Source organism: Geospiza fortis, unplaced genomic scaffold, assembly GCF_000277835.1.
Source record: "Geospiza fortis unplaced genomic scaffold, GeoFor_1.0 scaffold405, whole genome shotgun sequence".
In the NCBI taxonomy this organism is placed as follows: Eukaryota; Metazoa; Chordata; class Aves; order Passeriformes; family Thraupidae; genus Geospiza; species Geospiza fortis.
The window spans coordinates 1,732,733-1,804,821 of record NW_005054415.1 but is presented as its reverse complement, the minus strand read 5'-3'; positions in this window follow the sequence as shown (position 1 = coordinate 1,804,821).

Genomic DNA, 72,089 nt, shown 5'->3' with positions numbered 1-72,089 from the left:
GTAGCCTGTCCTATTATCCTGAAATATGAGTTCTGCTAACACTGCTTACCTGTTGCTTGCTGGAGTTGCCCAGAGTGCTGTGCCTGTTCCCTGAGCAGGGCAGCTGTTTATCATCAAGCTGTCACAGAGCCACTGTGGCCAGGACCCCACAGTGGGTACTGGACGTGTGACATGTTTGGAATGCACATGTACCAGCTGAGGCCCCTATGCACCTCATGAAACAGGCATCGAGTAAACAAATTAATTTACAGGGAGCAGCCAGAGGTGTGAGCAGACTCTGGGTTTCCCATCTATAGAACTCTGCCCCCGTGGTTTAAATGGTGTCACCAGGGAAAGACTGTCAGACACAGCCTTATTGCCTGTACCCTCCCAGTGTGAGTGCTGCTGGCACAAACAGCTCTGCTAAGGCTGCACACTTTGTCTTTAAGTTTTAAATCTATGGCCACTGCTCACAGGTAAACTGCATTAAAAAAGCTACCATTTCAGAGGCCTGGATGATCCCATTCTGGGGGGAATAGTTATTTTTTTGTATTGTTATAGCAAACAATTGCAGTTAAAGTGAGATTGGTGGTAGTTGACTTTTAAGTACCAACAGAAGTTTAAAACAATAAACTTGCTCACCAGTCATTTCTCAGAAAGCATTCCTAAGGCCATTTTATATTTCACATTTGTAATGATAACATTCCAAATATCACTTTCCGTCATCTTGCATATCTGTAGCTCAAACAAAATAAAAATACACTCTTCATCAGTTACAGTTATACATTCTTAATGTCTTTATTCATTATAACCCAAAATAAAATAACTATTTCTGTATTTAACATCTATTAAGTAAAGATTAATCTAGGATAGAAGCTGTTATGACATTCTTGCTTAAGAAAAAGATTCTTCATGCATCCAACAATCATCTAAATTTTACTCCCAAAAGAGAAGGTATCTAGATTGAAGAAGAAAATAATGCCCATTGAGTAGTTTAAAATGAGCACTTTCCTGGACTGGGACAAAGGAAATTCAGCAATCTTTTTTTTTTTTTCCTTCAAGAAATCTGCTCAGATTTCATCTCTGTATGATTTTCAGATGTCTTTGCGTACCCATCTGACTCCTTGTCCGTGTCCCTCTCTCTCTCTCTTGCAGTTTGTGCCGTGAATCCCTGCAGAATTCCCGGGTCCCGCGGAGCTGAGGTGAGTGGCCGGGCATCTTTTGGAGCTCTCATCCATCCCCCAGGAATGTTCGCTGTCCCGAATCCCGGTGTGCGAGCCAGCAGATGGTGCTGTGCAGCATCTTATGGCTCCTCACACCCGCTGGAGTCACTGCTGAAGCACAAAACTACTTAAAAGTTTCTAGTGCAATTCCTGAGCTGAAACAAATGTTTGTGGAATTAAGTAGTGATTTCCTTTAAGTCTGGGGGACTATTTTAGTGGGTATGTTTTCAGTCATTAGATGTTAACATATGCCATATATTGTTTTGTTTTTTTCCTGATGGAATCAGGGGTACCCAAGCACACTTAAACCAACTGTAACTGCTCATGTCACTTAGTAAAGGTTTGAATTTTCTGACAGAATAACTAATAAAACTTTAATATTAAGAGCTAAAATATTTTAGAAGAGAAAAATTCTGGAAACTGTAAGTAAAAACAGCAGCTAGCATTTTATTTATGGAATACAGATGAGGGAAAGTTTGTTTTGTTTTTTTTTTCTTTCAACAATAACCCTTGCTGTGTGAATAGAATAAACCAGTTGAAATATCCAACTGGTTTATATATTGCATACTGAGAGGCTAAAAGCATATAGTAAGGTAATTCAACCTTGATCTATCTTTTAGATTGAAAACTACTTGTAACAAATGAAATTATCTTGTATTTAGCTCCAAATTGCAGTGTAGCTGTGCCTTGCTGTAGGATTCAGTTATTTAACAAAAGGGTTAAGTGAAAATTCTGATGCAAGACTCAAATATGGAGCACTTGAATAGTAAATAAGATTGTTCCAAGGTTTCAATTTGTTGTATTAGTCAGTGACAAGTACAACATTTTTAATGCATGCCATAAGATCAGTCTACCCAAAGTAAACAAGCAGTAGTCTGTGTGCATCTCCAGCAATTGGTTCGGGTTAGATGTATGCAGCTTTGTTTCTGATAATGGATTCAAGTTCAACATAAATAAAAACAGTGTACATTAAGGAGGATAAATATCTAATTGCCATAATCTGCATCTAGAATTGAATGGATGTAAACATGCTAGCCACAGAAGACAATTCCTCAGAACAGAAAGGAGCTAGTTGGATGATTATTAGCAAAACAGCAGTACTTCTTTTGTCTCTTAAGCCTTTCCTCTTTAAAGATGGAAACTATAATTTTTGAAACACCTTTTAAAAATCATAGCGTTTGAACCTTTTAAATATGAGATGAAATTGTATTATGTGGTTTATATACATTTTCTGGCACTGCAGTAAAATGCATCCTTTGTAGGTTGAAAGATTGTTAGACTGCTAAAAGTTTTGATATAATTTAAAATAGTTTTTTACACAGAACTCAATGTAAGCTCAGAAATTATATTTCTTTTTATCTCAACACTTAAAAGAATGAAATAATATTTTTGTCAGTGTGCATGAACAAGATACAAATAGTATTTTATGTTTTTTTGGTTATAAGTGATGTTTTAAAATGTACTGTGGTTGTTTGATTTGACAAAGAATGCAGAGTATTTGCTTTCAGAATGCACAGTATAGACCCAGCAGAATTTTGTTTCTAACAAGCATCCTGGTTATTTAAAGTTGCATCTGACAGAATTCAAAACTATTAATGCTGGGCTGAGAAGTTTGAGGTGAATATCTTGGCTTAGAAAAGTACTGGGAAAATGTGACTGATTTGAATTACATATATTGCTTTCCCAAGAGCCAGGGTTTGTTATTTTTGACAACTGACAATATACTTAAGGAGCTGCATTCACCTGTTTACTTACTAAAGAAAAAAAACTAAACCGTCCTTTTTAACAGAATTTTTTCCCTATTTTTCTGAATGTTTGTTTATGCTTAAGTATATTTGGCTTTTAAGAAACATAATTAAATATATTTCTACCTTCTAACAATCTACTAGTCTCAGATTTACATTGAACATATAAGACATTGAAACTAAATGCCTTGTGCATTAAAAAAGATAAATGAGATAAGAAAAATATAATATTGATAAATGACAAAAGATGAGGCTGAATTTGAAAACACAGTTAACCACTCTGACAGTGTTCAGACTTAGTACCTTCATGTCAGGGTATTAATTGTTTCTAATGAACCTAATTAATTTTTTTTAAAGAAAATCTTATATTTAAACAGACATTTCAGAATTTGGAGCCTCTTTGAAATTACTCTAAAATGGTGATATTTTTCAAAAGTTTATCAGTTTCAAAACTTACAAAAGAAAATGCTGTGAACTATTTGTAGCTAAATTACTTTTTTTCAGCTATATTTTTGCATCATTTCTGTATAATTAATGATTTTTAAAAATTAACAGTAGGTTTGCAGTATTATTGCTCTGAAATTAATGGGTGAAAAATTGTAGTTAGGAGCTCAGAATCAGTATCATGTCTTCAAGATTATAGTAATATAGATAAAAATGTAGTAATACAGACCAAAATAATCTTCCACTATACTAATATGAACCTGCTATCACTGGGTTGTGAAAATGTACTTACTCCTCACAAAAAATTAAAATTGTCCATAGGGACTGTTTGATCTTGCAAAGATTCCCTTACATTTGTAAATAAGAGATATATTTCTAACGTTTCTTTTAGGGGAAAGTAAACTATTTTTTCCTTACAGAAGGCAAACTTTTTAGTAGGATCATTGAAACATTAAAACTTCAGGAATATGTATTATTTGCTTGTGAATGCAAATCATTAATTTTGTGATGGAGTGCAATCTAGTTTCTTCAGGTATTTCTATTTAATATCCTGGAAATGGATATTGAAATGACTAAATTGCTTGTCCTTGAACTCATTGCATTACTACACTTCATCTCACTTCATCATTTAATTTGTATGGTTTCCAAATCTACGTGATTATCATCTATTAGTACCCTTGGTGACAGAGGGCAGGACACTGTTGTATCAGAGTTAATAAAGCAGAAACACAAGCCTAATTACTATGGGAGGTAAGCCATGCTGGCAAGATTTACCTTTCACATAATGCCTATATGTGTTTAATATTTACAAATAAAGATGGATAAATAGGCATCTCTCTCTGCGTGTTTCTGTCCTATGTTGACATAATTCATTTTTGTATTACAATTCTTGATACATTCTCCTTTTTTTTCCTTCTCCTTTATATCCCTGAATATATTACTGTAATCGCTCTCAGATGCTTTATGTTCAATTTTGAAAACTTAGCTAGACATGGAAGCTTTCATCTGAGTTAAATGATTATGCAAATATAGTGTAGATGCTCTCAGGCATTGCTTCTACCTCTGCAAATTTATATTAACAAGTGCATATTGTATATATTAGTTTCAGATTTATTCAAAGTGGTCTGTGCATAGCAAACTGAAAACACTTGTCATGGTAGTATTAAATATAATGAGTACAGAATATTAAACATGATTTTGTATGGAATTTTAATTTGGTGGTCTGTATTTGTATATATTTGTATGCAAGTATCTGCATGCATGTGTATGTAAAGAAATCAGTGCCAAAAAAACTTATTTTGCTGCCACTGTGTTATTACTCGCCATGAAAATATAATTTTGCCCACAGTTCCTATAAATCAGAGTGATTTTAAAGATGAAATTACTTAACTATACTTCAAATCTCTACAAGTAATCCACATATTTTAAAGATGCATAAATTTCACATTTGCAAGTATAAGTGTATTTAATTTACTAGGTGTCATGTCAGTCTGGAAACTTTTAAGTCTTTGTCCGAGTGGTATTTATGATAATTTTGTTCTGAAGTGATGCAGTCTTTATTCAATAAAAATAAATATGCACAAGTTCTTGTGCTATGAGACTGAAATATGTTACAGTAGTTTATACAAGACTTTATATAAAATGTTTTATTGATTGACTCTATGTCAATTTTAATTTAAGCTTTATGATTCAATCTGTGTCTATTTTTAATTTAAGTGGATTACATTCCGTAAAGATCCTTTTACTGTATTGACTTGGATGTACCATATTATTAGGTACTATGAGTTCAGCTTCTGCAAATCTGTTAATACATAAAACCATAAGAAGCCTCTTATGTTCAAACCAGGTTAGAGTGAAGACATCAGATTAATATTTGATCATGTAGAAGTGCCCTTAATCAGATTTACTTATTTCTCAGAGTGTTTCTGCAATTATCATAATTGTTGTGCTAAATATGTTTGTCTTTATATCTGGCTTTGGGCATAATCTTCTCTCTTGAAACCCTCTCATTGTGGGACTTGGATTCCTGCACAAAACCCAATTAATATTAAGATGACAGTCCCTGATGAGTTCCCAAGGAGCCAGCAGCTGAGCAGACTCTGTAACGTTCTTAAGTACAGACTACTTGAATGATCAAGAGCATCTGAGGGAGACATACAATTCAATAATCCCTTTCTCAGGAAAGTCAAGAGTCCTGTGAGATAAGAGTGAAATCAAAGGAACACATCAGAAAGAAAATGACTGGTATAGTCTTGTAGTGTCTCTATTAAAATGCAAAAGTTATGGATTTTTTTAGGGGTGATGGGAACCTTTTCTGTTTTATTGATTTCTTTTTATAGTTTGATGATTTCTCTAAGATTATCTTAAAAGCTTAAAGAAAAAAGAGACTTCATCAAAAGGTATTCTGTGTGACAGGCACATACATACTTTTTGTTTCCATTATATTAATTAATACAGCACATTTCAGTGGTTCTTAGTTTTGAGACTTAAACTTATGCACTTTATGTATGTGGTACATTTGTCAGAGTTGTTTTTCATGATGGTGACCCACAAATGATAAATAAGTCACATGTGACTTATTCTGTAAGATTTGTTCCTTGAAAAAACGGAGCGGCAGAAAAGCAGTGCTGTTTACTGGATTTTGTATGCATCAAAATGGCAACAGCTGCTCTTTTCTGATGCCCTCTTCTATGATCTAATATCAACCACTGAATTTGCTCTCTGATGATAGTGTGCTAACCTATTGATTTGTAATCAGAAATTGGTTTCCTGTCACTTTAAAAGGGAAGCACTAAGGGGCAGTAAAAACAAGCCTGTCTGTTCTGGATAAAGCTCTGGTTCAGGCTCCATGCTGGACATTTTCTTATTTTAAAGAGTTCACTTTTTTTTTTTTAAAGAAGGTACTTAAATTAATCAGAAAAGTCGTATTACCTTTTAACTTATGATGTTGTGCAGGGTTCATGTATTTGAATTGCTCTTGAAGTCCTTCTTATAGCTGTAGTCATATCAATAATTAAGATTTTATTTTATTAATGCTTGTATAGCCTAAGCTGATATTTCTTGAGGTTAAAAAAACACAAACCAAACAAAACATCTCAATGCTGGTAAGTGTTCTTTCACTGTAGATTTACATTTTTAACAAAGTTTCATTGTCTGAAACTTGTTAGACAGTAAGATAGTAAATATTACTAAGTGATCAAAAATGCTCTCCTTTATCTTTGTTAGTGTTCCTGCATTGTCCCTTAAATTTGTCTTGTGTATTTCACTGAATAGATTTATTCAAGTAGCTACATAAATTTTTGTTTCAAAACCAGTAGGACTGTAATGGAATGCAGCACGGGCACTTTCTAAATGCACATTTTTAAGTCTTGCTCATTCTCTGTTTTTAGTTCCGTTTATTGTATATTATGGTAAACTTTGCAGCTGAGGACATTATCCTAAGAAAGTGTAATATTACATTAGAAGTATGACCTGCCAACATAAGCATTTCTGTTCATTTTCCCATGCTAAATTAGACTAAATTATGAAAGATGTGAAATAAAATGTGCCTTCTAGTTTTCTTCTTCCTAATTAATATTCAAAACAATCAAGAAGAAAAAATGAATATCCAAATCATACATATGTATATGCCTTTCAAGCTTTATAATAGAGGCAAAATAACCCCTTACTTGGTTAAAATCCAGCTTAAGAGTCAACATACAAAGGTGACTGCTGTATAATATTAGACATATCTGTATTATGTGGGCATGTTACTGCTCCACCAGAATCTCTCAATAGTAATTATTATGCCAAGCACCCTGTTGGCACAATTACACTAAAGCTCTAATTAGTAGCAGTAAGATTAGAACCCCTACATGTTAAATCTGTAGAGGCAAAGCTGAGTGAAGGATTTAAAACAGTTTCAAAACATTGTATTGTCTTTATTACAGTCTTTATATTTCAGTAAAGAAGGGTTTTCTATAAAATGCACTTAAAATAATCTGGTTCTGTCACTAAAAATAGGAAAGATAAGGTAATTGCAGTCAAACCTCAGTACTCTGCCTCTATCTAGGTGCTTTATATCTCAAGTGTCAAATCCAGTGAACTCTGGTGGAAGTTACATCCTTCGAAGCTTTTCCTTCCATGAATTGCTGGGGTTTGGGTGGATAAAGGCTTTTCCTGCTGCCTTCAGTTCCTTCTCAGTGACTGCTGAGTGCTCTGTGCTGGAAGTGTCTGGCACGTGGCAAGTCTTATGTCACAACTTTATCGGTAGCTAAACATGATCCTTGTTAATTCACGCCTTTCTCCATTTCACTCTTCACCGTTTTTTCTGTAAAGTAATGAAAACACCAAGTTCATTGTCCAGCTGCAGCTTTACAGACAGCACACAAACACTGGGCACTGCCAGTCTGAAGCTGCTCCCTTAGAGAGGACGAGCAGAAGCCAACACAAATGGTATCAAAGGATTGATTCCATTATTTGAAAAGTTGTGGTCTCACCACCTGTCCAATACAAGGAGATTTTAGCAGATTTGAAATGACTGATGATGCATCCTCATCTACATTTGGTATCTACTAATTCTGAGTTTACTGTATAACTCTTATATACTGTTTTTTTCCTCTGATGTTGGGTCATTAGATACAAAATATTCAAGTAAGGGATCAGTTGATTCTTAGAATAAGTAGAGATTACATGCCTAAAGCATTCTACTTCTGTTTCTTAGTATACTTTGTATTTGACAGGGAGGTAGCCTGTATTTTCTGGATTCTCTGTTTTAGGAACAATTTCTTTAGCTGTGCTGAACTGTAATAATGATTCCCCTCATCAATTTATTTATTCTTTTTTATAGCATATGCCAATTTCTCACTGAGAAAATGATTGTATGATTGCTTTGTCTTAACGTTTATTGATTGCATAGTGCCACTACCATTAATGAAGGAAGCTGGATGCAAAGCTAACTGAACCTGGTGAATATATTCCCACTGGCTCCAGTAAGATTTGAATTATGCCTACAGTGGAAACAGACTTTATTGAACTCTCCTCAAGCTTCTCCTAAGGGGACGAGGACACCTTTTGTGCTTCTTATCTGGATTACTTTAGAGGCAGAGTTTTGAGCAAAACAGGAAGGCAGGGACCCAGGAATTAATTTTATGAGGGATCTGACACGTCACCATTTCATGTTTCAGGATACTATTTAATGCTATAGTACATCTCACTAACTTGGTCTGACAAAAGAAACACAAGACAATATTGGGAGTGAAGGGGTTGCCTACATTTAAAGGTTCCTCCTACTGTGTTTTTCCCCAGTAGAAGAGGGACTCTCACATGACAGTACTGCTGTGTTTTGTCAGCCCAAGAAGAGACATTAAGGTATTTTTCTGTATAGCTTCAGGCTGGTTCAGTGATTTGTGCTGCTGCAAGGAGCAGCACAGAGTACAGTCTCCATTACATTGCACTAACTCCACTCAGACAGCCTCGTATAATCAATCTAGTTAAATACCTTTCTTTGTAAATGCCTGGATGTTGAGGGCACAGGTGAAAATCATCAGTGCTCTAAAGGTATTGGGTTTTTATATGTATTATTCAGACTTAATTTATATACAGTCATTGTTATCTGTAATATGTGGCAGACTCAAGAGCCTGCTGTCTTAGTTTCAATATTTACCCTAATTTTTTTTTAAAATATATTTTTAGTCTCAACTGCAGGGAAGAAGGCTTGTAAAGCAAAAGAAAAATTATTTATGAATAATAAAATAGCTGTTGTTAAATAACATATTTCATTATTTTAATGAATTCAAAAATTGTTAAAGTTCATGTTTCTCTCATTGTTCCTGCTATTAAATGCATATTAGTGTGGTCATTTTTGTTTAATGGAAACAAATAACAGTTAATCTTATTGGGAGGTTAAGTGGGTTTACTCTGTAAAGGGCAAATCCCAGATGAATGTTTTCTTTTTTAAAGAATAGCTTTAGTCACTGACAGATGGTCTCTGTCTGAGTCTCCCTGTAGACAGATACAGTTTCTTTTTACACGTTTATGAAAGTTGTAGATACAGATATTCAGTAATATGCTGTTGTGCAGGACAAAGAGCAAGTCTGGTGGATTGATAGGATTAGATTTCAGAACAGTGACATATGGTTGGTTTACCAAAGTGGACAAAATTTGAAAGGAAAAAGAAGTATCTACAGCTACTCACATAATGGAAGAACTTCTATTTGGCCAATTGCCTCTTACACAAGACAGTAGGGTAACTCTTATTTAACTCTGCTTAGAGCTGGGTATATCATTATTAGGTTCTGATTGTGTGCATTTCTGGCTTTCAGATAACTCTGCAAACAAATTGCCATGTAATCTTAAGTGCAGAAAAGCAGTAATGCCTTAATTTAGAATATTGGTAATTTGATCCCTTGCCCTAACCAATCAGATATCAATATCACTTACATGTCTATTGCAGATTGGTTTTATAAATACAAATAAGAAGGAGGCTGCATGATAAGCCTGCATTTTGCTTACCCTGTATGCTACATGTAAAGTTATAACATCATTATAACCTTAATCAAATAACTATACAACATATTTAGAGGTAATTTGTCACAGTAAAATTATTCATAGGTGTCTTGAGTAAGTCCAGTTATATTTATGTGTTATGCCATACCATGTTTTTTGGCAATGGAGTTTGCTAGATTTCATAGATTTACTGTGTCTGCTTTTTTTATGACTGACATAGCAATAACCAGATTGCAAGAATATTTATGTTGTTTGTGGCTTAGCAAGATAATTAAAGGATATAAATTAATCAAGTGCAATTAATTAGAAACTTTATGTTCACAGCAGTCCTTCTTTGCATGTATAATTTATATGTATTGATTTCCCAGCTTTCATTAGCCTATGAGATAACAGCAAAAATGCATTAGAGAAGAAAATGTACAATTAGCGTGAGAGTGAACCCTGGCATAATTGATAGATCAGCACATGTTTGGGGCAAATATAAAGCTTTGTTAACTGTCATAAGCAGTTAGAATTGATAAGTGGTATTTCACTACATATCTCTCAGCTGATTAATGGTGTTTTTAAAGAGTCCTCTTAATGGGAAGCTGATAGGTTGGTTGAATTTACATTTTAATCAGAGTATTTATGATGGAGGCAGCCATAAGAAATTTATTGGCACAGTGGTAAGGACCTTCCCTGAGGGATTTGGCGAAAGAGAAAGCATTTTAATATGGCTACTCACCTTCCCCTTCTTTGTGTGACCTGGTCAGCACATAGGAAGGGCAAGCCTTTTTGGCTATCAGCTAATAACTGTTATTAGGGGAAATTTCAGTTTCTACTGTGCTAGTTAATAAGGTGAAACAAGGATGAAAACCTACAGAATATTGCAAACTTACTCAGGAAAGAGTAGCTCTGTTAACAATAGTCCTTAACAACTACTTGTGGATCCTTACTGTGTGAGATACTGTGTTTTAGTTATAGTTTTGTTTAAACACTTTCTTTTATACCTGTAGGTCCTTCTCCTGTAGAACTCTTGATCCAAGCTAGTCTCTGATTATCTGCTGAACATTTAGAGTTGGTAGGTATGTGGGAATAGCCCACAATTTACAAGTGGGGTTTGTGATTCATTGTTCAAGTGTCCTTTGTTAGAATCTGTTTGTATGTTGCTTAATAAAACGATATCTGTTACTTGCAGATACTTGCTTGAAACTAGAAGCTTTCAGATAAAAATGTTTTTAATTCATACTTTTTATTTGAGATTATTTTCTGATTTATATCTCTACACATCTGCTTTAATAAAAATATCTAGCTAATACACATATTCTTATATTCCCAAGCTTCTGCCTAGCAAATAAGCAGTTTTTCTAACCCAGTTAAACTAGTTGCTGAAATGGAGGAGAGCTAGACTCAAAGTATCTTGCTTTACTGTTTTTATTGACATGTCTCAGAAGTTAATAGCCTCATGCATCACTTTCTGTCTCGATGAATTCTATTTGATTTTCTTTTGTATACCTATTCCACAGAAAAAGCAATCATTGGGTTTATTTTGTACATAGTACATTAAATAAAGTTTTTTGGTTTAGGTATTTCAGTTTTTCATTTTGTTTTACACTGCTAAATTAGAGAAGTTGACCAGTAAAAGTAATTCATAGAATATTAAATATTTGATATAAAAACAAAAATTATATCTACCTATGAAAATAAATTAAGGACCCCATGCTTAAATATCATAGATTATGTCATTTTAGCCATATCAGATAAGAATCTTAGGCCATATATAGACACATTAGTTTTGTATTATAAATGTCTTAATTATTCAGAGTTCATTAGTTTCCTTTTTTCACAACTCAAAATAAATGAAAGTTGGATGAGTTTTGCTATTCAGTAGCAGCAGCTACGCAGCATCACCAAGTGACAGTTTTATAGACAGCATGGTAATGGCTTATTCCTTTAGAAAGAAGGAGACAAAGTGATTATTATATCACTTATTATTTTAATGCAGAAATGAGGGTTTCCTGCATTTGTAATTTAGATAGGTTGCCACCTTAATGCAAAGTTGTCTTTTGTATTGTGTCCTTACTTGCTCAATTTGCATTATGCCTGTTGCTTTACACAGTATCTGTGGTTGGATTTGTTGGCATTTTGAAAGTGAGAACTATTGTTTCATCTGTCTGGTGGCCCCAGGGAAGAAGAGTATCAAGTACTGTCTGCAATACAATTCCCTTTTTGATTTATAGCTACAAGAAATATAAAGTTGGAACAAGTACGCCATGATATAATTTAGAATTAAAAACATTTCTGAATTAAAGCAACTTAATTGTAATCCTGCAGGTTTCTTTGTCCACAATCAGGAAAATGAATGACAGAGATATAAACAGTACCTGTGTGCCTATGCTTGATCCCATTAAGCTAGAGGGATTTCTTCCACTGGAACAATCCTCTTGCCGTGACCTCTTTGCCAGTTTCTCTGGTACATCCCATGCCTTTGTACCCATTAGTGACTGGCACCAGTCTGAAATGGTGCTTGCTCAGATTTTGGAATAATGCCCTTTTTTGGCATTCTTACCACTTGCCAGTTGAGAGTCTGGGCAGCTCCCCCACCTTCCCTTGGTGGAGAAGGCCCTGCTGGGGCCACTCACAGTGGCCCAAAAAAGGCTTTATTTCCTCTTGTGCCTGTGACATTGCTGCACCAGGTTGTATGTATACCTTGAGTGTATAATTGCATGTTTTACTGGCAGCTCGCTTCCAAATGAACCAGGTTTATGTGTAAATGTTACAATGGTAGCTAAAAACACAATCTAAATTTTTCTACATATCATTTTAAACTGAGTGAAATAGAAAAAAACCACTACATTGATATTTTAAAGGGAATAAAAGTTTCCTTGATCTTCAGTTTACTTGGAGGCTCAGATGTAATGCAGGTGCTTGTTGCATAGCAGGTATGTTGGATAGATACATAAAGATGTCATTTTCTTTGCTATGCTATACTTCATGTCATCTTGAGAATAAAAATGAAAAGAACATTCTAAGATTTTTGTGCTAAACTGAGATGGCATTTTCCAGTTAGATACGTATTTGTCTTATCTAAAATGTTAGACAGGTATACTATGAGTAGACAACTTGAGATTCTCTGCTTACAGATGCTATGTTGTTAGTATATTTCATAAGCAAAGATGGGGATAATAGCTTTATCTGAGCAAAATACAGAAAATATCTATTAGTCCCACTAGGTTGTTGCACATGTACTTCAGCATTTTTTAACTGAAAAATCAGGCACTTTTATTTTATAATGGTTCAGGTTCTCTCTGGTTTAATGCTCAGAACTCTCTGGGAGTGAAATGTGACAGTATTCCAATAGAAAAGATGAAGTGGCAGCAGTGTGATAAGGATGTGGTATGCAGGATGTTGATGTGAATGTATTAAATTAGTTTATATGCACCAGGAGAAGAGCTACTTGAGCAAGGTTACTGCCTACTAACCACTATAAATTCTCCAGTGAATGGGAGCATGCCCAGGATTTTACATGTGATTTTTTTTGATGTAGGATCCCCATCACTGGCTGGCTTATAGTAGCAGCTCTATTCAGAGCCTTATACTGCAAAAGCAGTTTGAGGGTGCTGCACTGAGCAGTTCATGACATGGGGGACATTTCAAACAGTACCTAAAGAAGTCTCCATTTCAATGTGATGGCATTATGGATGCTGGTTGTTTTCTTTGCACATGTCAAATGTAGCTAAAATCTGTCTCCTATGCAGTAAATATAATTTCTGAGAGGCAGGACACTGCATTGAATGTTCTGTGGGAATTTCAGTGTAGAATATGCTTCTGCTGCGTCCTCTGCAAAAAACCAATTTTTGTACAGGATTATCAGGACAGTTTAATGGATTACATAGATGTTGGCTTCCTCGGTTTTCATCTAAAGTCTCTGTACTTTTGTTTTAGAGAAATAATGAAAGCATTCTTCTGATCAAGCTGCTTCTGCAACTTTTATTTTTGTGCTAGCTGATTTAAATTCACAGGTTAATGGGAGTAATGAGGGTAGAACAACTCCATTTCTCAGCAAAACAGGCCATTTACTCTGAAAGAAAGAGAGATATTCCATTATAAATACCTAATGTTTTTGTAATATTGAATATGGTGACGAAAAAAATCTAATTGGTCTGACTGATTGATGGAGCCAAACTTTCTGAGGTTCTGGAGGAGAAAAGAAAGGAATTGCAAGAAGAAACCTCAAACCAAACATGCAAATCTGGGCTTACATGTAATGGAAAGGGATGTGGTATTTCAGGAAAAGGGAAAAATTAGCATGTCCACTTGAAAAAGCAAAAGTCATTAATACAGATAGCTTTTTGTGAACAACCCTCTTCTATTGCTGGTTAGCTCTATAGATCTTGGTGAGACTTCTGGCAGTGGGCTCATGCTTTTATTTCTTCACACTAAGCTCTCACTTTATTACTATTTGGCCATCTTCTTCACACATGAGAACAATCAAACATTTTGTTTGAAAACTATAAAATGAAATAAAAAGCTTTTCTATTCCTCCAAATTCCTAGAAATTTAGATGTGTGGCAATAAAATGCATAGTCATAAGGCAAAAATAATGTTTATATATCTTAGGTTTGTCTCTTTGTGGTTAGTTCTGGCTCACAGTGGAAAGTCAGAATTGAGCAGTACTTATTTGAAATACTTAAGTGTGAACTTAATCCCATTAAGTTAGTTCTGTAATTCACCAGGGTGCCTGTGTGTGCTTCAGTATGTAACTATTGCTTGAATGTGTGGGAGGAGGTTATGAAACTTTTGGCTTCTGCAAATATTACTGCATTGGAGTTCAAGAACTGACTGCTTTATGCAAAATAGTATTTTTCTAAAAGACTGTTAAATATTCTGCAATTTAAGACCATGTTTTTTGCCCTTTAATGTGTATATCACTTTTTAAATTTTTTATAGACTACGACTGCAAGAGAAGAGAATATCAGCATCTGTGCAGATGGTGGACTCATATTTTCAGGAAATATCTGCAAAATGCTTGGCTAGCCTTAGAATATATGGTAATTACATCTAAAGTTCTTTTTTGCTATGGTAATTCCTCTTTAATAAGAAGGGAATTTTTATTTAGCAACAGCTTTGTCTGGCTTCCTTTATTATGTTTCCATCTATTTTTGTTCCTGGATTGCACCTGCTCAGTAGTTATCTAATCTTTCTTAGAAGTTTACACTCTCAAGTAAAACCTTTGAAGTTTACACTGATTAGTGTTTTATGGCATAAGAGATATGTATAGTTCCTTCTTTTACAGTGTTAAAGCTATTATGCACCTGGTAGAAAGATAGACATTAAAGTGCAGATGACAAACCTTTAAAATATTTAGTAGATTAAAGTACTGAATTACTCCCTTCTTCTTGTTCAAGGTCCTTAATTTTACAAAAAATTCTGCCAGTTTGGGTTTTGAAGACAAGGTCCTTTCATGTGTGGTTGTACACTGGCAGACATCAGACATTTTGCAAAATGTAGTAGACAGTTATAGAAATCCACTTTTTAACTAGAACAGTACTGAAATATTGCTGATTCTAGCACTCTGCAGCAGCATTGAATTTTCTTGAAAATGTACATGACCATTTTTCATCCAGACACTCTGGGGTTTTTTTGTTTGCAGAAGTGTATTTAACAAACACCCTTGGAAGGTGAATTTTGTGTAATTTTGAATACAACATGTCTGTGTAAGGGAGATGCTGTTTAAGCAGCTTTTTGTATGCCTATGGACTGAGAAAATATATAGATCACCTGAAAAAGCCTGATTTTTCCTTTTATATAAAATCATCTATACATATATATTTATATAAGCAAACATCTTACTAGTACAAAATCTGCATATTTTTTAGCCACTGGGTGGTAAAAAGTGAAATAATCATATTTTTCTCCAAAATATCCTAAAAGGAAGAGGCTGAAGGAAGTGGTTTTTGTGGTGTGAAATGAGAAACCTTTTCAGATTCCTTGAATAAGAGATTTGCCCTAGCCACAGGAATTGTGAAATGCTCTCTTCAGCTTATTAGTGAAAATGCCCATAAATTGAAATGCAGTTTTGGTCTTCCTTAACAGAGTCTGAACCAAAGGCCATGAATTTCTGTGGCCTTGAAGCCCTTGGTGCTGAGCTCATGTAGCCCAAGTGCACAGACACCTGCTGTCCTCTGTCCTTAAGTTTTCCCTGGTTTTTACATTAGAGGACTTTAAGGAATGTTGCTGTTTTAGAATCTCCTGTGCTTTCTGTTAAAAATGGACATCCATTGCAGTGTTTGAGCTATTGTGGAAACAATGAGTAGTATCAATGTGCCTGCTGGAATAAACAGAGCAGGGTTCTTTGAAACACTTGAATAGCATTAGCTTACACAAATTAGAAACTAAAGTGGAATTGCTCACTGTTCCCTCTTAATACTGGGATATCTTTTGGGAATAAATACATTTTGTTGTTGAAAGTATTGCTATGAATATTTTTTGGCAAAATCACAGGAAACTGTCTTATTATATGAGATAAGAAAAACCACAAAATGATAGATAGCTACTGGACAGCTACTTTAGATAACTACTAAAAACCAATAAAATACTATTTATTGTATATGCAAGCTCACTAAGCAATAGGTTTTCTCTTGGGACAGGACCCCTTTCCCTAAAGATTGACAAATGGAGAGACAAACACGTTTTGAAAAAGAATGGACTGGAAAAACTTGGCTTGGAGTTTTGGGGTGGGGTTGTTTTGGTTTTGTTTGGGTTGATTATTTTATATATGGCTGGTGCTGTTGACTGGGATCCGCACCAAGGTGCACTCGGTGTGCTCAGAAAGATGCAATCTGATCTAATCAGGGCTTGGCCTGAGAATGTAATAAATTGTCAATGCAGGACTTTTGCATTCATTTACACTAATATAGAGTGTCTCATTTCTGAGAAGTAAATCACAGTGGCTTTAGTACTTTATTTTCCATCTTGTATGTAAGTAAACTGCAGGATCAACTGGGAGGTTGAATCAATCTGCTATTTATTACCTCGAAATGTGACACCCTATTTTAAGTGCCTTATTCCCTTATGATTTAGACAGAGCACTGCATTACGTTTAAACAGTATAGAAACCAGCTTTACTCATTGTGGATTTTTCACTTGAGATGTGATGGATTTACATTTGTAAAAAACTCTCAGTGCATCATTATATTATTACATAAAATAGAGTTCCAAACAGACTGAAATGGAGAATATAAGAAAGTAATTCTAGATTTTCCTGTCATCTAACCATCTAATAACTGTTAATAATTCTATAGGTTGTTTCCATGGCACTATATACTTGAATAATATGTTATTGTTCAGTGGGGTTTTGTTTGTTTGGTTGGGTTTTTTTGTTTTGTTTTGGGGTTTTTGTTTGGTTGTAGTTTTTTTTTGTTTGTTTGTTGTTTTTTTTTTTTTTTTTGTCTAGAACAGTTTAAAATTTCTTAATAAATTATTTTCCAAGGAAACTATGATTTCTTGCAGAGCACAGGGCATTTCAGACACTTTTCGCCAAATGGTTACTTGTTGTTTAATGCAACTTCTCTCCACTAATTTATGGAAGTGAAAAGAAGAGACTTTGGGTTTTGGTGTTGGTGAGGTTTTTTTGCTTTGAGTTTTTTTTGGTTTTCTTTTTTTTTTTTCCTCATGGAGGTTATGGAATGAGAATTAGAACCTAGTTGATCTTCTAATATTGCATTCTGGGGCCATACACCGCTGTGATCTCTAATAATGTTAACTTATGTCATTGGGATTTTCATCATACCCTTAAACAGAATTTTCATGCGTTCATCTACTTTTTAAGGAATTAATTGGAAACATTCGGGTAAGTTAGCACCTTAAAAACCCTATAGATTGAGTTGCATTAAATGGCAGCACCCATTTTACTGGTTGTCTGTATAATTCTAACTTCTCAGTCACATTGCATATGCCCTAGTTGGGATAAAAGTCTCTCTGATTATTTTTGTACATCTTCTCTGCTATTCTATTTTGTACCTCTTCTCTATTAGAAAGTTTTATTTAACTTCCATTAAGTTGTTTACAAAATCAATGTTATAGTTTTGAAAATATTAAACTGATTAAATTAAGGGAAGGTTTTCACATGCAAATGAAAAAGTAACCCATTTTCTGGAGCTAAGCCTTTGGACCCCAAATCAGAAAAACACTTGAACGTACACTTTTTTCTTTTAACATGTTCGTGTGAGCTTTGACTGTAGTTTTGTCAAGTCTCAGTGACTTTCTTTTCTATGTAGTACTGCAATGGAAAGCATATAAAAGCACCCAAAAGCTCTTTCACTTGCACTGGTTGCAGCCATGATCTTTGACAGCCTCTGTGTTGTTGCAAGTAAATCTTACATTTGGAGTAGAGAATTTGATGTAAGCAGGAAATATACCCACACTACCAACTTCTCTCATGTATTTAGCACTCAAGAAATACCTGCTATATGGGAGTAGTGGCAAAGGGCTAACTATTTTATTCCACAAATGAATGCAGCTGATAAAAATTTTAGCATAGAAGTCAAATGAATAGATAAACTATATTCAGGCACACAAAATTGTAAAGATATCTTGAATCATTACCTGGTACTTGAAACAGTTTTCTTTGACCAGCTTTTTTCCCCTTCCTGTTTTATTACAGGCATACTGTATGCTCAATAGTAAAGAGAGGGGAAAGCATATGGCCTCCTGTTTGAACTTCTGTAATTAATCCTTCCAAATACTATTTCCTTGGAAAGTTATTTTTAATTTTATTACAGTCTGTTCTTGTATTCTCCCACACAATCACTTGGGCAACATTTGTATCGATGAAAACGACATAAAGCGGCTCTTAACTAAAAGGAGACTGCTGTTTTACACAACATGTAAATGATTAAGTGATAGATTTTTATTACTGTTTGTGTGTAGAGTGCACTACAGCATTTGAGCATTAACTCTCCCCCCATCCTGCCCCAAATCTGTGCAGTCCTGTAGAGTGTGTTTAAGATCTTCTTGCTGTTAAAAATCATATGGCTTATTTTTCAGAAAGCTTTTTAAAGCACCAAATATTCCCTTAGAGATAAATTGATATTTCTGTATATATTCTTGTGTTCTGTGGAGTCTTGCAGTCATTGAGAATAAAATTCTTCACTGTGGAATTGCTTAAAAAGAAGCTAAAGGTTATAGCTGTAAGTGATGAAAAAATACTGAGAAATAGAAGTTGATCAGGTTGATCCTATCCCAGTCAGTATCCTGTATAAGAAAAAGACTAAAATACAAAAAAAAAAACCAACTCTCTGTCCATTTCTAGAAAACATTTTTAACACCTTTGTTGTTTGCGTACATAGAGAATTAGAGATGTGTGCACTGAGCATGGCTGCTGGATGCTGCAACCCTGTAAGGCAATGTAGGGGAAGGAACATTGCAAATGAAAGTGTATGATGATGGAGAACTGTAAGGGTTGTATTTCTGAATACCTTAAAATATTTTCCAGAATTCCATGCAAAACAACTGATTTGAATTGTATGATTATTTTTGTGTAACAGAGAACATCTCAAATGATCTTAATTACAGTTGCCTACAAACAATTGAAAGGTGACAAATGCTTTATAGGTATTTTCTGAGGTTGTCTTGAAATGTACATTGAGAGAAAATATTTCTCTGATTTAATCTTGAAATGAACTAGAGTTATTCTAAATTTCATGCTTGTAGATAGCTTATAGTAAAATCCATTCTTTTAAGATGTTTTCCAGAATGTTTCTTTTGTCTCTTCCCCCTCTTCATCCATATCAATTTTTCATCACATTTAGTAAGGGAGCTTTGTACAGCTATATTAGCCTGAATGCTGTTGATTTTAAAGGTTGTAATTGGGAGCATAATTTCAGTTAAGAGGTCTACTGGCAAGAAATAAAACTGACTAAAAACAGTGGACATAAAATGTGGTTTTATTCAAATAAACTAAAGGGTGAAAGCAATGTGTAACAGATATTTCTTAGCAACTTAGTTCCTATTCAAGGATCACAGTAAGTTCACATTTCCAGGAGTGTGTTCAAGGTCTGCCTGTTAGGAATGCTCACTTGTTGGTTTTGCTCTTGAAACTGAAATTGCTGAATTTTACCAGAGAGGACAACACAGGCTGGATTTACACAGGCACAGTCCTCATTAATTCAGGTGGAGTATTAGGTCAGCAGCTCTGCAAAACCAGGATTGGGTAGTGCTATGTCTGCAAATTCAGTTCCTGTTTTTCTTCAAAGATATGCTTTTCAATTCTGTCACATATAAACATTGGGTTTAAATGGAGCACTTCTTTAAGGCTAAATGAAGTCATGCTTCTGCTGAATAGCAACGCTTTTTCTTAGCCTACATATATGTATTATACATGTGAAATAGAGCTGTCTAAATGTCAACTTTAAACTCAGGTGCTTAAATAATATTAGTTATCATGACTAGTTCATATATTTTTAAGTAAAATTAATTGGATAGTATAATAGTTTTAGGAAACTATTACAACTGCTTTTGGTTTTTTATAAAATATGCATGTGAACTAGCAAAGAAATTTATGTTTGTTAGTTATGGAAAAATCATACTTTTAGCTTTACTCTATCCTTGAAGAAATCTGTTGCATCTCTGTAGCACTAGAAACCCTTACAGCATTTCAAAGCAATATTCCATTTATTTAGGATACACAGACCATCCTCACTGAGAGCCTTAGCCTTTAATGCCATTCGTCTCAAAACACATGATGTTGTCATGTTCCATACTCTAACCAGGAGAAGATATCAGGTTTGCTTCTGGAATTGGCAGGCAACAGTAAGGCTTTGTTAATGTCCTAAACTGTCTAAAATGTTTTCCTTTTCATTCTGTGTTATTAACCTTACTTTTAAGTGGGATTCATTACAGCTCTAAGTGCTGCAGATTTATGATAAATTTGATTGTCAAACAGCAAGCTAGAGCTTAACACCCCAACTGAAGTGATCTGAAGGTGCAGAAATGAACTGGCTCTTATGAATTATCAACTAGTTGATGGCTTAGCCAAATGAAGCTTTGTTATTTCTCTGCACTACTGAAAATAAGTGAGAGTCTCCCAAATTTTAGAGAAAGTGAAATATAACTGAGGACTTCATTACTGTGGTGTTGGTGTGGGTGCTTTAAAAAGTGAAAAGGCAGATGAATCTGCAGAGAAAAAAAAAAACCAAAACACTACCTCATCAAGGAGTGATGATGGAATAAAGCTGATTTTGAAGGTTGTTGGAGATTGAAAAATGTATCGTTGTATGCTTTCCAAGGGGCAATCCTGTTTTCTGCTGGTTACTGTTGCAGGAAGGATTGATAATTGTTTTGGGGGGGAGTGGGTCAGTTTCTATGTGGTAGTTGATTTATTTGAATGGAAACATAAATAAAACCTGCATCCTTTAGCTTATTTAGGATCAGGGCTTTTGAGTTACTTTTGTTTCATTGAAAGACAAGCAGGTATGTCAAGAAAAGTAGCAAAGTCTTTCTTAGCATAAGAATTCCCTCTGTTCCCTCTGAACTGCAGATGGGTAAATATTCCTCAACTCTGAGGCCTGACCTCAAAACTGTAGTTTAATAACCAACTGTAGCTTTAGTAGATTCTGTCACAGTGATCTCTCTGGTCTATGTCACAGAAGCAAGTCTAGTGTTTCTTTAGTACCTGTCCTTCAGGACACCTTTGTCATTGCTCTCCATGACACCTCTGTTTCTCAATTTTTTTTTCTTTTCTCCTGTGCTTGGGTTTCACAAGTTTCACAAGTTTCACACTGCAAGAATAACAAATACTCTTCATACACTAGTTAACATTTTGACATGCAATTTCCTACAGAAATTATATGAAGGGAAATAGGTCTTCAGATTCTAAAGACACACTAAGAAACTCTGTGCCCCATTTCTAATGTTCAGCAAGATTTTGTCTAACAGAGGATTAGAGAGAAGTACTGCATAACCTTTCAGGCATTCATGTTTTGCTTGTGCTCCCACAAATTTAATCTGCCTGAAAAATAGATGATGGAAATGGCTCTAGTTGCAAGCAGTGGGAGGCTTTACCTTTAGCAGGTGAGTCATGACAACATAACATTCCATTTCAATGCTGTTATGCAAACACTTTTTTGCTGTTTTCTTATGATGTATGGTTTGTGCAGAATTTATGAAAGAAGCAATGAAGTAGGGGGTTCCTGTGAATCAGGTTTATATTTAAAATTATGCAGATTTATTGGAGTAGTATTGTAATTGAGCACTCTCTAAAACCTTAATTTATAGGTAGATGTCTTACTCTTTAATCATTCTTTCTCATTGCTTTCTGCTAGTAAATTGTGGTTTTCTTATTATAAACTAGCATGAGGTAAACAGTGAGTTCACCTCACTCTTGTAACCAGAGACAATGTTGCAGGATGACACTTCTTTACCCCTCTTAATATTACCCCTCTTTAATATGCTTAGGTTAAAGAGAACTGATTATAGGAAGCTGTGGGTGCTCATTGGTGAGATATTTTAGTAGTAAAACAGCTTCAGGGTCTGGTCAGCTAACAACCTTACAGGAGATAAGACATAAGTATATATTGAATGCAAAAATGTAATCCAGATTAAAGCTTGCTGGAGACAAAGTATTGAGACCATGTGTGGGGCAGTTAATTTTGCTTTTAAAATACTTCCTCAGCCCACCCTGCACGGTTTGTGTTCTCCTGCATTGGAAAACTGCTCTCTGTAAATTGTAGGTTGTACTGTGCCAGCTGAAGATGAGCTGTCAGCTGTATGATGTAGAAACTTGCTGCCATTTAGGAAATAGTTCTCAACTGCTTCAATAAAAATGGCCATCACTGTTTGAAGAGCACAATTTATTTCTTAATTTGCTCTAAAAAGTGTAGTTAAAATTTGTAGCTCTAGTCTTCAATGCAGTTGGAAGATTTGCATTATGAAGTAAAATATTCCAGTTAAAATAAGATTTGCTCATGAATGATTCATTTGGTAGTTATTAAATCATGTTCTAACTCTCACCTGCCATAAGGAATTTATCAGAGTGTGTTAATGGCATGGCAAACAGCTGGCTGTCTATTAGCCTTTTAAAGCTGGAAAGCCACTGGACAGTTTACTGTTAGATTTCTTCTTTACAGGGAGTTTTTTTACAAGCTGGATGGTGTTGGAAGGCACTTTGCTTTTAGTTTATGAATACTTTATTTCTGTGGTAAAGAAAGCATAAATGAGGTTTGCATACCAGGAAAAGTTTAATTACCACACAACTAGATGAAGTGGCAGTTGGATGGCCAAAGGACATTTCAGAATTAATGTGCCATTTGCTCTTGCTGTAAACAAAATCCAAATCTGCTTGCCCTTCCAAAGCTAAAGAATGAGCTTTTCACTTGGGAGTTCAGCATAGAATGGGAAGATGACTGAAGTTATCAGATGGGAATTCCCTCAGAACTATGCTTTGCCCCTTCCTTAGTCTGGAGCATGTGGCTGCATCATTATCTCTGCACTTGGTGGGTTGGTTGGTTGGGGTTTTTACCTGTGTCTGTGTCCAAAGGATGGCAGCAGCAGTTTTGAGAAATGTGTGAAGCGTGTGCTCTACTGTCTCTGTATGTAGATGGTTCTGTGATAAGACAATACTCATATGCCATTGAAATGAAGAGGAAAGTAATTGTCCTTAAAAGGAGCCAATAGCAGGGTAGAGGTTGTTCCTTGTCTGGATTAAAGACAGGAGCATGTAATCTAAAGGTCAGTTCTGATTAGTACAAGGGTTGATTATATGGTTAAATACAGCAAATATGTAGAGTATTTCATAAGGACTTCAGCTCTTGCTTGGCTATCAGCTCAGTGGTTCTTTCTCTTTGTTAATAACGTCTGTTTTCATTACAGGATTGCCAGAAAATTGGTGGGTATGTGTGCCACCAAGGCAGTCCACAGAGCCCTGAGATTGCAGCTGTACTTGCAATTTTGTAAGTGTTTGAGAAATGGAGTTTACCTCAGTGGACTTTGCAGGTAACTTGTGTGGGTCTGCAATTCAGAATATTCTATGAGTAGGAGATGTAGTTTATATAGTAATATAATTCCTCAGATAGTATCTGTGCATGTGATTTACCTTGTTGGTGCCCTGGGCCCAGGCAGAGTCCCTAAATAAGTTACTGGGGCTGTGCAGGGATGTTGTGTGTCACCTGCAGGGATCTCTGTTAAACAGTAGATTCCAAACAGACTGAACAAAACAGGTGCCTGATACAGCTGAAATACTTCATAGATAATGCAGATTTTCAAGTGCTAGAGAAATACAGACATTTATATTTTCATTTCTGAGACTACTCTTCAATGCTACCCTGAACTTAAAGTTTTTCAAAAGAACAGGAGTGCTGCATATGACTAACCCTTAACTTTATTTCCTTGATGAAATTCTTTGGTAACAGAAGGAATTCATTCCTGCCTCTTTCTCTCCCTGTGTACTGATACTGGGCTTCATTCCATTCCAGATTATTTCGATTTTTTAAAATTTTTTTAGTGTGTGCTCAGACAAGTTGTGGGGCTTTTTTTGTTGTTTTCCCTCCTGAGCTCATTTATTTGCTCTTTGTTATATTCTTGAGGGGAACATGATCTGAGGTCCATAACAGTGTTTATATAAGCATGCAGTCAAAACTTCATACCTGCATGGCAAGGGTGTGGCTTTTAATTATATGCTGGGTATAAATAGCATGAATACAGTAAACAATTTGAGATAGATTATGAGATACTATCTTTCTAATCATGATCCTTGCCAGTTGTAATCCTTAGATAAGATTCACACTTCCTGACTTCACCACTGATAAGATAATAAGGCGAATTACACTCAAAGGGCCTCCCAATGTCACTTAAATCAGTCACTTGTTTTTAGCATAAGCTCTGTGGAAACAGAAGCAGAAGGACTCTTACATAAGACTCATTGCTAAACATGGTGTTTAGCTATACATGAGACACACTCAGGGAAAATCTCAGGTGACAAAGGAAGATGCTTCAGAGCATTAATCCCAATATAGTAACTTGCCATATACTGACAAATATATCCAAGCTTAAGTAATTAAATCTTTTTTTGAAGACACTACTATGATAAGGAGTAAGTGTCCCAAGCAGATTAAATTTCTTTTTCCTCTCACATTCTGCAGTTCAGCAGCAATCAGTCTGAAGCCAGTCTCTCCTTTCCCTCTTCTGATGCTTTTTGTTTTCTTTTCTTTTAAGACCTCTGGGGTATGCTTGAACACTTAGAGTGGCCTGGGTATGAAAAAAATAGATACATTCTTTGCTCTCTTAAATGAAAATTCATCACCTCCCATTTTTTGTGTGCTACATTATCTTCATCATTTAATCTTGTTATCTTGTTTTCCTTTTAGTATATCCAGCTTGTTCAGATTGACAGTCTAAATATGCCTTTATTTAAAACAATAGTGTCCTGTGCCTTATATCCAAAATCTTTAGTTCAAAGAAATTATCACTGAAATTGTTGAATATCTGTCTTATCAGTGGATATAATTGCGTCAATAATTGCATTTAAAAGATTCCTGAGAGTAGTTTAACACCTAGGAACTTCTGTTTCATTCCACCTAATTCATTTTGGTTTACTCTTGAATAAGTCAAAAGATGGAGCCCAGATCAGTGTCAGTGCAGCTCTGATGTGTTGTCTCTGTCTGTGTTCATGCATTTATTACAGCAGAGACTTTCAGATGAGCCAAGCAGCCTCTGGAAAATTCTGGTTGTGCTCACTGTGTGAGAAGGGGAGGGAGCCATAGGGCTGTGGGTTTGTTTTTCCCTACTTCTCTGTAGTGGCAGCTTCTCTTCTGCCTGAAAAGTAGTTGCTTCTATTTTTAAGAGGAGCATAAGTGTGAAACTCTGTAACTGATCACATATTTAGAAGCAGGACTATAGACAGAACCTATCTTAAAAACAAGACCACAATAGTTCTGATACATCTAATGGTATTTTTAAATGTCTTTTTTTTTTCTGCCCTTAAATAGGATCTTGTGTCTCCTAACAATTTTCCAATGTATACTCAGACAACAGATTGCATCCAAAAGAACAGTTAGCACAAATAATTTCTCAATTTGAAGTAAGTACATTACTAATGTGGAATAGAGAAATAAGGTGTCTAATTGAATTAATATGGGCATTGTGTCAATAATGCTGCCATTGTGATTAATGAAGATTAATTTCCTTCAGAATGAATGCTCTATGCAACAACCACCTCTTTTGTCAAAGATGAAAAATATCAGTGAATTCAGATTTAGTAGAGTGATATACAGTCTAGGTACTTAGAAGTGCAAATCACTATTTTTTATTTGTATTTTTCTGCTTGGGTTAGGTTGTAGCTTTAAATGCCCTTCTGCACAGCCTGCTGTGGTTCTAGGTGTGCAAGAGGGAATCAAGCTGCTCAAATTCTGCCATTCCAATGGAGGGAAATGACTGATGAAAGGGGAGGGATCTTGGTTTCACCTCTTCCTGTTGGTGAACACAAATGTATGCTCCTTGTCAGAAAGTTCTGCTTCCTTTGAGAAAGCAGCTCACAGTGAGTTTCTGTAGCAAAATGAGCTATTCTACCAATACAGAGAGATTTCAAAGTGTTCTTTGTGTAAAACAAATAGGAAGTGGAATCAAGTTTTTGCGCCAGTGTATTGTTCTATGAAGGTATTTGAGCAAATTTTCCTATGAAATACATATGTGTCAAGTAAAAAGAAGAAAATTTTTATAAAAATAATTTAATAAACCTTTTCACTTTTATTTTTAATTTATCCTGGTAGTTTCTCATACAATTATATGATAAGATGCCTTCTATGAGTGCCTTATAAAGTTTTTGAGTCAATAGTATTAACCATTCGTAAAGAAAACCTAAAGGATTATTCGATTAAGTAGAAAATATTAAACATTTATTGTATATATTCGTAATACTTTTTATAAACATTTTGAGATTTCTTTGAAGAGGCAGTCACTCTACCCAATTTGGTAATTAAGGGATGCTTTTAAATTTATCTTTTATCGATAATAATAAGTGCAAAAGAGAGGTTATGTCTGATAAGGTGACTCCCTATTCTTGCACAACAGAACTCTATAGAATTTCACAACAAAAATCAGTCAATGTATTGCTGAGTTTGACATGCTACATTAAAAAAATCATAAACATGTTAAGAAGCTTAAAGATTTAGAACCTGTATCTTGAAATCCTTGGTTTTCCATGTAAGATTTCTTAATCAAATATGAAGCTGCTATCTGCAGTTAATTAGATTTAGATTGTCTCTGCTGAAGGGCCAGTAAAGAAAAACAACTTGGGTATCAATTTAAATATCCTGGGTTTGCAAAAGGTGATAAAGCAGTACCTGCTCTTCCCACTAGTTTCAGGAAGTACAAGCAATTATCCTTATGTGTATCCTTATATATCTTAATGTTCTGCTTTAAGAATATTATTAAATCCATTGATCCTCTTAGTGAATCAATAATCTGGATAATCATTTTAAATTTAATCTTTCATGTCATAAAGAGATGTCTAGGCTTTCCAGGTAATATCAGTATACAAGTTTTTCCTTGATAAACTGAAAAGGGAGATTGATGTTGATCTTGTATAACCAAAGGATTATTTGGAAGAAAAGAATCAGCTTGAGAAGTAAGTAGGACTGACTCCTGGGTATTTGTAGGATTCTTTTCCTTTTCCCTTACCCCTCTACCTATCACTGAAAAAAGTCTTTGCAACTTAAAATACAAAAAAAAACCCAGTCAACAAAAGCTAAGCCCATGTTCTGCTATAACACATGCAGTTTTAGTTATGGAGCTGAAATTAAGAACTAATTATATTTTCCTAAATGCTGCCTTTTATTGCATTATCTTTTAAAGATGCAAGTAGGATTTTTTTTAATATTGAAATTCAATGGATGAAATTAATTCCACCTAAAATATTCTTTTTTGTTTGTATCTTTAGCTGAAAGAACTACTTGGAATTTGCTTCCTGTATGTTCTCACCTACAGATTGCCCAGTTTGAATAAATTCATTAATCAGAAATAATAATAAGAGATGACATATTGTTCATAGCAGTTTCTGTTGCAGTTCTATGACACCAGAAATTATAAATGTTGGAAAATTACTGAGGGAAAAAAATCTAACAAGGATTAGAATATGATAAATTCTCTTGTCTTAGTTAATATAGCATGTATTAGGTACACATACATGGATTAAATTGCTTTGTATGAATTCATGTCTCTGTGGTATTGGGAAACCTAGGCTTATTTAGAGTTAACATGATTTTCTGAGGATTTTCTATAGGGATTCAGTGAAGGAACTATTTTATTTATAGGACGTTAAAAAATAATGTTCAACTTCTGCTGGGAAAGTCCTAAAGTAGGGGGGAAAAAACAACAGTGTTGTGATAAAAGTATTTGGAACATTGTAAGTGACTGAAATTTATGCTGATAAATGCCTGGAAATCATATGTACCAGAGCAGATTCAGACTGTGAGTCCAGTTGTCATGTGTTGCTCTCAAGTGTGATGGAGCTGCATCAGCAGGGAGGTAAACACAGGTTAAAAAATCAGTTTTTGCTCTCTCCAAAAGTCCTGGAGCACAGGGGGTACTTGGGGGCTGTTTCTAGACAAGGCATAGGAGCAAAGCCACTGGCACTGGGAAAGGCTCACTGAATTCACTGGGGTGGGAATTCAGTACATTGTTACTGGTTATATTTTAGAAATATTTGGTTAGGAAGATCACCAATTAAAATTGTAAACCGCTGTAAAAAAGTTAGAAAAGCAGCAGTGGAAGCTCCTATGTTTTCTATCTGTCCTTGAAGAATGTGTGTGGATGGAGAATCTTCTCTCCTGTGCTTCAGGACTTCAGTCCTGCAGCTGAATCTGGGTTGGAATGTTTTCTTTCAAGAGCCACTGCTGCTGGGAAAAATAGGTTTAATTTAGGTTTCTCTTCTCATGTTGATCTCAGCGCATCTCTCCCTCAGAAGATCAAAATGCACATTGGCTCTCTGATGGCCTCCTTGAGGCATGGTGTCTGTTTGTTTTGTGCAAACCCACTTTTGACTGTATGCTTTGCAAGCTGTGTTTGTCTTTTTTAAAGAATGTCTTTTTTATTAAAAAGATAAAAAGCCCAGATGAGATAGCAGTTATTTCATATGTAATTAGAGGAGGGATGAAATGCCTGTGCTTTTATCTTGAAAAAATTTGGCAGATAAATTTTGGTTTTTCAGTTCTGCAGATGCAATAAAATCCAGAGCTCATTTAAGAGTTCATGTTACCTTATGCAGAAAATATCTTGCCTTCTTTCTCTGATGAGTTAACTGGAAATTTTGGTTAACTGGATTTTTTTTGTGTGAACCTGAGCATAAAAAGTTGCTTTATTTTTAATCCAAAGACACAAAATGCATTGTTCTTGTGAAAAATGTTATTGAATTCTTTTTTAAATGTAATTTTTTTCTAATTAGACTGTGAGTGAAGTAGAGAAGAATACCATGAAAATGTTTGGAAGGCTTGAAGAGAATGTTCATAGTTTTAGAATGGGGGAGGGAGGGAGAGCAGAAAGAATGAAGAAGTGAAAGTGAAGTTACCACAAAAAAGGCAAAAGTGCTTTCTGTACTAATTGTGTTTCAGTATTGAGGAGATGGAATTTTGTGACTCTCTGTTGACTTCCACTATTAGGTGAAAGGGAGCCAGGGATTTTGTTTTAATAGAGACTCTCCTGTAAAGAAAGAGGAAAACAATAGCTAGCTATCACAACAAGCTGATATATACCTTTGATCAGCCAAATGAATGTTGCAGGCATTTCTTATAGAAAGGAGATTGCTTATCGATCTATATCAAAATATGCATGCTAATCCCAGGCAGCAGAGAGTATTTTCAAGTGGAGTTAATAATCTGATTGCTGTCCTGTCTGGTGCAATTCACTGAACTCGAAGCTCTAATCAGTCTGGGGTCTTGCAGTCAAATGTATTTTGCTGCTTAAATTTGGATTTGTGACATTGATTGAAGAGTCCTTGTAAAGGTGTTGACAAATCAAATTGTTTGTTCCAGTAGTGTTTTGCTAGAGATCAAGTCCAAAGTAATAAGCAGTGAATTTGTTCATTACTAGTAGGGTGAAAGGAATGATAAAATTCACCTGCATCATTATTGCAGACACAGTATCAATAAAAGATATATGTTTTGAGTGAAGAAAATGCACTAGTATTTGTGGCTGAATGTGACGAGTGATGAAAATTGAAATACAACATTGTAAGTCAAGGGTTACTTAATAATGGCTTAGAGAAAAAGAATATATTTTTAAAACCCCATCTTTATAAATCAGGGAGAAGAAATAAGAAAAAAAAGATCTGACAGGAACCTCTTTGGATAAACATATTGCCAAAATATCTGCCAAATTGTTATGCCCTGATTTTTTTTAAAAAGTCATGTTTCAGCTTATTTTAATAAAATTGTTTCATCCAGAACTTTGTTAGCTGTCCAGTAGGCCATCACTGACTTGAAGTGGTCAATCACAAAAAAGACTGAATTAAGAAAAGGATGTTCTTGGGAGCTCTCCTAGTTTCTGAGTAATCATAGGATTAATGAGCTTGGAAGTGACCTCCAGGGTCTCTATTCTAAGTTCCTGCTTGAAGGAATCAGCTACAGGATGAGGCCAGTTTAGTCCAGGCTTCATCCTGAGAGCCTTAAACTTCCAGGGATGGAGCCCACACACCCCTGTAGGCACTGTCCTGATGGGAACAGAGTTTTCCCTGTACTCAGCCAGAGCTGAGGCTGTTCCAGCCGTGTTCTCTGCCTTGTGTTCCTCCACCACCCTGCTGGCAAAGGGTTTGGAATCTCAGCAACCTCCAGTGTCAGGCTTGCTGTGAATTTCTGCTGGTGTCAGGTGGGTTATCTGCAGTTTAGAAGCAGACTCTGTAAACAGAGGTGTAGCAAAGGGCTGGCAGCAGGTGTGGGGTGTTTTTAGGAGGGGGACAGAAGTGTATAACCAGAATTCCCAGATGAGGGAGAGCTGGGGAAGCTGCTTTGCTGGGGTTATTAAAGAATGCTGGCACCTGGCTTGTTTGGCCCCCTTGCTGGGTCAGGAAGATTTGCCATCCCAACCCCGGAGGCTATCCAAATTCTCAAATGCCTCTTTTTTTCTCTGGCAAAGCTGTGTCCTTGGAATGAAATGCCTGCTTTTTTTTTTTCCTGGTCTGAAACAAAAGATTGTGGCAGAAAATGTCATTCCAAATGCAAAATACTGGAGGTAGCCATGGATTCCTTTTCTTGAATTTTCTAATCCTTCCTGAAATGGGGCTTTGATTCCTCTTTAGATTTCAGTTTTCCTCCTACTGTGTATTGATTTAACAACTAACCAAATATTATTAAGCATTTTTCCTTTTGGAATATTATTATGTTCTCAATTTTATAGACTGACCTTTTTTTTTCCTCTTGACATGCATGTAATTAATCCCATCAAAAATATTTCTTCTGATATTTTGCTTATTTTTTGGTCCCCCACTCAATTTCAGTGTCTAGGGGCCCCTTCTGTTTCAGAGAAAGGCAGTGAAATGCCTAAGACTGCAGTCTGAAAACATTTTTATTTCTTTATAGTGGTAATTTATTTCCTTTGTAGTCAAAAAGTTTCTCTTTTCTTACAAGAAGGTCTCCTAAATTCAGTGACATGGATAATTTTGCTTTCTTTTTGTATCCTCAAGTAGTCCCTTACTCTCCCACCCACGTACCCCTTGGGTTTTTTTGCAGGAGTTCTGTGTCTGAGAACCATGCCACATCCCACACAATCCTTTATGAAAAAGAAAAAATGTAAACTACATAACCCTTCCAGAACATGTTTCAAAACCACAGCCGCCATCTGGTTTTCCAGAAGGCCTGCTGTTCTTTTCATGTTTAGAGGAATAGTTTGATAACAAACTTGTCTAATAAATATAGAGCTGAAAGACAACAAATAAGTGTTTGCCGTCTCCTGACATTTTTGATGTTTTCCTAATTTATAACATTAAAGACTGTTAAAACAGATGGGGTTTAATATATTCTCCTGTACAAACACATGGCTGAGTTGTGTACAATATCAGTGTGTTGGATTATGCATACACTATCAGATTTCACTTCAACCATTTATTCTACAGAACAGTGTTTAACTACTAGCACGCATTTTTTGGTAATCTGTTAACCCTCATAAACAAAATGTAGTGTGCATTGTAGTAAACAAAAATGTAGTACAGCATAATCAGTAATCATCTGTGTAAACACTTTGTTTTATGATGGAATTAATGCAAGAAGACAACTTTGGTCAAGTTGCAAATATTTATTTGGCCATATTTTGTATTAACTGGATTGTAGGAACTGCTTAAAGTCAGCATTGTCTGATCTGATTAAATGCTTAGCTGAAATTTGTCTTGAAATAAAAAATAGTATATCAGTAGGAAGCCCAGATACCTCCCTGAGGAGCAGGAATATGTTAAAAGAGGTGTCTTTGTCTAGTTGGCAAAACCAGTTTGGTGCAGATCCATAGGTACCTTTGCCCCTTATCATTCTTTTCCACTTTGACTCATTGAATTCATAGTTTTCCTAACAGCTCGCAGAATGTTGAAATTTACTGTTCTGAGGCTGCTGTTACACATAAAGGGGAAAAAATAGATGTTATGAAATGAGAGTCAAACAAATAATCTATTCAGTTATTAATATAACAGCATTCACCTGTATTGTCATAGAAAGTTCCACCCATATAATACTGTAACTCATAGTTTTGCAGAACTATTATGATGTTTAATGACTCTAAGGAAACTTTGAAGTCAGCAGTGGAACATCAAAGAAGGTGTCTGTGCCATCCTACTGCAATTCATGTTAAAACATAGAGTAAACACCCTCCTAAAATGAAAATATCGGTGTGTAGATACATACTGTAGCTTACTTTGGTTTTGCTTGGGAAAAACAAATTAAGTGACTAAACCCTGACTTTATGCCACTGTTTAGTTTACCATGATAGAACATTTTCAATGTCTGGTACTTTCCAGAAGGTGATCTGTTGAATTCTGTAAATATGAGAGGAATTTTTCTATTTGGGGTTGAGTGAGACAGAAAATACTGGCTCTGGTCCAGCCAGAGACTGAAAGCACCTGCTAAACTGCTTCTGTGTTTAGTGTGAATGAAGCACTGAACAAGTCTGGGATGAGAGCAGTCAGCATCTATTGAAATCATCAGATCTGTGTAGTCTGAAATACCAATCTACTCTTCTTTTTCAGAATGATGTGTTCTGGATCAACTTTGCAAAAATTGGGACTATATGTAAAATGGCTGTTTTCAGCCTGATTTATTTTGCTTAAAAGTGAGGTTTTCAAACAATTTTCTATCTTAATTTTAACAGTTTGACTCTTTTGTGCGCTGACAAAAAGAAATATGCAAATGAGCTACCATTTTGCTTTCTAGCAAAATATATTTCTGTGCAAACATTTGACTTTATAGCATACTTCAGAGTTCTGTCTTGTAATTATAGGTTAAATCTGCATTTCTCTTTGAATTAACTGCTGAATAGTGTGAGGTTGTTTATACTTGAATTTTCATTTATTCTAGCTCTCTGTCCACCTCGATGTGTACTTACTGTGCATTACACTTGTGAAGTTTGGTTTCATTAACAGCAAAAAAATTTTATCAATATATATGAATGCCTCCCTTCTTTCAGTATCCTGAAAAATCTGTATCTACAGATATTACTTTGTTACTTAAACCATGATTAAAGAACGGTAAGTATGAATTTTGCCTGTATAGTCCAAAGAATCAGAGCTCACAGAAATTCTATTACTCCTGATATCAACTTAGTTCAGTGAATAAACTTTAAATGCACCCAAATGCTTTTACAAAGGAGAATATTGAATGCTATACTTGTAACTTTGTTTTCTGATCCATTTTATTTAAAGCTTCTGTGGAAATCCTGATTTAAGAAAAGATCTTTTATAAGTTTTACTAAATCTTGGCTATAAAGCAATCCACAAGGAACTGCATTTCATGGGTATGTAAATGGCTTTCTTGGGACCAAAATTGCGCCAAGGTTGGTTCTTCAGTGACATGGTTGTTATCTCTTGTAGGTTACCATGCCACTCAGGCTGTTTGATCATGTGGGATCAGCACTGGCACAATCTCTGCCACTGAATTTCCTATGCTGGGTGGTTGAATAGAGACTTTCCACCTGACATATTTAAGTGCTTAAGTATCTTGTTCAATTGTGGCTACAGCATAATGGACAGAACCCAAATCTGTGAAGTGAAAGGTGCCTAATTTTGAAAATTAAGCTTGGCCACAACAACTTATTCAAGATATAGTTCATAATGGAATTTTGCTTGTGACATTGGTGCCCAGCTCAGTTATCTAGTTATGCTTATGTGTGTTCTAAGATTTTTCACTTCTAAGAACTTGATCCTCAGCCTGTAGCCATGCAAAATTCCAGTCAGTATCAGAAAGAGGGTTCTAAGGACTGCAGATTTTATGATCTTAAATAACTTTGTTTTTCTCTTCCGCTATATTCTGAAAAGAAAAACACAACAGACAAAAAAATATAAAAGCAGCCAAAACAAATGTGTATTGGGATTAAAATATTCAAACTCTGAAAGCTTGAATTTTACAATTCCTTCTAGCCTTAAAAGTAATATTAACCCTTAAATGTTACATGATTGGATACCTATTCATATATGGGAAGCTGAATTCATATTAAATTTCAGATTCTGGATGTTTAGGAACTAATGCTTTCTTTGGATATCATTGTGATAGGAAAAGTTTTATTTTTTTATGTGGATTTTTTTCTCTTGTGTTTTGAATATTGTCAGCTGTGTAACCCAATGAATGATTGAAGTTATGCTGTGGTAGGGGTTTTGCTAGGTCTGTGTTTTACTACATTTATACTGAATGTAACTGTACCTTTTGTGTGCAGGAAGGTCTGCTTTGTGTACTCTTTGCACCTTTTATTTTCTTTGTCTGTGGGAAAGTATGTAATTATCAATCTATACATAGCAGAAAGAATATATTAAATCCTAACCAGTGTAGTTTTGATTTTAAAATATTCTGGAAGCTTTTATAGTTTGTTTTGAATGAAAGTATGAATATTTTTCTCAAATCTTACCCTTTCCTTTCAGTTGAATCCAAAAATGTAACTGTTCTTAATTGTTGCATGCAGAACAACAAATCCATAAGCTATAAGCTGACTCAACTGGGGTTTACTTTATAGACCACCAACAAATGTAATTGTATGCTGTACACTTGATGAAAAGTACAATATATATCCTCTCAGTAAGGGTTCTTTATTATGAAAGGGCTAGGTATTGCTTGGGTATTAACTATACTGTACTAAAACCCATAAACACCTTTTTACACATAGAGTGCACACTTCAATGCAACAATCAAATGCTTTTCTATAAATAACAAACTTATGGAAAAAGAGGCCTTTGATTGCTTTCCAAGAATGCATTGAAACCTTAGAGGGACTTTATTTGATTCCAGGAGTTGAGTGCTGGTTCGTGTATATCAATATTAGATCTCATAATTATTAAAAAATATGCTTTTATTTTAATATTGGACTATGCATAGCTTATAAGTTGAGTTTATCACACTATGAAAAATTTAAGGTTTTTAGGTAGGGGTCTACATATTTTAGCATTCTTAATGAACAACAGGTAGATTTTTTTCTGTGAAAGCAATATAGCTACTAAACACATGTCTAAAAGTAGTGTCAAATACGGGGGTGAGGGTTGAAGGGGAACTTTGGTGATTACTTGAAGTCACGTTTGTGCTGAGCTTTGGTGAAGTGTCAGACTCCCTTCCTACAAAGAATTACAGTGAAAAAAAGCCCATTTTGTTTTATGCTTGGAACAGGTGACGCCTAAATGCTAAGTGTGCATTTGGTTGAATGTTAGATGGGAGCTGCCCGTGACATCAATCACTTAATTTCATTGTCAGGCTGAGAAAGCAGCAGTTGTTTTGTCTAAAGGTGGGACTGAGTTATGTGTGGCCTGACTGCACAGCAGATGGAAGGTGGCTGCCTCTGCGTATGAATGGTGTCATGCAGCTATTGACATACATGCTACAGATGGCAGTTTGTAACCAAGTGCATAAAGCTGAGAACTGCAGCACAGGGGTGCAAGCCATGAAAAGCAGTTTGCCTGCTTTGCACTACCCTGTATATGCTCTTGGTGTTTATATGAGTGGATGAATAAAAGGTGGCTAGCACTGATGTGATTCTTTATAGGAAATCTGACTCATACCCAAATTCTAAAGCTAAACCAAAATAGAGTAATTATTTCTTTAAAGGAGATGTAGGAATCTTTTGCACAGTAAAATATAAAGTATTTATTTAATCCTTGAGAACTTACATTTTTGAAAGAGCATCTGTTTTTCATTGAAGATGCATTTTTCCCAAACTGTACATCTGGGAAGCTTGAGTCACAAGGAAGTTAGGAACTTGCACAAAATGACAGCTTGCCTTAAATGAGGAGTCTTGATCTCATAGTCTGGTGGTTTGCTCTTGTTAGTCCATCACAATTCTTCCTTCTGGCTTTGTAAAGCATGCAATTGAGAAATAAATTGTTTTTTTTTTTTGGCTCATATCCTCATTAATGGGCACCACTGGCTGGAATTACTAGTTTGACTGGCTGATTTGTGTTTATGGAAGCCCATTGGCTTTCACGTACTTTTGGTTGGCTACAGGAAAACCTTCATTGTTTTCCAACAGCTTGATTTGAAGAGTGAAAGAAACATCAGTTTTTCTGCCTTATCCTCAGGGACTAGGGATGATGTGGTATTTCTGTTTTCCCAGGTTTTCTTGTGTCCTTGCTTTAGTGGGTCAGTAGTGAGACAGGCTTTTGTGTTTATCCAGCTGTATAACTACCTGTGAATGTGCAAGTTTCCAAATGGCTTCAAGGTAACAATTAGCTTCTTATAAACACCTATGGGCAACCATTTTTAAGACCTAGTTGCCCAAGGATACAGATTCTCTTGTCAGAAACAGAATCAAATCATTTTTTATAATGACAATGATTTCACTCCAGGTTCTTTCATTATGTGTGCTGTGACTTCATTGGCAGAGAGCTGGCCATGGTATTTATTTCAGTACGCTAATCCATTCCTGTGAGAATTGGGTTTTTGAGGCTTTTGTAACTTCAGCAGTTTTGCTAGGTAGCTAAAACTTGTTAAGGTGTTAGAATAGATGCCTCATTTGCAGAGAATTACAGTGGATTATGTTATGACTTGGGTCAAATAACTTCCTATCTATCTGTTTCCTCACTATCTTCCATAGTGAGATTCTAGACCGCTTCCAACATATTGAACTCATTCAAACTCAGCTCTTGACTGGAACTTGTAATTATTTATTACAGGAACTCATCTAGAGCCAACAATCTGTTCACAGGCCTGTAGACCTCTATGCAAAAACATTTTCCCAAAGGCTGTACTAATTAAGGAGTGAACACCTCAATGTTCCTTTAGCACCTGAAGTAATTTGAAAGCTATGGATGTGCTGTATGAACTATTCATAAAGAGGCAGCTGAGAAAAGCAAGTTTATTGTATCAGGGGGTTGCATTCATTACCCTGAAGGACAGTAAAAGAAATGTGAAAATCCAAAAGAAAATTGAAAATTCCTGGTTGATAGGTAGATATCCAAAATAAGCCTTCATAATCCAGAAGATACATAAGGGAATGGGGGAAAACTATATATATTATCTCTCAAAAGTCTCAGTCTTTAAAATTAAAATAGTGGTTTTAGCAAGAATAAATATATTTAGTCCTGTTATTCTTTTATAAATAAGTGTAATCATGAATACACATGATAGAAATTACAAACTTTTGTGTATCTGAATTTAGCTTTTATATTTGTTTCTAATAATGGCAAAATTTTTTGCTCTTCATGAGCTACCATAAACATGATTTGATGTAGTCAAGACGTGGAGGAGCTTTTTGATTTTTTCAGTCTTATGCTACTGTAAATATTTAATCAAGTTTTAAACATTAAAGAAGCACTTGGGCTCTCCTTGTACAGTTTTCCCGGTAGAGTTGTAGATCTTATTAAAATCATTTGTTATGTTGGTTGGGCGCTTTTAAATGAATCAAGCTTAATACCCTGGTTCTTCACCTCTGAAGGAATAGGTTCAAAGATCTAGCTCAGGTCACAAGGTAAATTAGCTGGGTAACCCTAACACAGCCCCTCGTGGATGGACAAACTGATTCTGCTGTTCTTCCCCCAACCCCCACAGAAAAGTGGTGTTTTCATCTCTATTGAGCGTGTAAAAAGACTTTGGGGTTGCAAGTTACAGGCATGTTTTGGCATTAAACACAATTCTGCAATTGCATGTTCTGTCTTAGAGATCCAGGCTTTACACAGCCTGTTTTCTAAGCATAAACACACTTGAAAGTTTTGGAAATTCCCGTAAATAGTTATCCATGCTCTACTCATAACCTTTTTTATTCAGATAGAGTTCTGTCTTTATAGCAGACCACAAACCTATTCAGTACTCACGTATCAATAACTGTTGTGTTTAACAGAAGTTACTTGTTTTTCCAATGAAGCATCCTTTTAGTTTTTCAGTTCTGCCACTGGTTTCTCATAGAATTGTGATCCCAGACTTTATTAGGGAGTTGCAATCTCAGCTTCAATGCAAACTTGATGCCAATAAACTTGTACCTTGTTTCTCTTTTTATACTTCATTTTTCTCACAAAAATATCCAGATATTAGTTGAGAAGTTGTCTGACTCTCTTCTTACCAGTAGGAAAAAAAATGATGACTTGAAGCTTTTTCTTCTCTTATGATATTGAGGAACAGTTGAAGGTACGACTCTCAGCTGGGAACTAAATGGGAGATACAGACATTAGGCAGACTCACATCAGCCAGCTGCACTGGGGAGCAAGTAATGGTTCTGTTCTTGGTCCACTAAATAAAGTAATGGAACAGCTTCTGAAAATGTTATTTTGAGATAAATATTAAAGATCATCCTGTCCTTTTGGTACTCTTACCCACAGGACCCACTTATCACCCTGAAACTTAATTTTTTTGTCCTCAGAAGGGGAATTTCTCTTTGCTTGTTTTCACAGTGCTAAGTGCATGTGAGATCTTGCCCATAGATTCTTTAATATTTGTTATAAAGTTCTTATTAATTTAAAGTTCTCTTTGTTCTAAAATGTCTGTAAAATAAGCCACAGTAAATGTGAATTTGGATGGATTCTTGACCTCAGCATCTGATCCTGGTCTCAGGGGAAAAATCTTCTGGAGAAATTGTAGACCTTCACATAAAATTGAACCGATAACAGAAAATTAAACCTGCAGTATATTAATTTGCAGTTTATTTCTAGATTCGTTTGAATTTCTTAATTTTATTTAGTTGATATAAAGCCTCTTTTTTACTCTTCAACTGTGTAACTCTTGAAAGAATCCAGAAGAAATAATTGGCTTCTATCTTTTCAGTACTGTAAACCACAACATGGTCTAATAATATTCACAGCTAATAAATAATGCAAGACTGGCAGGCTGTACAACCCTGTTTAACAGCAAAGACTTTAGGAAAGCACACAGAATCTTAAGTTCTTTCATTATTTTTGACATTGATTTGTCATTAAGAAAATATATTAGTTCACGTTAAATTGATCTGAAACATCCATTAATATAGGTGATAGATTCCTTTTTTTGTTTCACTTCCTTGATATTTCAAATTAGGCAATGCAGAAAAAGCTAATTGTACTGAATATTTTTCTCTGATAAATTTAGTTCTGAAAATAGGACTGGAGATCTATGGTGACAGGTAGATGCAAGTCTGAATTAGGCTTGCTGCTAATAAGGTCGGGTATAGTTGACATCATCCATCTATAAAATGGATTAAACATTACTTACCAAAATGTACCAGAATATATTCACAACTATATCTAAAAAATGAATGATCCCATAGTGCCCAGATGTGCTTGGATGGAAGGGAATATTGTTTCTCACCCTTTTTGATATCCCACATGGACTTATTTTTTTATACTGTTGCTTTTCTATACAATTCATGCCAGCTAAAGCTACTTTGTGTACTCTACATGGTTGAGAATCTCCAAGTGCTCTCATTTTAACTGCTGAAAGCAGTTTTGAGGTTCACCATTTTCCCAGAGCATATTTCTTTCTCATTCCTTTCACTGAACTCCTTTTCCGCGCATTACCTGCTTTACTCAAAAAGTAATTCAAAATAATTATGCAGATCTGAGCTAAAAAGACATGTTTAACTTTTTCACAAGAGGATACAAGTCTAGCATTTCCCATACTTTGTTTTGTTCTTTGCAAAAATGTTTATTTTTGGTTTATTATTTGATTTATTATTTTTAAAATAAATAATATATTTTTTTAACTATTTTCAAAGCTATACTAATTTACTTTACTTCCCACAAGAAATTGTTTCAAAGATATGTCACAGAAAGGTGAGGCAGTAAATCATAGTGAGTCCTGTAAAATTATTGGTATTAGAGTATTATATACATATATATGTCTGTATTTGAGGTATACATTCCTAAAAAGGGATTCTTTGAAAAATCCCTTTTCAGAGTCTGCTTTTATATGTAATTAACCTGTTGTTCGTTCAGTCTTTCAGTGAAAACCAGTTCCTTTTCATTATACTCAGTTTATTCTAGAAGGCTCTAAGAAAAAACACCGTATTTACAAACAACTTCCCCTGAAATCTACTGCAGTGCCTATAACATGCAGCTCTGTGTTTTGGACTGGGAGGGTGACTTGCTATGGATGACATTCTGGAGCATATTTAAGCAATTTTAGCAGGTTTTTGGAACCATGGGAGGACATTTATACAATGTCAAAATCTGTACATGCTTTATTGTAATTCTTTGGCATCTAGGTGCAAAAAGCTATCAAATTTCATAGGTCATGTTTCATGTTTGTATTTGAAATTTATCAAACATGGAGATTATCCAGGTGTGCCTCTTCAGCTTCCTCATACTTCTGCCAGGTATGCCATGGAAGCAGGGACACTCAGGAAATTTTTCTGACACTCAGCAGCTACAGTTGGAGTACGACTGAAAGCAGGGCATGCTATCCAGCAATGCCCAGCAGCCTGTCAGCTCTGAGGGCAGATAAAACAGTATCTAAAACTACTAAGCAGTAGGACTGTGTGTGCACTACACACATCCTGAAGTGCCTCACTGAACACGTGGTTTTGACACTGCAAAGGCAGATGGGAAGTAACCTGTTACAGCAAGAAGAAAGAAAAAGAAGTGGTCTGTCAAAATAACGCAGCTGTTTAACTTCTTGTGGCAAAAATATGTGAAATGTGTTGAATTTTTGTTGGTATACAAGGCTGCAGACATTTCTTCAATGTTGACTGCACAAATGCATTAATGCAGATTTTTTTTTCTTTTCTTCATTTTTGTGAAGTGGGAAAGTGACCATATATCCTAATTATTTTTCTAGATAATGTGTAGAGGGTTTCTCTGTGTGGGAGAATGTTTCCCATAATGTTAGAAAATATCTGTAAAACCATCCATGGCTCTGTAAAAGTGGAAATGGAAGACATTTTCCAATATCAGAAAGCTTTCATAAAGAAGATTTTTCAAGCACACTTTTAAAATTACATAATTGAAATGCATCTCTCCATTCTCTTACCATTTTGTTTTAAATCAAAGAATGTCATATTGACACTTCATGATTTTTTTAATAATCTACCATTTATAATGACCATGTTTAATTGCTCTAATTTAAAAAGACGCTATCTGATTGCCTGCATGCATATAACAAAAAACGTAATTGTCTTGTGCAAACCACTGAATAGATTTAGGAATCTTCAATAACAAAATTACATTAATAGCATATGCTATTAAAGATGATTGATGGCAAAATTGGAAGCATACTGGTTTTACACCACACAAAGGAGTACAGTGCTTTGAAGATGGTTCTGAGAGTGTCAACAACGGTACAAAGAAGAAAAACAGTGTAATACTCAAAGTCCCACTAGACTCAAAAAATGGATTTGGTCGTCGTATAGATCAAATTTTATTTTAATTGGGATGACAATATTTCTCTACTTGTTCTGAATATCTCTTGTGTATGTAGTTACATATTTCAACATATATTGTGCTTAAATCTATTTAAATACCTATTTTATCTCACAGAAGAAGAAGAAGACGAAGAAGAAGCTTAACTTATAGCCAGGTATCAGAGACAAAAAAATCTCAACTCCATATTATTTCTCAGTTCATGTAATCTATTTTTTACAGCATTTCCTACTGTGAAAATAAAAGCAAACATGGGTTCTGTTAATCAGTGTGCAATATTCTGACCTTTCAAAGCTTGTTTCTGTATTTAAAAGAAATCAAAACTAAAAAAAAGAATGCAGGGCAAGTCATAACATTCTTAAGTTACTTTGAGAGTAACTTCTGTTTTTATTGGTAGCAAGATTGTAATGTGAAATTCTCTATAACTAAATTTTTACAGCAGGCACATTTTTAAGACATACATTATTATAATTTAATATATGCATATATATACACACATGCACACACATTATTATAATGGCATTAATTTAAATTATATTTACCCTACTCCAGTTTTACATTATAGTTCTGATTTTTATTCTTTGGTATCTTTTAAAATAGCAGGTATTTTTCCATGTCCTTCTGAGATTTTCAGTCCAGGTTTTTAAGGACATTTGATATTAATCAGTTTTCTAAACATTAACATATTTTGCCTATATATTAATATCTAAAGTAATTCTTGTACAACATTATTTTCACTTTTTGTGAAATAATTGGATTTGTACTGGTAGATACATCCAGGAGCACATATTTAGAGTTTTCCCTTTGTTTTTGTTTGGTTTATTGCATTATTTAGTTCTTTACATTCTTATTTAGATAAGTGCTTGATTATAATATTTATTTATAAATCAACTATTTTATGTGTAATAGTGCATAATATCAATGAATATGATACTCCTCTTTTAGACTCAGGCTGATAAAAAGAGCAAGTTCAAAAAGAGCAAGTATTCTTACTTTGGACCCTGTGATTTTTATTCTTTGGGGTTTATTGCTGTGGTTTTGCATCTTAAAATGTACCTACACAAAAATTTAATAAAACCTGTTTGAGAAGGTTTGGTTAATATTGTGACATCACTCATTTTGCATATAATTGATAGATCCTAAAGACAAGTTTCCATTTCTAGTAACTACTGCTGACAAATATTTTTTTTTGCTTTGTTCAGAAAGTTCTTTTGTACTACAAAAGACTTATTGGTGATCTCAGAACTGCACACAATCCTTTCAAATTACCCGTATATTTGTAGCTATATTTTAATACCTCATTAAAAGATTTTAAAATATTTTGAAATTGAAGATTTTTTCTTTTTCTGGCAAGGAGGTGAAGGAGTACTGCCTGCAGGACCCACTTTGTCAGCATGAAACCAGTCTCATAAATTTTTATTGAAATGAGCTCATTAGTTTTAATTTTTGCCGGTTCTTTAGTAATTCAGGGAATAGTTTTCCATTTTTGAAAAGCAACCAATCAATTACTTAAATATATGCATTAGATGTGTGAGCTGGCCTTTCCAAGGATGGTATTAAGGAAAAAGATATTGTTGCCATTTAGGGTATTGGTTGGAGCATGGTTTCTGTGATTGATGAGGACTCAGAACATTTTTTGTCTTTGGTTGGTTGGCTATTCCCTTCCCCACCCTACAAGGTATAAACTTTATTCAGGCCATACTGAGCATCTCTTACCTATAATTAGCATTTCTCTGACTGTAACAGATTCAGTTACCAACTTCGAGGAAATAAACCTTCAGGTGGTGCAGCTCATTAAAAGTGTAACTTTTCTCATACCTGCTCAGTACACAGCATTTTCCAGTGATATGGTGAGAAAAGTACTTTTATAATAGTCACTCACTGACAACATTTGAAGTGAAAATTGCCAGAGTTCTTGATTCTTTACACATTTCTGTGAGTGATCATCATTTCCTTAGAATTCCAGAGTCTTGTGTGAATCATGCCTACGGGGTACATATGTTAGATGTTAACGAGAAAATACTTCCCAGAAATCAAATGGAGGATTCTTAAAGCTTTTGAAGTGCACCTACAAGATTAAATGATGAGATCCTTGTAGTACAGAATGAAGAACTAATTCATTTGAGAGCTAAAACATCAGAATTACTTTAGTCATGAAAAAGAACTTATTATTTATCAAACAAAAGAACTGTTACTGAATAAATGTAAATCTATTTTAGGTGATATGTCCTATGGAGATGCTTAATCACTAATATACAGAAGTAATGTCTGGTGGCATGTTCTTTCAGTAATTTATGTGGATAGAGCTGTTATACCCTATGAAATGCAGCTTGGATAATATATATTTATATATATGTAATGGCTATCAATCAGAAGAATGGCAATATTAGGCACTCATTTAAGTGCATCAGTGAAATGGTCTAATTTTATATGACTGCATATAATTCCTATTGTATGTATCACTGCATTCCTCCCAGCCACAGGCAATCATATAAAATCAGTTATAAATACCTTTATGAATTTCTTTGTCACCATGTTCCAGTCTCTAATTAGTATTTCAGTGGTCTGTCCTATGCTCATATTTAGCATCATTTTTTTTACACCAGGATTCAGTGTAATGCATGCAGGCTTTTAAACTTTCAGCCAGACCATTGAAATTAAAACAAACAAAAAAATCCCCTAGTAAAAGATGCATTCATATATGTATGTTAAATTAGATTTTATGATACTGACAATTTGTGTATTATGTTAGACTTTAAAGTAGGTCTGGTCCTTACCCAGGGCTATATTGCTGCCCTTAATCATGCTATGTTGGACTTTTTTCCACAAGTGAACTAATTAAAATCAATACACAAAAGAATTTACCTCATTAGTAGGAGTGGTGGAATAGGGCTCTGCCTTGTTATTCAAGCCTGGGTATTTAACAGACTCCCGAGATCTGACGGTGTTGTGCTCCTGGTGCTCTCCAAGCAGTGCTGGGAGAGGCAGCAGGGCTCTATTGAGCTCATTTGTCACTACTTACAATAAAACAAGAAAATATGAAGTTAAGGGTATCACAGTCACTTTAAAATGTACCTTTAAAACCACTTTAAAATGGTTCCTGACTGCTACAAAACTCTTAATACACAGAACTATAAATTTCTTGTTTGAACATTCTTGCATAAGTTTTATGGATGCTTAAGAATGTATTAAGACAAATTGTCAAAGACTAAGAGAATTTAAATATAGATGCAGTGGAAAACTTTAAAAAACACGGGTAAGTTTGATGAAATGGCACAGTTAAGGTTTTCAAAACTTGCCAGTCACTTTGGTTGTATTTGTATTTGCAAACAGAGTTACAGTAGCCTAAATTTTGGAAAAATTATCAGAATACACTTAAAGTCTATTCAAAAAGTCACCAAGATTTGCTAAGTTAAAGGACTTAACTGAAAGCTGAGGTCTAGGGTTTTTAATTTAACTTTTTTTTTCATTTAGAAAAGATGTCTGCTGGTCAGGACACACCCCAAAATTGTTGCTTTTTCTGTAATGTGAACAATTAGGGTATCAGTGTTCACAAAGTGGTTGGGAGAAGTAAAATCTTCAAATATATGGATTATATTTAACAGAAATTTTACAATACTAACATGTTGGAATTTCTAAATTCCAGGGGAGAAAAGATGCGTAGTTAATCTAAGCTTCTGCTAACTTTCAATTTTTTTCAGTGAATTAAGAACCAAGGAAGGAAGACTTTGCAGTGATTGCTTAAGCCACACAGTCTTTCCAAATTTCATTTGTCCTTCATTATTTTTAAAATCTTCTACAATACTGGATATTTTTATACTTCTAAAAAATTGTGTAAATATGATTATAGATATCTAGTTTGCTAGATATGTCTGGGTTGTGATATGCTGTTACCTTCCACCTTGAGTAGTCCTTTTTCAGACAACCAACCCTTTACCAATGAAAACATGTGATGGTTTTGTTACCCAGGTTAAGGACACAAGTGAAGTGTTTCAGTTCTCCAGCATTGGTATTCTGAGTGGATACAGAAAAGAAAGTTATTTGAATAGGTGCATAATTGCCATGTGTTCTTCGTGTTTAAATCAAAGCTCCAAAAGCAGTTTTGAATCACTTCAATTCATTGCCAACCTATTTTCTTAATGAATAAATTCCATGATCTTTTCTTCTGTTTTTAATACTCTCATGACGAGAAGCATCTGTAGGTTACTTGCTACTATGAATTGTTAAACTTGCCTAGGTGTCATGGGAATAGTAATTGCTGCTAAAAAGTTGGATCAAATTTTAAGGCCAGTGGTAATATCTGGATTATTTTTTTCTGGCCATGCTTAGAAGACTTAAGCTAAATTAAGAACAGCAATCCAATATTTATGTTTCTGCAGAAAAGATAAAGTAGCATTGAAGTGGTCCCATTTTAATTTCTTATGCAAAAAAAATTGGTGGTTTATTGTGCTGAAGTACTGTAGGATTATGTTACAAATCACAAAGTCATTCCTTTTCCTAAAAGATTCTTAATTTTCCTAAAATGTTTTGTGAAAATTCCTTCACCTGTTTCCTTCACAACCTTCCCCACCCATCCCTCAATTTCTGCTACAATTAAAAGATCGTCAGAAAAATTCTTTGAATACCGTGTATAGGTAGATACACTAAACTACTTTAAGTGAATATCTCCTTCTACCAGAACTCAGATTAAAAATATTTCCAATGCAAATTAATAACAGAAGATAATAAATAAAAGGGCCAATCTACAAAGTAAGATAAAATTATCAGTCTTCATGCAAAGATATACAACACTTGTGTCTAATGTAAGACAATTTACCTTTAGATCCCATTTCCTATTTCCCCTAAAATAAATTCTGTGTGAGTGTCATGTGCTAGTACAAGAGGTAATTAAAGGCCTCCTGTAGTTGTGGTAAATTTTTCAAAACTTTTGTTGCTTGATTTCATCTAAGTCTTATTTTTTTTATTCCAGTACTCTCAAATTAAATTCACACCAAATTTGTCTATAAAAATATTGATGAAAAACTTCTAAACAAGTTTATTCTACTTTGAAACAAGCTAAAGTACTCCTGTACTTACTCTTTTTTTCTCATTCTTCAAGTAGAAATAAAAGCTGCCTTGGTTAATGTGACATCCTTGAGGGATTAATGGATTTTCTTTTTTTTTAACTTATACTATTACAGGTATTTAAGTAGAATGTAAATAGTGTAAATGAGCTAATGTTGCTTAGATTATCTCAAGTCACTGAAACTGTCATTTTATACACTTATAATCTCTAATTTGGAGGGTTCTGAATTTAATGGAGGATCTTGAAGGCTTTATTCATCTATTGACTTGGAAGTTTAGCATCTGCTGGTGAATGATTTGTTCCCTACCAGTGGTCATCCACTGCCATTGGAAGTTGCAGACTGCTCTAAAACTGCTCAGCTAGATATGACATCTGGATGTTTATAAAGAGAAACCTGCAGCATAAATAATTTTAGAAGACAGAATTTCTATGAATGTCATAGTTCTTTGTAGAACGTAAGTGAAGGCACAACATCAGGCATTTGCAAGTGGGTGCTGCCTCACATGAAATAAAGGCTGACTTCTGTTTGACCACTCCAAACCATGTGAAGATCTGCACAGTGTGGAGGTGAGTCTACGTTATATTTGTCTTTAGACCAGCTCACTTTTCCTTTCTTTTTTTTTTTTTTTTTTTTTTTTTTTTTTTTTGTTGGAATGTTGGAGGAAGATGTTTAATGCACTTTAATCTCACTGTTTTGAGGAGAATAGGTGTTTGTATTGTTAAGCTGGTTTCTCCCCATAATTTATTCAGGAGTCTAGAATGTGAGATAAATCGAAGTGTTGTCTGAATGCATTAGAGGAAGCAAATAAGGTATAATGAACTTTTGTCAGGGCCTCAGGATTTCAAGTAATAAAAAAAGAATTTCCTACTAGAAATCCTGTACGATGTTAGGTGGTGTGCATAATGCAGGGGAGATCAAACCTTATGAAGAAGTTTTCTTTCTTAGAAATGTGAGACTTTGTAAGTATGTAATGGAGGCAGTGACAACTCCTTTGAGAGGTGTAACTGAACTCAGCCTGTTTTACTGGAGCACTGATAAGTCTCAGTCTGTCCCATTCTTTTAAAGGACAGTATATTTAAACTCTCAGGACTGTTCTTGTTTCTAGATTTCTCCATGTGTCTGCAGGATGTAGTTATTGGGATTATGAGACAGCAGTTTGAAATCTGTTTTCAGTTTCAATAGCAGCTACTGACTTCAAGGGTCTTCTGAGAATGCCCAGAATTATTGAGCTTATTTCAGCATTTCTGCATGTCAACAATTGTCTTGGACTGGGAGACACAATGCAATAGAAACATGGCTGGTGTACTGCCTGGAAACTATTTCATATACGTGGTACTGTACTAAATCACCCTGAGTTCAGCTATTTAAAAAAACCCCACAAAACAAGTGGTGCCTTTCCCATAGTGTCTTTCCTACACACACACACACACAAAATTAAAATGTTTTGAACGTCTTTGTTACTATAAAACTGTTGAACACTTTAGTGATTATGGAAAAAATGCCAGGAAGGAACAGGCTCATTTCACACCTTCTTTAAGCAGATATATGGAAAAGTCATGAGAGATTTGTGAATGTGATCAATGCTGTTTAAAATTTGGGTCATAGAGTAGAAGGAGAAACTAAGTCTTTAGTATACTTATTATTTGGCTCACAGGTACATCTCAAATGTTAAGAAAAGCAGTGCAACTGTTGGTGCTCTAATCAAAGCAGATTCAAAAACATAGGGAGCTACAAGAAATACATATGCTTAAATAGTCTGCAGAGTTGTTTAACGGAATAAATCCAACACAGTTTCATTACATTAAAGACCAGCTGTTAGGCACAGTCAGGATGCCAATATAAAATCAACATATGTAATCTTGGCCAAGTTGGGTTTTTTCCCCATCAAAAAGAATATTTGTGCCAAGAGCATATGCTGCAAAAGGACTAAAGCACAGTCCCATTACCACTGCAGGGTACATAATTACATAAATTTACCTAAATATGGAAAAATTGTAACAAATAGGGGAGACTTGGCAGATATTTTGGTTTCACATTTGGTATTTGGCATAACACAGTGTCCTGTTTAATTCCCATTGCTGCTACTTAGTGTTTCCTTTAATTGTGGAGCACATGGCAGCTCTTATTCTATTTAATTTTCTCATAGCAGCTCTTACATTTTGGCTACAACCACATTACATGAAAAAAGCACGTAAGTATAGATTATACTGTACTACAGCCTGAGGGTATAGCATATAAAAATAGTAATTTCTCAAGCATAAAAGCTTCTTGAATATAGAAGTTAAACTCTATTTTAGAAAACAAGTACAAGACACAATGCATTTGTGTGCACGTATTGAAAAGTTTTAGTGTCCCAGAGTGGTAGAGGGAGGAAAGAAGGAGGAAGAGCTATTCCAAACCTCAGCTAGTAGCTTTTGGTCTATTTGGCATTCTTTTGCATTTGCAGTCTGGGCAATGACATTGCTTTCCTTCTCTATAACAAATCCCTTATTCCTGTTGTGTATTACACATGGCTTCTGTGTTAAGGAAAATCCTAACATGTCTAAGATTTTCAGTGGCTCTGAGGATAGGTTCAGGGATCTGGTACACATTTAAGGCAGAAAATTAAAAGTGCAGATCAGTAATATGTGAATTTAAAACATGCATTGTTACCAAATGAGTTGTTTGTTTTGATTGAAAGGACTACTGTATAGATCTATTTTGTGTGTTGCATTAAGCAAGATTTTATTTTTCTCCCAAAGCTCACAGAGGTCTTATAAACATTGCATCTCAGTGTTTGATGCACAAATGGTCTCAGGGCAAGTGGTTATCTCATTTTATTATTTTTCTTCTTCTATCTCCATACGTATCTCTGGGCAATCCGAGTGTAAAGTTGTGCTGTAGTGCTGATGGGGATATAGAATGAGAGCCTTTATTCTCAACTGTGGGGCTCTGGGAGCCCTAGTGCTGTGTTACCATTTTAGTGATGTGTTCAGTAGCACAGATCTTTTTGTAAAGTAATTTGGGAACAATTTCTTGCTATTTTAGTTGCATGGAAATGTTGTTGAGAATGATCTTCCAGCTTGTACGGATGATGCCATGAGCCCCAAAGAAATCCAGTGATAGTTTGTTAATAACATTCAAAATGGGCTGTATTGCAGCTTTGAGGGAGTTTGTTCTTGCACTTTTACTTATTGGGTTTTTTTTAATTATAGTGCTTGATTAATGCACTCTTGCATTGCAAAGTAACAGAAAGCCATAGAATAGAAAACGTTGCCATGTATTTTAAATTGTGTTTGAACAAATCTGAGCGTTTGTAGGACAAAAGTTGACAGACCTCTGCAACATTATGATGTATTAGAGTGTTTACTCACCCATGAGGAGAACTGCAAGAGGCTATAGTGGTATGTTATTGCACTACTTCTGAAATGAATATCCAGTGTGCCCATCTTATACAACACCTTGAAAGAATGAATGTAAAATAAGGATTATAATTGAATAATCATGACATCTGTTACTCCAGCACCTCTTAATGGGAAATTAACCAAGTAAATCGCAGGTTCAAATTCTGTTAACAATTCTGTAGCAAATATAGCTGAACTAAGTGGTGGGGGAAGGGTAATGGGGATGAAATTGAACTCTCAGATAATCATTTGACACACCAGTAACTGAGCAGCTGTCCAGTGGACTGATGATCACTTGTAAGGAATTATATTTATTGCTATGTTGTAGGTACCCAGTTTGTGGTGATTGGGATGGGGCTGGGCTGAGCCTCATCCCCAATGGGTACAGCTGTGAGCAGCAGGTGAGCAGCACTGACAGCAATGAGCCATGGAGTGCCCAGGGGCACTGAGCAACCACCAAAGGGAGCAGAGGGCACACAGGGGCAGGGCATGGACAGTGAGGGGCACACAGGGGCAGGGCATTGACAGTGAGGGGCACACAGTTGTAATGCATTAACAGGAGGGGTATAAAAGGCTGGGCTAAAGAACAAGAAGGGCAGATGTTTGCAGCCTTCTGAAGTGACCTGCTGTTACTCTTTATGGGCAGCTGCCTGAAGCCTTCTGGTGAGGTAAGATGTGACTCTGTTTGGGGGAATGCTTAAAGCCTTCTGAAATTGTACTGTGATGATTTGTGTGTTGTGGCTATCTCAACTGACGTATGCTGTGCCGTTATGTGAGGTGGCTTTTTTTTTGGTGGAATTTCTCTTCTTTTATGGCTATTCAGAATCCACGGCCTCAGATTAATAGGGATAATTGGGAAATAAAATATATATTTTTATTTGCGAAATAATTCTCAAATACTGTGTCATGATACTGATAAGTGGAAAAATAATCTTGAACATTTCATCTAGAAATAGCTGTTATAGAGTTGTGTGAGCAATCACCTTAACTCTGAAATGGCTTATCAATGTGGAGTTCTTGTGTGTTAAAAATATCAGTCAAAGCCCCTGTGTAATATGGCAGCTTAATCCACAAAGAGCAGAAGATTATTTTATTACTTTGCTGTTTTTCTCTAAATAACTTGTAGTCATATTTATGGTTTTAGTTGGAGAATGCCTGCATACATTTTCAGGGTGTAAGAATGGCTATCAGAAATATGAAGGAATATGTAATCTGTGGAAAAACAGTAAACCTCATTAAGAAAGGTTATTGCACCTATAGCTTCTTCTCTCAGCGCTCATTGATTAGAGATTAAACATTATCCTTTGTGCTATTCAGATTGGGATTTTTAATTAGGATGTCATTATTACACAGATATACTAAATGCTAAATTGATTTTTGAGACCTTTTGAAATAATGGCACTACTTCTGCAAAATGAAAATCATAATAGATTATTGACTTATACTTGGCTTTTGGTTCAAGGGCACATCTCCAATGTCAATGTTTTCAATATTTTTAGTTTCATGCAAAGAGACACTCATAATTAGGCTTATATTAAAAGTTTGTGCCTATTGACTCATATTTTATTAATGACAATACTATAGCATTGATTGTCCTTGATTTATAATAGCAAGCCATGATGCTTGTTGCTGATATGTAAATACAATATAAACTTTCAACCAGATTATTTTATTTGGGAATTTGAATTCATGCAAGAAGTATCATAAGAGCTTTGGAATTTTAAAGCAGATATTCCCTTCAGGTGGAAGTTGGTTTTAGATGAAGAAGTTTTCTTTTCTCTACAGAATGTGTCAGGTGCTTGGGCTTTATAATGGATTCCTGAAGAAGCTTTTGGGATAGACCTTCAGAATAAAAACAGTATTTCAAAGCACGTAAATACCAATACTTTTGTTTATTAGTGGCTATTTACTTAAATTTGATTCAAATATAGTTAAATTCTACTTTTGTGATCAGACCCATTCAGCCTTTATTTTTCCACAGACTTTGAAACAAACATGTCTTGCTAAAGTCTTTTAAGATCTAGCATTCATGGTGGCTTTTGTTTGTAGATAGACTTGACATACAGTACTTGTCAGGCATTTCCAGATCAAACAGAAGAGCTGGTGTTGACAAATTTGTGTGTTAGGATTGGAAATTCTCAGAATAGGGACTGTATTTCCTAGTAAATTGTGGTAGTTGTTGGTGCATTTTTGTTTCTAAAACAAGGGAAAAAGTCTCCCTGTAGCCAAGCTCTCCAGTGTCTGTCTTGAAAGGGATAATTTTTCTGTGAGGTGGGATGTGCCCATGAACTCCATAGCATTCCAAATAAGTCAGTATTAATATCCAGTATGAGTCCAGGGATGCCTTGTTACCCTACTTGCTGTTCTTGAAAATTGGTGTGCATTCTCTTGGAGACAGGCACAAGGGAATACAGTGATATCAGTTACCTTTCTGTGTAAAATACCCTTCTGCATATCAATTTTGTTGTTGCCGCAGTCTTAAATCTCTGCTTAGTTGGAATTCCATGTATAAGGTCAACATCTCACCTATTCAAGAACAGGAATCATCCCTCCTACAGCTAAGAAGACTATACAGTGCCTTGGAAATCTATAGAAATACTTTCTTTCAGATTATACAATTCATATCTCTTTGTTGGCATAATAAATCTTCATGCATCACTTCTCTGCTTCATATTTATAGTTTGAATGATCTTAAAGGCCTTTTCCAATCTAATGAATTCTATGTATGTAGTGGTCTAAAATATAAGTTCAGATCTAGAAGCAGTTGAAGGTATGTGTAACTGTGTAAATGTGAGGAACTACACATTGCTTCTTGCTAATACAGAAGCTGTATTCTATATTCCTCATTTTAATTAGAGTGTACTAAAGTAAAATGGTAGTCTAGAAAACATTGGGAAGTTGTAATTTTATTAAACACTTAGCAAAAAGCATAATTCTTATTGGTAGGGATTTAATGTGAGATGTCTTTCTCATGATTAAAATGACAACAAATGTAGGATGTGCATTTTAGAAGGATTTATGGCAACTTTAATGTAGTGGCTAAGTATTCTTGAATAAAGCCTTTTAATTGTGGGATGGATTAAATTTGGTTTAGACACAGGACTTCTAGTAAAGTTGCCTATTTATTCTTTTACAACTCTCATGTCTCTAAGCAATTTCATCATTTATTCATCCTGAAAACAGTTCTTTGCAAGTTTGTCAATGCATTTCCCTATTTGGTAATGGGAGCTGATGTGACTGCAATAAAAAAATGGAAAAGTTCCTAAAATACAAACCACAGAATCACAAACTGAAGTAAGGGTACTGTTTCCAGTTCTGTCTTTTCATCTTTTACTAATAGTTTTCTAGATGAAATTTGGCATGTTCACTGGTTGTCTCAGCATAATCTGTGCAGCACCATTCTGTCTAATATTCATCACAGATGACTAACAGAGCTGGGACTATACCTGAGCAGAGAAATTTCTCTAAGAACTCATGAAGTCAATTAATTTGCTGACAAAAAATACCTATATTACCTTTCTTCAGATTAAACCAAATTCTTCAGTTGCATAATTGCATGTAATTTGGAGGGGGCATTGTACTATTTTTCCAAGTTCTAGAAGATGATTGCCTGAGAAATTTATGAGCTTTCAGGTAGACAAGTATTCAAGCTTCTTGCTATCATTTATAATTTATTACTTTTTAATAATATGCAACTACACAAAATAATCCTATCTCAATATAGATAGGTATAGCTATATAAGATGTAGATTTTTCTCAAAATAAGTATGTACAGTATGGCATTTTAATACTCACAGCTCTGAAGAATTTATTGGTGATGTTGTGCAGCATGTTCAAAGCTTTTACTTTTTTATAATTTTGTCGTGTAGATGATATTACAGAAAAGGAGAGCAGTGATAACACTGCTGATGTGTTTTTCCACTTTGTATATGGTGGCTTCAAGAGAAGATTAGACAGGTTTTTTAGGTTGTGAAGGAGAAATTTCTGTAGTTGTGTACTGGATGATAGACCACTCTTGTTTAAAGGATATACACAAGGTGGGGAGTAACATAGTTCAAGAAATATTTGAAAAGGCACCACTAATGATGGAAAATAAGGGATGCAATAATTCTTCACGTGCTGTAAATCTAATTATGTATGTATGCAATAAAAACTTCCTGAATAATATATCAGTTTTATTCAAAGTAATATTATGTTATTGCATTTTACAAGGATGCCTTGGCAGAACAGATTAGCTGTTAGAACACTTCAACTATTCTACAAAAAATTTGGAGGACCCAAACCAAGCAAAACCTTCCATGGCTGAGTCTGCAATGTGAGGCAAAGCATGAAATGGAGATCAGGAAAAAAAATTTGCTCAAACTACTAAATAACTTAAAGATTACTGCATTCACCTTTCACTGTCAATTCTCCAAAGTATTTTACCTAAAATAAGAGGGGGTTTAAAAAAAAATCCTTAGAATAAACTAATAATATTTTCTGAACTAGAATTTTTTGTTCCTGGGAGATACCTTGGTACAGATCCACAGTGCATTTAGACTTGAAACTTCTGCTTGTGGGCCTTGCTTGCAATCATGTTTCTGCTTCACTTTTCTTAAATAGTTCTGTTCATACCCCCACAAAATAATTTCTCAGAGTCTGTCTTAATGGGAGTTTGTAGGCACTTAATGGGAGTTAAATATCAAAATACTTGTATGCTATCAACACCAAGTCTTAAAATCTTTAGCAGGACCTCAAACAGGAAGATGGAGCCTCCCTTTGAGACAAATTATTTTAGCTTTGTTAACAGATTAATTAAAATTCTATCTCCTCCCGTTGAAATAAGTGAAATTGGGGGAATGGGGGGGGCGGTGAGAGGGAAATAAAACTGCAGCTGTTGTATTTTACTAAAAAAAGGATATATCATGTTTTTGTCCCCCAAAGCCTTTAGTAGCACATTTCTACATTGTGCTGTATATTGGTACAAGGGGCTTTGGATCAACATAAGAGTAAAGAGAGCTACCTGCAGGGACTCTTAATGAATTTGAAGTAAGATTCTTTCTATGGGAACAGTCTACGAAGAACCCATGATTAAAGAAATGTGTAAAATTTAAGTTCATATATTGCTGAAGATATAAGAAAAGGTTCAGGAAGTCAATTTTACTAAAACTAGTTTTAAGTACTCAGAACAGGAAGCCATTTAGCATGGACGTTAGATCTTTCTAATGACTGTCTAACTGGAAACAGGCTATCTTAATTCTCAGCCCCAAGCAAGTACAAATGGCCCTGCTTCCAGGCTTCATTGCAATATTTATTGCAATTTGAATGGAAGACTTTTGACACCATAGTCATAAAAATTACAGGGGACCACTTATCTGTGTTTGATATGAGACAGAGTGTGGACCTGGAAGTTCCAGTCTCCAGCAGGCTTTAACATTACTATTTAATGGTCTTGATGGCCAAAGACCAGTTCAAAAGGTAGTGGTGATCCAGTACATTTCCTTCACATATATAATTTTTCCTCTCTTCTGAGGAAAACTGCATGTGTACTGTTCCTGTTGATGGCAGAGGACAAGTCTAAGTATAACTAAGCAGGCAATGAGTTCATCATTTCACTTAAAAAACTTTTCTATAGTCCTTCAAAACATTACTAAGTAATACAACAAGTTCTAAAAACCAGAATTACAATAGTTCTTTTATTACCTTCAGAGATTGCTAAATTTGTACTGTCTTTAGACATGGTCATAATACTTTCTCTAGTATTAACACTTTTCTCAAGTAGCTTGTCTACATTTCCATCTATACTGTAAATTCTGAAAGACTTTTACAGAGTAAATAGTTTTATTAAATATTCACAGGAATATTCTAGTAAGCTAGCGATTTTCGTATTTATTAATGCATATCAGGTCTTTCATGAAGTAATGTATAAAATGAATACATTGTACTTCATTATACTCGTCAGTCCTGATCATCAGTTCAAGTGATGATTTAGTTGTTAAAATTCACTTATATGAGAATTAGGACAACTGTGTCTCATTTAAACTGTAAAATAAGTTAGTTGTTTTGACCTATTGCATATCCTATTTCAAGCTGGGTTTGCACTAAGAACAGAGATGGTATCTGCCCCACATTGTACAGCCATCAGGGTTTCAAATCTTAAAAAGGGAAGGCTGCTCTAAGCAGTCTGTCTCCTGCTTTAGGCTGTACCTTTGGGCTAGGTTGGACTAATTGTCATATTGCCCCTCAAACCACAAGACTGTAGTTTGGTAGACTTTCTGTGAGGAAGTATGTGGGGGAATCTCTTTTATTGAACTAGATAAAAAGTAGCAAACTTTTTAATAAACTTGAAAGAGGTCAGAAAACCCCAAATAAGATAATGGAAGGAAATTGATTAGATTTCTTTTTGTGTTCTTTTTTCTTATGTTCTCCTATATCTCTCCACTATTCCATGTCTTTCAGACAAAGACTCCAAGAAGATGCTCTTTATAACTAGGGAGCCAATATTCAATATGGGTTAATCAGGGACCTGTCACTCAATCAGTTATGGAGAAATGTTTTTTTGAAGTGCCCAAACCCAAAAAGCCATATACTTACTGTCCATGTATGAATTCAAATTAATGTTTTTCATTATCAAGATGGCCTGTATTAATAACTGCAAAGTCAGCGAAGAGCAGATGCGATCAATTTCTAGTTTAAGGCTGTAAGTCATGAGTATATGTTCCACATATACATAGGACAATAAATATTTATTCCCTTATACAAATAGCTGTTAAATAGCAGAGCTAGAACACTGAGACTACTGGGGTGGCGAGGTTAAAAGTTTACATTTTTTTACTGTGTCATGTCACAAAGTTTGGAGTTGTCAGAGTTGGTGTTTGACATTGATCCATCTCAGGTTTATGCAAACATGGTTCATGCTGATCAATTGCACAGTAACTGTATTTAGGTAATTGAACAATGGAAAGCAAATTATTTCATAGTTCATCTCTGAAGGGAATCCCTTGCTGTTTGTTTAGTCAAATTCCTGAGTTAAGTCTCATCTTAAAAACAAACTAGCTAGGCAGTTGATATTATGTAAACTAGGCCTAGTTTCTATTCCATAAGCATCTTTGGAAGCTTGTTATGCTCTATTTATACTCTGAATTTGATGTTTACATATCCCAAATGTGCTGTTTTGCTCTTTCTGATTTTTAAAGCTACCACAAATGGCTTAACCTTATTCTCCAAGTATTTTATTTAGCCACTAAAGCTGGATTTTACTTTTGAATAGAAGCAGATATTCTACAGTGTTTTCTTTTAACAGATCTCAGACTGCTGTACAAAGCAAAGTACATATTCTTCCTCCTTCCATGTGGAGCAACTGAAGGGAAAGGAAGTGGTATTAAAAGAATGTGGGAGTAGAGCTGAGATCTAATTGATTCTCATAGTTAAATTAGGAACTTAGAAATACTGTTGGAAGTTTAATTAGTGGCAAGAAATGCTCTTTAAAATAGGCAAAAACAAGGTAGGAATTTCAACCAAGTTAAAGGTGCTAAAAATGCTTTTGATAGACCCAGTGCATGGCATCAATTGTAGGTGAGGCCTGGAATTTTTGACATTGAAATAAAGAGCTGAAGTTAGTGTAATTTATAGTTTTAGGAGGAAATAGTCATGTAGTATTCAAAGTAAATAATCATGTTGTTCAGAAATGGGCAGTAAAGTTAACAATGTAGTTTTCCTTGAAATAAATCCACTCATTTGGTTTGACTGGGATTTTAAAAAATTACTATTCAGATTGTTTTGGACTGGCCTGGTCATTCTTTTTCTTTCCTCTAATGTGACTTGGAGAAGCATTCAAGACTTTGTCACTAAGAAATATTTCATCAAGTTAATTAAAAATTAATGTCCACATTTTATCACATTGACCATGTCTGTTATTACAGTCAGCAACAGGGCTGTTATATTTACTTGCTCTAACATTATATTTACTTGCTCTAAGATACCTTTTACTTAATTGGTCAGTAGGATTAAAAACATTCTGATGTAGTGAATGCATTTAATGGCCTCACACCTCACTTCCCATAAAGCTGTATTTCTATTCCTGTTCTGCATCCTTTTAAAGCACTCACCCAGCAGTTTACTGATGTAACCAATTAGACTACAAAAGAGGGGAGATTTCAGAAGCTGTTTCAGAATTAATGGCCCCTTTCAGATCTACAGCAAAGGAAGCTTATTTACAAATTTAATTATTATTACTTTTATATGTTGTTTAAAAGTTTAGTTAAAATAAATTTCATTTGCAGTAATTTATTTCAAGATAAGAGTTTAAGTGGAACTCAGGATTCATGTAGATGTTTTGCCAAGACTTTCTGAAAATTGAATTCATTCAAACTAGCATTTATTTTAAAATACTAAATAAATATGTACATTCTCTCACTAATGTCTTCTATCTAGAAAGATACTTTGTTCATTCAGTGATCAGGATGACATATCTAGGCCAGGATTATTTAATTCCAATGATAATTTTAGGTTTTTTCCTTCATAACATTGATTACTGATTATCAACTTCTTGAAGTAAATGCATGCCACTTAGGTTAAAACATCTGTCAGTTTGTCTTTAAGCTATATCATGTTTTTAAATGTGAGTAGGCAGCAGAATACACTATCAATGTCATCCCTAACCAGTGAGTGAGGAAACTCCATTCTCTAAAATCTGCAGTTTTTTCTTTCTATGCTCTGCATTTGTAAGAGATTTTACCTTTGGTTAGTTCAGTCCCTTTCTTCAATTTCAGTGGCAAAGTGCTGTTTCCTAGAATAGGCATTATGACGCTGTTTAGAATAAATGTCCAGGTAAGGGGCAGGGCAGAACTATCAGGGTGCTGAGATTCAGGTGCTACCATGTACCTTTCCTTAGGTACATTTTTCATTGAATTGCCTAATTGTCCAAGTAAATTAGATTTTGTCAGAGAGTTGATGTGTATTTTTAGTAATGTATTTCCCTCCAAACTTTGCTATGAACAGCTCTCAGGTATATTTAGCTTTGCAATAGAAGGCCCTTTCTTTGCTAAAACAGGAAAAATGTCTGGGAAAAGTCTCATACATTCAAACACCAGTAGAAATTGTTTAATAGCCATGTTTTCCCTTTTTTGCTTGTGTTAAAAAGAAAACCTTAGTATTGATTACACTTAAGCTGACTCTAGGATTATATTCCAGAAGAATTGCAAGGACTAACAGAAATAAAGATCTTTTCTAATAGCCTGGGAAAGTAAAGGAAGTGCAGGTGATCGAGTGATCATATTTCACCAATTCACTGAAAACTATTGAATATTGTACTATGAAGAATTTTTTTCTCCAAAGAGAATTTTGAATGAAATATGAACATTCAATTTTGTGCGCAAATAAATGAACCTGAGATGCTTTGTTATATGTAATCCACTTTCTTAACCTTCTGTTTATTTACAGAAGGTCACTGATTCACAAGGGGGATAAAATCAGTTGGTTTCATGCTGCAACAGGCTGTTTATTTGTTTAATTTTAACTGTCAAATCCAATAAAAAATTTATAAAGTTTCATTAATAGAAGTAGGCCATAAAGGGTACCTTGTTATAGTCAGATGTTCAAAAAGATGCTGACTTCTAAACACACAGCTGCCTGTCCGGCTGTGCCTGCAGCAGTTCTTATCACCCATGCAGCATTTGGGCAGCATGTTCAATATCAAAGGCATCCTCATAGTCTAATTTTCAATAACTGACATTGAGTTAATTACAAATTTAGTTCTCAGCAAGATTAAAACTGGGAATTTTAGTAATAACGTTCTGTGGAGCTCTCAGAAGAAACTACAGGCAGAATTACTTTACTTGATTATATGTTTTTTTTCTAATCATTATCAAGTATGTGTTATGCCCAGACACCACTTCATCTTTGGCTAGGGCTTCTCTGTGGTCCTGCTGTTTGTGTTGCAGTGATAGAATGTACTTTTCTTTGGGATGTGCAGAGTGAATCTTTAAAGGGGTACAGTGAAAATGACTGGAAACTTAGCAAGAATTTTGCAGATATGTGTTTGTAAAAGTTGCTGGTTTGGGTGGGCACAAGGTGTGCAACACTTTGCTGATGTGTAAGAGGACTCTTACCTGTCTCCTACCTGCAGAATTGTCTCCTTTGGTGAGCTCTACATGCAGCCATATTTTCCATGTCCATGCTTCTACCAGAGATTTGAACGTTCTCTGTCTATTCTTCAGGTCTGCCCTCCTTCTCTGTACCTTTTACCAAATACATTTGTGTGAAGTACAGTAATATTTCAGCTGTTAATTTAAGTGAAGTTCTGCATTGACAAAAATTGCCATTTAATTGGGCTGATGCTTCAAAGAGTCTCCTTGCTTACTCCCCATTTTAGAAGAGTGTATTAGAAGTTACCCTGACAGGTTCTAAGAATCTGGGCTGTGTTTTATGAAGTTTACTGTTGTTGTGAGTGTTTGGGGCTTTTTTGATTGATTGGTTTTTTTTCTTCTCTCATTTGGCACAGGGTTCAGACAGGATGTTGTGCCTGGGTGATGTGGATTATGGTCCTTGTTGTGGTCTAGATTAGTAAAGTAGTTCTATAATGAGAGTATTAAGAAGGTAGTTTCCACTGTGTGAAATACATAGTATTTTTTCCCATCTGATCTCTATCAATATTTGTATCATTTTGGATTATTCCTGTCTGTTGTCTGTTAGGTGTCTCTAAGCCTTTGTTTAGAAAGCGTTGATCAAAGTATTCAGGAAGGAACAAAAGCAGATGGTTTATTGCTTTTGCTTTTTCTTTTTTTTTTTTTTTTTTTGCAACTAATACCAAACAAGATCATCACAAAAATATTGTAGAGCCCTCATAAGTAGAATGTGGATAGAAGGCTAATTTAAGTAGACATGTTTGTTGTGAGTAAACCAGTATTTTTAAACCTGTGAATCACTTCATATTGTCTTCAGCTATATATACACAACTGAATGTTGTGTCTGTACAATACATCACCATGGTAAAGAGGCTACTCTTCAAGAGAATTTTTTATTAATTTAGGTCATAAGCCAACAGTGTGATGCTTGAAAAAGTGACAAATTCAGAGAATAAATGTCATCTCTGATGTGATAGTTAAGGTCTGTCATGAAGCAGAAACCTGTAAGTAGTGATTCAGTTTTGTCTTTTCATTCTCCAAACAGCCTCTGTTTCTAGTGGCAGATTTAATGGTATGATTTACAACTCTAAAAGACCTTTATCAGGGCCAGAAAAATGACAAACAATAAATATATGGAGCATTATGTTAACAGCCACCACACAATACCTTGTCAGTTCCAGCTTGATAGTGATACATTTTAATTTTGTCTTTCATAAAAAATCTTGGCATGTATGCCTTCTTTGAACACAGGCTTGGAAGTCAAGTGTGTCATCCAACCATGCAGTTTATCACCCTCTATATTTTTTGTCCTTTTCACTTAATGTCATCTCTATGGCAACAGGCATCGCCCTGGAAATAATTTTCAAAACAGCTTGTGTGTTTGAGGGGGCCTGACTGAAGTTCAAAGATGTTTGGCTTAGAAGAGCAACTTTAGTTTATGTTTAATAATAATTCTGAAGAGTTTCATGTAAACAGCACCAGACTGGATCCAGAGAGATTAGGAAGATATCCTTTTACCAGACAAGGGTTGTACCAAGTTGTGCTGTTTGGTGTAGAAATTATAATTCTAATTGTCTGCTTGGGGAATGACAGTGTCTGTGTGGGAAAGGGCTGTGAGCCTCAGGTGCTGCTGGCAATTTGGGATTCCTCTGCTCCCACAACCAAGCAGCAAAGGTCTGACCCACACCCCAGGGCTCGTTCTCTGCCTGGGACATTGTGCCAGCAGCTGCTTGGGACAGGAGATCTTTGCAGGTGCAGGGTCCCAGCTCACAGGAGCCACCACTGAGCCTTGTGTGCATCTACACTTTGTAGAAAAAGAGAATTTCATGGTTTTCAGAATTTCATGCATTTCCATAATTCCAGCTGTTTCTGGGGCTGTTCCAAGCTCCAGGCTGAGCTGGTGATAAGGGTGAAGAGGCCATCATGTTTTCAGATACTCTCCTTCCTAAAAGCTGCCTATTTTAAGTAGAATTCTAAGGACATTTTAAGGAGAGAAAAAATAGGTTTTTACCTAAGGACTCTGCTTTGTTTCTCATTATCTTCAATATTCCACTGTGAAGCAAAATGAATTACCAAACCAAATATAATGGTTGGACGGGTTATTGTGAGGTTTTTTGTTGTTTGCCTGTGTTTTACTGAAAGGTAATTTTGCTAGTAATAAAGTTGTTGGTTTGCACTATATCCCAACTCTAAAAATAGAAATAGATGTGAATTTTAGTAGAATTCCCTAATGCAACAGATGACTGATTATGTTGGGTTTTGTTGCTGGTTTATTAAACATTTAGTTTCTTTAATGTAAATTACACAGCTTCCTCTTAGACTTTTCTAAATTGCATGATGAGTTTAGTTGCATATATTATTCTTCCTAGTTCAAGGGCCAGGCTAATTTATTTGTAAAACTTCTTCAGAAAAGGAAATTCCATCTTAAGCATATAGGGTGGCTTTCTGTTTGCTTCAAGTAAAGTGGTGGTGATCATATAATAGATTTGCTTTATGTTTAATGGTTATGGAAAAGCCTTATTTTTTTAAAAATCACATTTCTTTCACTGTGATCTTTTGTATCTCACAGCACAATCCAACATGAGCAATGTTTACTATCTGCAATTTAACACTGAAGTCTTGTAAAGTATCAGATGTGTATAATCATAGCTGTGAGTATCTGAAGTAACTATAAATTGGCACACTCGCACTCCTAAATGCTATTTTAAGAGAAAATTCAAAATGTTCTAAGAAATGAAATGCCGATTTCACTATAGATAGCTGTTTGCAGGCTTTAATGAATAATTAAATGAAACTTTCAAGAACCTAACGGAACCCCACTCACACATTTGTTTCCTTGGTGTTGTGCGCTGGAAAAGGTGCAAGAGAAATCTGCTCCTCAAAGCTCATTGTGAGGGATGCTGCTCAAGGACTTAGAAGGGAGCCAGTAATTCCCCTCCAGTACCCAGCCCAGGTCAGTGCTCACAAATGCACAGCCACATTTCCATTTCTTAGCACCTGGTAAAGGGAACTTTGCTTCAAACCATACAGAGTGTGAATTCAGGAAAAGTGCAGATGAAAGAAATTATAGCAACTTTCCACTTCATCTGGGTTGATGCAGTTACCACTAGCAGCTTGCTGCGGAGAGCAGTTGCAAGGGGATTATATGGAAAATGGACTAGTGAAAGATATGGGATAAAAAGCAACCCCAAGGGAAGACCTCCCTTTTGGTATTTTGCCATTGCATTAACTAATGGAGTTTAGTGGTTTCCTTCCATCACCGTAAACAGACACACGCTCATAAACACACAGGGATATTCAGACTTCTAAAGGAGGGGGAGGAGATGGGAGTTTTCTTAGCAATAACTCCAAGCATATGGAAAAAAAATATTGTTTGTTATAGCTCATGGGCTTATGATATTTAAATTAAAATAAATTTTCCTAAATAAAAATAGTCTTTATGACATATGGCTATTAAAATGGTGCCATTCTGTTTCTCGGCATTGTTAAGAAGTAATGTTTTTAAATGTTTCATACCACCTTGAATTTTTGGCTGGCTTTCAACAGCACTGAAACTTGCCATTCAGAAATTAAAGAGAAAAAGAAAAAAAAAAGTGTAGATAACAGGGTATCTCCATGGCCCAATTACAGCTCCTCAGTATTCCTACTTTGAGGATTTTTCTTCTTGCTTTATAATTACTTAGAAGCATAAAAATTTCAGAATGGTATAAAAAAAAAAATGAACAAACAAAAAATCAGCAAAGAAAAGCTAGTTGTGAAATGATGGCTGGGAATTTTCTCAGTGATGTCAACTCTTGTTAAAGTTGAGCAGATTGTTTCCACAGCAAGCATCCAACAAAACAGAAATCCAGGTGCTTTCCTACTTCCCACACACTTCTACTTTCTTAAATTCTAAGATGGATCTTATTTTCTCTTGAAAAATTAATTATTCATTTGACTGATTGAAGAACATCTCCCTTCTTGATGAAAATTTATCCATATATTAATCTCTCAAATTAGAATACATGGGCTCACTGGGTTTTTAGCACAGTATTCTAAATCACCTGAAAATTGATAAGGTGACCTAAAGCATTACAGGGGAGGCTTTTTGGATCATGCAAGAGCTGTGGAAGAAATCTCAGAGATAGAAAGTTGTTACTCTCTGCCTTTTTTCAGGCAGATTAAGTTCAGGTAAAGGGGCAGACTGAGATGTTGGCCAAATTCAGCCTTTGGAAAAGTTCTTTAACCTGGCAGGAAAGGCAGTAGAATTTCTCAGGCACAGATTTGGTGGGCATATTGGCTCATATAAAATCTAATGTGCATTTAAATGGATTTATAGCAAAGTTTTCCACTGCACCTGCCTTTCTAGTTCTTCAATGTGGGAAACTGTTTTAAGGGCTTAAAACAAGTTGGTCTTCAAAGCTAATTTAGCATGCTGCCCTGAGCATTGTAATTAGAATTTGGGACAGACAAGTGATTTTGAAAACTGCCTGGGGCAAAATTTATCGAGTCTGATATCTTGTTGAAGTGTGAGTGCAAAGAGATCTGTTCTTCAATGTTGTAGTGGCAGAACCTGATGGCTGAACTGGCCAAGCAAGAGGCTCTGCAGCCAAGCTGTGCTGGGGTTGTGGTTTGCAGGGAAGCTGGGACATGGCCATGCTCAAGAGCTGAAGTTGAGTCCAGGTGGGAACTGCAAAGGGGAAGCTCTCAGCTTGGACTTCCACCTTTGTTTTTCTGTGAGAATAAACAGGTTTTGAGACAGTGGACAGAAATGCATGGAAGTGCTGTTTGCTTTGGCAGTGCTAGACAATAACCTGCCAGAGTGGAAATGGGAGAATATGGGCTTCACAATAATTCCCTCTTTGTCCAGGGGACATGTTAACAACATGAACTGTTGATCAGGAAGATAGGAAAATTTAAAAATTTGGAGTCTTGCTGGTAAACAGAAACCTGCACAAACAATTTCCACTTTTTCTTTTTTAATTATCTCTCTCTTTTTCAGGACACTTAAAGCTAACATTGTACAAGTGTAATTTGAATGAATATCAAATTTTGAAATGTGTTTACTTTTCTTATAGTGCATTTCCCATTATTTTTAAAATCTGATTAGGTTCACTGGAGGAGATATACACAAAGTGAGATGAACCTGTCATAAAGACAAAAAGGAGTGGGAGTTACACGATAATTTTTTTAAGTGACTACAAACATATCCTAACCCAAACCAGTTTACATTGCAGGTCAAAAAATTTGCTTATCGTGCAGAAAACTGAGATTTTTATTATAAGACTTTCACATACTAGCAAACTGTATTCTAACACACTTCTCTGAAGCAAATAAGGCACAGAATGTGTCTTAGAACTCTTACTTGTAGGACTTTCAACCTCACTTGTAGGAGCTATTTCCATACAGAATCACAGTCAGCTGGGAATAAGCACAGGCCTTTAAATAACAGCTTGGATCAAGATATTCAAGTAGTTATCTGTGTATTTATTCACAATGAGCCTGGATAGTAATTTATTATGTTAATAATTCTGTTCCCTTAAAAGTGCAGCCTGTATTTTCATGGAACAGTGTTCATGAATTACCATTTTTTCCTTCATGGGAAAATGATAGCTTCTTGAATATATGGCATGAATCAGGGATACCAGTGGTAGGAGAATGGCTATTTGTTTACATAAATATATTGTAAAAATAAAGAAATGTGGTATTTTGACAGATAAACAAAAAAAATTATATTAATTAAATATTACTTTCTTGCTCAGCCTAGATTAAAGTTTGTGTACCACCCCAATATTAGTTACTAACTTCTATTTCTCTTTCATTCTTAGTGTTATGCCAGCATGGCCTATTGATGACAATTACTTCATTGGTAAAATTGGTAAAATTCCATGCATCTCATGTTCCTTGAATTTATATTAATACAGATATTATGCTCTGTTAAGGGATCAAAACAGAAATAACAATAACAAGTTGTTCTATTAATGCCTTAAACCTCCAAAAGTATTAGGATTAAAAATTCAGTCAGGTGAAAAGGCTAATCAAACATTCCTATATAATAGACCAGATCCTGTTTTAGCGTATGCTTAGGGTTTGTTTTTCTTGGGTTTTGTTTTGAATTGCAAAATTATAGTAGTGTAAAATAATTTTTCAAGTATTTTGTATTTTGTCAGAACCTGGTTAGCCTTAATCCATAACAAACCTGGATTAATTTATAGCATCTGTTTTAGTCTTTCTATTTGTATTTTACAACTAAGGAACTGGTTGTGATCACATAATCAAGGACATCACTATTTTATAGGTAGGAACTGGGTTTTTAATCGGTGCAATACCTGAACATCTGCTTTAAGTAAAAAAAAAAACCAACCACATTCAGAGAGATTATAAATTGATTGTTAATTAATTTGTACATTTCCTGTTTCACAAAATGCTCTTTGCTCACTTCTAGTGTATGATGTGTGCACATCCATTCCCTGTGTGTGCACATTTAGAAGTAGTCTTGGCATAAAAAAAAGAATTTACAGAAATTTTCACAGAGCAGGCTACAGGGATTTTGTCATGTGCTTGAGCAAGTCTTAACTTAAAGAAAAACATACATTTATGTAAAGTCATAGGAACAGATTTACACTAAGGTCTTAATTCTCCTCTAAGTCAAAGCTGCTTTGCAGAGCTTTAGTTCCTACTGTTGCTGTAGCTGAATGATGGAAACAATTTACCTCCCACTATAACCAGCGAAGAGATGCCCCAGGCAGGGCAGCTACTGAGGAAAGGGGGTGATGGGGTCCCCCCTGCATCCCAGCCAGAGTAGCTCTGTAATGGTCCTGTGGTTGATGGCTTTGCTGGTACAAACTGGGAACTAGCCCAGGTTTTTGGGCGTAGATCAATGGGGGAATCTTGGTGCATTTTATTTCCCTTCTTGTTGAGCCATGTTTAAATGCCTTGTGTAGTGAGTGAGCCTGGCAAGTGCTGGACAGATTTAGATGTTACAAAATCTTTAATTTTAAGCAGAATCATCTTTTTTTGTACCATAATAAAGTCAGAACTCTACTCCACATCTTCTTTTAGAGCTGGGGAGTGGGGGAAGTCAAAGCATTCTCCTGACTTTGTTTGTACTTTGCTGGGATTTTTCTCAGCAGTAACACTGCTGAAATATTGTACAAGAATTTAGCTTGTCTTTAGATTGCCTTCTGACAATCCTGAGCAATTGTCATTCAGCAAGCTGCGTGATAAGAGACCATGAATAAGTTGTTCCCTCAACCATTTTTTTTCCTTTGTTTCTTTCTGTCTATAAAACAAAATCTACAAAATTGGATCAGAATATTATTTCATAATGTAGTGTTCTGGTTGTAACCTTCCTGTTTGTTTCGTGGTTTTCATTGTTTAATTCTCTGCAGTGAACATCATTAACTTAGAGAGTCTGGGATCCTGTGAGTTTGGGCTTGGGGAAGTTTGTCTTTGCAGTATGACTATTAATGGTGGAAGTTTGGAATATTTTTCAGATAAACAAGTGCCATTTAAATGTTTTGATATAAAGTAAACCGAAGTGTGAAGCAGCAGATGTAGGAATAGATTTATGTTCAGCCATCAAAGTTTTTCATTGAAGGGAGTATCCAAAATATTACAGTATATTTTTAATACCAGTGCTATAGCAGGTAGAATACAAGTTGATATAAGAATATTCTCTATTTTAAACTGTTAGTTTACTTTTATTTTGCACTATGTTAACCACTTTGCCATTTGAAACTTTGTAGCACAGATAGTTTAAATATGAGTACAGTTTCAAGTTGTTGAGGTTTCCTTTCTATTTGAGGATAATGAAAATTTGGGGGGGAAAATAACAGAGAGGAAACAAAAGTAATCTTATTAATGCAGCTTCTTTGAAGGGATAAACTCCCTGTCATATCCTCCTGCCAAGAGTTGCAAAAGTAAAACTGTTTATTGTCTTTTCTCTTCCCCATGTTCTGTGGCTTTCAAACGAATCATTTTTCCTTATCTTATGGTGGCTTTTTAATGATTGTAAAAGTGCAAGATGGCAGAGTAGAGAACAAGACTTCTCCAGCACAACAGAAATGAGGTATCATAATTCAAATTTAAAGTCTAGAAGAAATAAAAACTAATGGTGCTTATAGTAAATATATGTGTAAGTTGCCCTTTTAGGTTAAGGTTCTACCTCTGAATGAGATGAACATACTGGGCAAGGAATGTTTTTAAAATAATAGACAAAAAAAATTGCATTTTTTATATTGTACAAAAATAGATATTATTGCCTTTGAAATTTGGTGACATCGCTTCTTACAGCTATGTTGTTATTTACCTTGATATGGTCATCACTCAAGAAGAATTCAGTGCATGATCTTATTTCTTAATATATAGTAGTCAAATCTGGAAAAGGCTTTTTCCATAGGTAAGTTTTCCTTTTCACCTTGATCCTACCTTACCTTTACTTCTTATTTCCAGTGTCACTTTCAATCAAGTCAAAGCAAGTTTTTGTGCAATCCAATTTTTGCTTGAACACAGGCAGTCAGACATAGAGATTGAGAGGGTTTTTTGTTATCAGCTTGTACCCTTAAAAATACTTAAAGACATTTGATCTGCTTGGCTGCTCTGTCCAGGAGAAATGCACTTCACTTTGAATTCACTGTTCAGCGTTTCAAAAACCCCAGTGTCCAGAATTGCTCAATTGATCCAATACAGATGGAATATTTTTTTCTAAGTGATGTGTTTCATTGCAATACTTTGAATGGTGATGAGCTTGGTTATTTTGTTGGTCTAAAGTAATATTTGTAGCCTAGATTGTTTTTCATATGCCATCCTAAACTGCCTTTGAACAAAAAAGTCAAATATCAGACACATCCATTAGCAATTTATTTTCTAGGCTTTTAGTCTTCCTCAAATTCAGGATCACATTTATTTCTTTAAGCTGAATTCTTGTAGCCTGAGAAACTCTTTCCTCTGAGGGTTGGTATTATATTGCTAATCATGATGGAGAACAAGTGACCTTTTTAATCTTACTACTAAGAATGCATCTCTGTTAAGTGCTCAAATAATTCCAGTGGCTTTGTTATTTGCTGACTTCAGTCATGTGAATGTGTTTCTCTGCAATATACAAGTATGAGTTTATTGTATGCTCTCTGTAGGTTTTATTGTACATTGTTCACATTTCCAGGCACACAGATAGGAGAAAACATGATATTTGCTTAGGATTTGTCTGCAGAAGTTGGAATGGCTTTTTTTATCTGAAAATGGGTACTCCCTCTGACACATCTTTCTGTCAAAATTCAAGTTAGTCTTATTTACCAAAATAATCTCAATCAAATATCTGGCAACTGATGCTTTGGCTGTTGTGAGGCGATTAGAGATATTTTGGATGTTTTAAGGTGGTTAGTGATATTTTGAATGTTCTGAGACATGAGCTCAGTAATTTGTTTTAATCTTCCCTCCAAGGATATGTTAAAGCAATTCTGCAAAAACAGTCTTTATACTTTTAGGTCATAATGTGTAGCTGAAAGAAACATAGATCTTGATTTCAAAAGAATCTAATTAATAAAACATTCTTAAAACAAAAATATAACTAATCAAAATAATTACAATGTATAATAGCAAAGTGCAGTTGTTCAGTGATACATATTAGCTAGAAAAAGAATAATTATGTTTTTTTCTGAAACTAACTGGCAAAACCCAACTGCACTCATGTTTTATTAAAAGCCACTTTTATTGCACTGGCTGTTTTGTCTGAAATGTAATTTACATTTCCATCTGCAAGTACTTTCTTATAAAATTCTGTAGATAACTTCCAGTTGTCAGTACTTTTATAGTATAAACTTTTCTTTGGTATATACTGAAAAATTGCATGTCAATTAAACATGCTTTAAATATCTGTCTTTGTTAACTTACAAGGTTGTTCCACAATGTGTTAATGAGATTTGCTATATTTTTTTCCGCCAATTTACTTTCTTTCAGCACTTGCTCTCTGCCCTTTTGCAACTAGATTTCTTCGCATTTCTGGTATACTGGTTATTTATAGCTCCAGCTACAGGCATAGCTTCCAGTTATTGGGTGAAGTACATAAATATGAGTTTTAAATCAGAAATACAGAATGGCAAAGCTGAGCTCAGTCCTGATTTGTGGTTGATTTCAGCACTGTGCAGCAGCAGCAATCTGTGCAGGAACAGGTATTGAACAAATGCAGGTCAGCAGCAGAATTGTGTAGCCAGGGGAGCTGTGGAGTATCCAATCTGCAGGCTTGTGTCAAATGAAGTTCTTGCCGTCTTATCTCCAGTGTGAAGCCACCTGAATAAACCCTTCTGAGCTCACCCTCCATGAGGTTTTGGCAGAGATTAATTTCTGCCTTCTCTGATGTAATAATGGTTTGGGAAGTCCCAGAATCCCTAGGATGTAACCTTCTCATGTATAATTTTAGTTTGGGAATCTAGATCTTCGAATGTTTAGACAATTCTAGTGGTGTTTGTAGATGGACAAGCAAACAATCTGTCACACTCTGTATTCCCTTGCACAGAGCACAAATATTGAGAATCTTACCTGAAATCCATGGGGAGTTGATCAGTATGTTTAGATTAAGTGGCACTTGTCTTACCCAGTTCCTCCTAAGAGGCTGGGGAAAGGAAGAAGAGTAACCTAATTTTTCAGTTTATGTCCAGTTGCTTCCTTTATTTTCCAAAAATATTTAACTCAGGTAAATCACCAAACAGACTTGAGATGAGTCCATTAAATGGAAACACTTCCAGACGTTCACCTCTGAAATTAAGACTTTTAACTCATATATTTAAAAACAACTTATGAAGCAGGCTTATTGAAGCATGAATATTAGAATGAACAGGCTTCCAAAAGACCTTCTGCTGTTACATTGTTGCCGGAGGTTTTTAAATTGGTGGCTCAGAACAGAACTGACCCTTATTTAGGCAGGAGGACAGGTTCCAAATCTCTGTTTCCTGCAGAAGTGCATAGAAGTGTTATTTGGGCCCAGAGCACATTGTAGGAACATTGACACATGAACACAGTATGATCATATATAACAGAGAAGGAGGGGGCTAATAAAGGAATTTGAGCATGGAAAGGGAGAAAGTGATGGTTTCTGTTATATGTTAAAAAGTGTAGGTTGGTGATATTACCATGAAAAGGGAAATGTCTTTATAGGCTCTAAATGACAAACAGTACCCTCATACATGTTAAATGTAATCTTAATACTGTGTACTCTTTCCAAAAAAAATTTATTACTGCTATGGATTCTTTGTGTGATGAGCACTTCTTTCATCTATGTGATGTTCCAATAATTTACATTGGAAAACAGATTACTAAAGGTGCTAAATTATTTTTAAATATATATTTATGAAAATAATTTTAAAATGCTCTTTAAGGCACAAGATTAAATAAACACAACTGCTTTCAGCCCATTTTCTGTTTGGCAGCATCCATTTGCACATATCACTTCTTCCCAGAAGGGAATAATTTGCATTGTGCTGCTCCTATGTTGAGATTTCAGGTAAAAATTGGCATGTAAGTATTCCTTAACAGAATGAGGTCTTTGGGATCCCAAGCTTTCTAGATACATGTTTGTTGTTCACAAATGTCACTGAAAACAATTGTGATCTAATTATTGACCTGACACCCTTCTCAGTGAAGTGTTAACAGGAACGTTTGTGAATCATACATAATGAACTGTGTAAGAAGACCTAAAGAGATTTTGGTTTTTTCATCTGCATATACACAAAA